Source organism: Myxine glutinosa, unplaced genomic scaffold (genome assembly GCF_964187855.1).
Source record: "Myxine glutinosa unplaced genomic scaffold, kmMyxGlut1.1 SCAFFOLD_1500, whole genome shotgun sequence".
Taxonomy (NCBI): Eukaryota; Metazoa; Chordata; class Myxini; order Myxiniformes; family Myxinidae; genus Myxine; species Myxine glutinosa.
This window is the reverse complement of record NW_027617595.1, coordinates 25841-97929: the sequence shown is the minus strand read 5'-3', so window position 1 is coordinate 97929 and position 72089 is coordinate 25841. Positions and strand designations below refer to the sequence as shown.

The following is a 72089-nucleotide window of genomic DNA, read 5'->3' as shown; positions in this document are numbered from 1 at the left end:
AAGATAACGAGAGATTGCAGTGGCAACTCAGGGATGTAGAGATGCAGCCCAGCAATACAAGTGCACAGGTGCACAGACCAGGCAACGACAGAAACCGGTGTTTCAAGTGTGGACGGATGGGACATTGGAAAAGAGGATGTCCGTATACCAAAAGGAAGACAAGTTCATAGGGTAAACCAAGATCAAGGGTACCAGTGCTGACCGATACCTCAGACAATGATTAGGCCTTCATTGCGACAAATCCCAAATGACGATTGGCCTCAACAAATTAGACTACTGGACAAACATGAATAACTGTCGATGATTCTTGGGTCTGAAAAGTTTTCGGAGCAAGAATTATTCATTTTTCTTTTGCTTGTAAGCAAATTGATAATTAATTGATCAAATGCCGAAATTGGATCTTTTATGTTGGGCACAAAATTTTAAATTTACAAAGTTTGGAACAATTGCTTTGCAATTTTTTTGGCAAACCAAGAGACAAGTCACATCATGATCAGGTGGGAATTTCGGACTATTGTTCCACACGATTGATAGGTCAGTGGTCGACTGACATACAAATGGGTGGGTAGTCAAATTTGGATAAATTATTGTGGGAACTGAAAGGGTAATGTCAATGTGACGTCATAGGGGTTTTCTAAGAATAAACTTTTTGGTCCATTTGTGTATTAGCGCTTATAAAATTGAAGGACAAATTTTGAGAAATTGAAATAAAGTTGACACCCATCCGGATCTGTAAATAAGGGTTCCAACGCAAACAAATACGCATAATGCATGTGTGTGTGGGTATTTTGTGTGTCAGTGTTTTTGTTTTTGTGTATCAATCTTACAAGATTGTTGACACCGACAGTGTGCCTTGTCTGAAAAATAGATAGTTCCATGGGGATGGGATCGCATATCGAGAGAATTCATAAAATAAAAAAAATAGAAATATAATTTGATTATGAAAATTATCACTTTTGTCAAGGGAGATGGAGAATAAAGATTTGATTTGCTGAGTTATGAGCAGCTATTCATTAATAGTAAAAAATTGGAAGTAATCTTGGGATTCCATTGTGATAGAATTTATATGAGAATCAAAGCTATTTATGGATATGAGCTTCATTAAAAAATGCGGGAGTACAAAATTAGCCAAATTTTGGAGAGGTCTTACACTGAATTCCCAGAGTACTCTGCTCACGGATTTTATATATACTAGGGCATGCCCGTACTATATCTATATCTAAAATTATATCCCCCCCCTCTATTTACATGAAATGGTTTGGTCCAAAGCGAACGGCTTGCGAGTGGTGACAATCCCCCCCCCCCTCTATTTACATGCAATGGTTTGGTCCAAAGCGAACGGCTTCCGGAGTTTGGTAAAGAAATCGCCATCGCGTGCACAAACGCGCAGGAAAGCGAATGAATCGCAAATTCGTTTTTATTAGTTGTAAAACATAGTTTAACGCCAACATAGTTTGCAAACGTGAAATAAATGAATACGCTCTCAAATGTGCCATCCGAGGCAGAGTGTGCCCGCCACGTTCAGCACACGCGATCGTTCGCTGCTCTCTGATTGGTTGAATCGTTTTTTGGACATAGCTCGGTAAGTAATTGTCCGATTAATATGAAACCTTGTAAAGGCACATCCTCGGGTCCCCAGCAATATACCTGGCAAGTTAAAAGTATATCGGACCCGTGGTTGTCGAGAAACAGCGGTCACAGACAAACAAACGTACAGACGTACAGACGTACAGACAGAGATTACTGGAATTATAGATAGATATAAACTTGAATTTTATCAGAATATAAATTGGGCTGTATGTATGGATGTGTATAAGGCATAGATGATATGGGAAAATAGTAAAGGAAATTTTGCTGGTTTGAACTATTGTGAGTTTTGAGTTCTGGAGTTCAAACAAAGTCACTGGTTAACAGATGAGAATGGATAGTAAATAAATTCTTCGATGCTGGGTAAATTAACTACGATATTACTAAGACTTATGAGAGCTATTGCTCTTCCTTACACCAGTGTGAAATTATTGGGAAAAAAAATATATATATATATATATTAGATTCAACATAATGAATCTATAAATGAATGTCAGATGGATAATATCCTCAATTTGTACTAATTATTTGATTGTGGGTAAAGGAATTAATTTATCATAGTGGATTGTTAACAGCAGCCTGAAAATGTCCTGAGAGTGCATCCATGAAATCGGAAATCCCAGATTTGTTTTTACAAACATTTTGGTAGAGGTCTTGTGTGGACGAGCACTTCCTTGGTAGATAAAAAACGGTACTGCATGCTGGCAGCCACTTTGCGGCCAGTTAGGCCAAACAAATTGAGAGGAAATTGTAGTTAAATACGTAAGTTACACATGGCTATTTGTAAAAAGGAAATTTGTTGAGATCGGAAACATTTTTCGAAGGTTTATTAAAGTGTTATAATATGACATGTGGCAAGGCAAACTATTGGATGGGAAAATTAGATCTGGCTATTAAATAAATTTATTGACCCCTTGAAGTTAATTCTTCGAATCATTGTTTCACTGGCATTTTTTGTTCAAATTGGAAATAGTTTGGTAGGGCTTTGGTTAAAACCTTTGGTTGCGGTATCTTGGAACGAAATGATAAACCATAGGAGATTGATAAGAATAGGAAAAAATATGGACCCAAAATAGAAAGTTGGATTCATGCCCCTCATTGCAAACAAGCACATGGGGCTAAGGTGGACGATCCCACAGAAAATGAGGCTGCACCTAGCAGCCCAGCAGAACATTCAGTGGCAGATAAATGATAGTCGTGATTTACAGTCATTTGAATTACATTTTAACACCCCTTGCATTGATAAACATTACATTTTCAACATGTGATATTCCTACTTGGGATAGTGACATTTATTTGCCTACATGACATACAATTACCTGCTGATATTAATACAACATGAGTGAAAAATGTATCACAACTACACTCATGATCAGGGGATTGAGTTCAACCCCGGGAGATAGGGGGATCAGGGTAAGACAAATAATCTGATTTATGTTACATATTAAGGGATTTTCTTTATTTACCTTTTAGGAAGCTTGTTAGTTTGGTATATAATGTTGAATGTCATCGACATATAATTATGTCATAGGTATGAATATATACAAGGAGTAGCAGACTTGTTTGTTGGTTTAGTAGTTATTTTGGCAATTGTTTTAGTGGTGGCTTGCTTGAAAGCCTTAGTGATGGTGTGTCTGAATAAGGCAACCAACAACACGATGATAACGCATGAAGTGACAAATGAGGAAAGAAATGTGGAACCAGAAAAGGAAGACTTTTATGGCGACATAAATACTGAGATTAAAAGATTAAATCAAGTGATGTTGCAAATGAATACAGTAGAATTAAGATAATGGCATAACGACAATGTTACGAGTTGTGTCAATTACAATATCAGTGAACTCATATCACCACGAGTGACACACTGTTAGAAAAAAAAAAAAAAAAAGGGAAAAGAAAAAGTGGAGAGGAATTATGGTAATAATACATTATGCTTAATTTGTTGGTTTGGGAAAATTGTTATTGGGAATTAGATATTCCCGTTTGTGATTGTAATCATATACAATTTATTTTCTTAGAGTAGTGCTAAAATACCTGCATGAGTTAATTTTTGAACTATATTAACCTGAAAGCAATTGTTGATGCTATTCTTAGTTTAGTAGTCAAATACATACCTGATTGAATATTATTTGTGTGACGCATATAAATGAATATAACTTTTTTGTGTTAAGGAAAAACAACAAATTGTTGAATGTGAAACTGTCGGAAGATACACATGATTATGCTGATTTCATGGTAAGATGTACCCTATCTGAGTCAGTGTGTGTGGAAAGCAGATTCAGATGTGACTGAGCATAAGGATAAGACGAGATCACATTTGAAGGGGGTGCTAACGGAATTGGGAAGAAGTTCGAGAAAGAAAATTTGTGGCTAAAAAAATGAAGTTAAACGTGGCATACACCCTCTTTCTCAAAGAATGATGAAGACATTCTCCCGTGTAACTTGGAGATGGATGCTTACCTTCACCAAGGAAATTTATGTGACCATTTGCCTGGATCACACTGCAACATATTGTTGTGGATATGAGAATGTTTTTTTTTTTATTGTTGTGGTAAAATGTTGTTGTAAAAGGTTGTTGTAAAATATCACCCCTCCTCCCTCCGTTTGTGGTTGTATAAAGGTCAAAAGGGCGTTCCCGTAGTTAGTCCATAAAACATACATGCAGGACACGATATATCTTTTTTGACAGTTATATCCTTATTATGTGTATTAGTGTAAGGCTGTGTCTTCCATTAATTGAAATACTCCATTGCACCAGTGAAAGAGATAGATTCCCTTCATTCCCACTCCCAACACTTCCATTCCCCCCTTTCCGTCAATTGCAATTCGAATTGCCAACTGCATGTTGGGCGGTTTTCCCTTCATCCGCCATTGACCACGAGGCAGGTTTGGGGGAAGGAAGGCGGGTCCCCACCTCGTCAGAGAGGGGAGGAGTGATCCAGCCCCACTCGACCAACCCTGAACAAGGGGTTTGGCTTGAGAGGGCGGGGAGAGAACGTTTGGGGGAGGTTCGCAAAGGTTGAGGGGCGGGGCCTATATAACCCACGGCGAGATGCGTTTTTACAGAGGGGAGATGCACTTTGAGTTGAGACAAGGAGGGACGAAACAGAGCTGGGTCATCAGAGCAAGAGCGCGTGAGGAGGAGAGAACCCGTCACGCCAGACCCCCCCACCAGCGCATCGGCTCCACCAAGCAGCTCCGACCCGTGATCCCGCGCACACGACAGGCCCGGGGGCATCAGCGGCCGTCGAGGTCCAGCCCGACGTCCCGTGCGGGATCAAGCTCCAGCCAGCTCCGTGCCGTCCCCCCCACTCCAGCCACACACCTCCTTGCAGCAATCCACTCTGCAATTCCCCGCGTGAGTCAGTGTCTTTGTTTGTTCTGTCCTGGGAATAAGTTAAGTCTGTATAGCTATAAGCTAGTATTTGCACTGTGTCACCTGCGTCTTATGTGTTGTAAATAAGCCTCGATTGCTCCATTTTGCTTGTGTAAATAATAAATCCCATTACTTGTCTGTACGTCTTCTCGTTTTATTCCTTTTTTCCTCTTTGCATTCGTCGCCTTTGTCTTTTCCCTATTGACTAGCTGTGGTGCGACCCGGCCAACGTTTGGGTGGAATCGGGTGAGTCGGGGATCCTGTTAGGTCGCGGTTAAATACCAAACCGCTCGGTAACTAACATCCTAAACCGCGATCTGTAACAATATGAAAGAAAGGCGATCACTTACTCTTGTTCGAAGGCTTGGAACATTCATCACATCAGAAGTTGCAGGACAACGACACCTTACCTGCAACCTCTGTGAAATGCGGGGACATATGTTATTACTTCACCAACTTCCGGGGAGCCAGCATGGAGCTGCAAACCAATGGCTGTGCCTTTTCACAACAGCTGTGCACGATTCTGCGGGCCACTCCTGGTATGGGCCATGGATGAACTGAACACCATGGTCCCAACATCATTGTGGATGCATCCGGCATCCCTGTTCCACATCTTGCTGGCCAATCAACGTCACACCAATACTTGCTGCCCACTCACAATGAGGGAGGAGGCAAGTCGACTACAACTGGGTGAAGGCCTTGTTCAGGAATTACTATGGTTTACAGCAAAAAGTGGCAAGAATGCTACATGGAGAGCAGGGTCAGTCTATGACCCCGCAATGTTACCACAACAGCGAAATCCTACACGAAGTAGTGCAGGTGCTATGAAGACATTAGGAGAAAATGTTTCATACCTGGATTCAAACATAAGTGATCAGCCCTTCCTTTCAAACAAAGTCAACATTTGTGTGGAGGCAAACGTTTTTGCCAGATGGTGCAGATGCTTTACAAAACTTGAAAATGAAGTGAAATTGTTGTATCTTGGTGATGGTGAAGTGTTGTTTTGAAAAGATATTTGTGATGCAAATGCAATAGATTGAACAATATGGAAGGAGTCAATGACCAACGAAATGTTTTGTGATTCTTGCAGGATGACGGTGTATGCCTAAGGGAATTTGATTACCAAAGTTATGGTTTGAATACGTGTATTGATATTTACTTGTAGATATTGATTATTTACTTATACTTATAATGATGTTTACTTGCAGTGATTGATTATTTACTTATACTTGTATTGATGTTTACTTGCAGTGATTGATTGTTTACTTATATTGATGTTTAGATTAATGGTTAATATAAACAAAAACAAAAAGATGAGGGAATTGTGGAAATGTAACGAAGCAGATAGACGATTTCGTAAATGAATGTCAGGAATGTGCACGAACATGGTAATCTCTTGTCCACCTGGTCACAGCCCCAGGCTGGAGCACCCCCCTATTGTTTGGTAAATGGAACTCGCAGCAGGAGGGGAGCGAGCTGGTGCCAGTGAGGCGACCGAGTAACATTGCTGCGGAGAAGGGATTACGATTTCAGCGCACAGAGGATTAACTGAAGTTTGCCCATATAAACAGAAGAGACATCGAGTCAAAGGGCACTCATCCTCAGAAGCCCTGCCCGACGGAATGAACGCGTACCAGGAGTACGGCGCTGCAGCCACGAAAGAGGGACTATGCGGATAGAGTTACCTGGTCCATTGAGTTAAACGGTATTATTTGGTATTGGAATGAAGTGAACTACCAGTTAATAAAATTGTGATCTTTCGTAAACCTGTGACATCATTGGAGTCTTGAGTCTCACACCACTTCCTCGACAATACCACAGATGCTTGGGAGGGGAGGGGGAAGCACAGACAGAGAAGAGGGCGCAAGACCATAAAGGAGGCGGTAGAAAATAGAAACCACCGAAATGTCTGCGATGGTAAAGTGATAAGCCCATTGACTCAGCTTCAGCATCAGAGATTCCAATGATCTTGAAGGCCATGGTTTCCGCAGCATCAAGCTGAGCAAGATGTGAGGCAGGGGGGGGGACCCAGAGGGGAGAGCAGTAATCCAAGCTCCAGATGAAAGCCTTGTAGGTGGACAAGAATTCAGGTGTGCCAAGGAAGGACTTTGTATGATGGAGGATGTCCAGTTCGAGGCTGGCTTTGGAGGCCCAATTTAAATTGTGGTTTGCCCAAAAAGGATCATAGCTGATAGTGAGACCCATGACTTTAAATGACTGACCCTCCTCAAGAAGGTTGTTAAGAAAGTAGATAGGAGCGAACCGCATACCGTGGTTGTGACCCTGTGGTTGTGAACCCTGTGGTTGTGAAGCTGAATATGTGTGAGAGATGGGGAGGACCTCAGGCTCGTGTATTGCTGAACAATGCAAGGCCTTTGAATGCAATTATCCCAACAAGTCTGCCATTGCCAAACATGGTCTCAAGGCAGGGCACACACCCCTGTGGGATAGGGTTAGCATTTTGGGTTCAACCCAGAGAACAGGACCAGAAGACGGATTCTGGAGGCTAAGCACGCAGAAGAAACAGTCACATTCATCATGCAGGAGGTGGTGGACTTGTCGTTAGCGTTTGGACCACTCTTGCACAAACTAACCAGGGACTCCCTGAATTTGATTGGGGATTCCACATAACACATAACCCAGCTTTTCTATCAGGACAATCTTTACCCCCAGGCTTCCCCTCCCTGTCACAGTGCAAACTTATTTATTACATTAATCTTATGCACACGGATAATCCCGAATTGTGTTTGATTTTAATGAAAGTGACCGATTATTCTCTGATCTTATCAGAACATTTGGGTTGCAATCCAATGGGGCTACATGATTGTTTTGTTTGATCCTTAAATGTGTGAATGTTTTTTTTTTTGGATTTGGCAAGGTCAGAATTCTTGGGCGACATGATACACGCGTTGATTGGCTGTCCGGTTTTGCCCACCCCCACTTTTGGGTATATAGGTGGATTTGAGATAATTTTTATCACTCTTGAGAAAGGTTAGTGGATGCATGTGGCTTGTCACATGTCGTTAACCGAAACGTTGAGCTCGTAATTGTTCAATTTCAGGTTAAAGAACTTCCCATGGATTTGGTTTGATTATACTCCCAACTGCAAGTCTACAGTCACATGAAAAAGTAAATACACCCCATGTAAAGTTTTGACTTTTTCAACATATTTCAACATACAGCTATTAGATCTTCATTTCAACAATATTGACAGATAAAGGTGATATAATATAACAAATATCATGAAGCATTTACATTTTGTAGTCTGTTGTATAATTTAAATAAACAAAAATGCTAATTTCTCATGTGGAAAAAGTAAGTACACCCCTACATTTATCACTACTTCAAATACATAAAATTAGAATCAGGTGCACCGGCTCAGGTGCAAATGATTAGAACATCGTTAGAGAGGATCTTGGAGGAACGTGTCTTATTTAAACCTCAGACATTTAGTTTGGTTTGCTCTTTGTTGTTGAAGTGTGCGGCGTCACCATGCCTAGATCAAAAGAGCTCTCTGAGGCCTTCAGAAAGAAGGTTATGGATGCCTACGAGTCTGGGAAGGGATTTAAAAAGATCTCCAAACAAATTTAAATCAATTATTCGACTGTCCGGAAGATCATCTACAAGTGGAGAAGATTCCAAACAACTGCCAACTTGTTCAGGCCAGGCCGCCCCAGCAAGTTCAGCCCGAGAGCAGACCGCAAGATGCTGAAAGAAGTCTCTAAGAACCCCAGAATGTCATCAGGGGACCTACAGGTAGCTCTTGCCACTGTTGATGTCAAAGTCCACGAGTCTACCATTATAAAGAGGCTGCACAAATTTGATCTGCATGGGAGGTGTGCCAGGAGGAAACCTTTGCTGTCCAGAAAGAACATCATAGTAGGAGACCAGCCTGTAGGTCCCGTGACCAAATTCTGGGAACAAAGGTTTGAAAGTGTTTTTGTGTTCCCTGATGAATACCGAACAATTTTGACTTGGGCTGCCCCCTTGAAAATGTCAGGCATTTCCGGGAAGGGTCAACAAAGGTCAAACAGGGGTCAAAATTCAAATATATTCCAATCGTGTCGATATGCATATCAAATTACTCGTCTAGTCATGAGGATTCCAGAAATGTATAGTTTGTTATACCTCCGACCTTAAATGAGGGCGCTATGGTCAAAAACGTCGAAAGGTCAACGCACTTTTGACTGGCGGTCAAATTCACCAACACAGTTAACATTGTCCGATTCTAATGATTTTAGTGTCTAATAATATGTTTTCTGACATGGCAAATTCAAATAAGCAACTTTTAAAAGTAAAGGTGGTTGCCATAACCTTGAAATTTCAAAATGGCTGGCAAAAGGTTAACATAAATTAGCCAAAAACATCAATTTTTTTCCCAAACCCATGGATAAGAAATTATTAAATGTTTGTCACCGAAACGTCACGAACAATTGAAACACTCTATTTTTAAAACAAAATAATGATTTTTAATTATGTGTATCATTTTTCTTTAGAGCACATGTATAATATTGTGTACCATATAAAGTGCATAGGTAAATGATGATGATGGGCTGTGAATATCTGGTAGTCATTTGTTCTGTTTCATGACGTCCACATACTAGTAATTTTTACAAACATTTCTTCTGTGTATTGATGTAAAGTAAATATGATTATGATCCCCATAGGATCAAGACTAACATCTGCTCTGTATTTTTATATTTTAGATCTTCTGGGAACAATGTCAGCACCAAAGTCAACACCAGTACTGAAGCCTCAACCAAACAGAAAAAGAAAACGAGAGGAAATATCTGGACTATGTAATTTGTGTAATGAACAATGCGATGAAGATAAAAGCAACATTTCTCCTGAAGCATGGGAACGCATGAAGGGCAAAGCACAAGATTGGAAAGGGTTGCATAAATTTGGAACTGTTTATGATTCAGTCAATTGGGATGCAGGACCGAATGGTGTCTATTTTCATAAGGCATGCAGGACTGCATTGGCAGCTCAACGTGGACTTCAACAAGCATTAAGAAAAAGAGATCAAGAACAGAAACAACAAACAGTGGACACACAAGAAACGCATGCAAAAGACGAGCAGCAAGCTGGACGATCTTCACGTAGCACAGGTCTCCTTCATGAAAAGAATCTGTGCATTTGGTGTATGAAACCAGAAGACTTGAAAAATTCCAAAACATTATGTATTATCCAACAGTTGAATGCGTGGAACACCTTCAAGTCACATACAATACACTTGGAAGATGACCAGATGAGAGAAAGAATTTTAACTGTCATAGATTCTACCCCTGATCCCTTTGCGTCAGAAATACGCTATCATCGTTCCTGCTGGTTGAAGTATGTGAAGCCTCACTACAAACATTCTGATTCATCTGGTGACCGAATGCACTTACAGAACGTGCGACTTACAGAGGTTAGACAGATGTTTTTTAGGCATGTCCGTACAGTTGTGCTGGAGATGAATGAGCCAAGAACATTACAGGGTCTTCTGGTTGATTATAACCAAATGAGTGCAAACTTTGGTTTTGAAACTGTGATGAAAACCAGCACTATAAAACAAATGCTTCAAAATGAATTCAAAGACAACATTGGATTCCATGATCGTTTCCACAAGAACCAGAGCACAATTGTCTATGATGCATCTGCTGGTGGAAGTTACATTGAAGCAGCCATTTATTCTTGGGGAATAAATGATGAACAGTTACTAAACAATGTTGCAAGGCGTCTGAGAAAGAAGTTTACAGAAGAAGTGGGTTTATCTTGGCCTCTCCGTGTTGATGAGCTTGAAAATATTGAAGAACCCCATGAACTTTTGCGCCAGAAGGATGGAATGCCAGAACTTTTGCGCCAGAAGGATGGTACACAGAAGGATGGAATGGCAGGACTGAAGGACTGGAAGGAGAGAGGAAGGTTCAGCTGGGGCAGATGGTTCGGGCTTGATCCCGCACGGGACGCCGGGCTGGACCTCGACGGCCACCGATGCCACCGATCCTGGTTCCTGTGGGGTAACGGGTCGAAGCTGCCTGGTGGAGCCAACGCTGCCTGGTGGAGTCAAAGCTGCCTGGTGGAGTCAAAGCTGCCTGGTGGAGTCAAAGCTGCCTGGTGGAGTCAAAGCTGCCTGGTGGAGTCAAAGCTGCCTGGTGGAGTCAAAGCTGCGTGGTACTGCTTCTGCTGCATCTCTCTCTCTCTCCCTGTCTGAGCTCACCCCCAAAGGCTTCCGCATGTGCTTTTATTGCCCCTGGGGCGATCAAGCCGCCGGCCTCCAGGTCACGCCCATCGGCGAGCTCGCCTCGGCCCTGATTGGCCGCGAGGGCCCACCGATCCCACCCCCAGAGGAGGCGTTGGCAAGGCCACGCCTTGTTCCCGGCGCTGGGCTGACTCCTCCCACCCCCCGCTCCGAGATGACCTCGTGGCTAATGGAGTCTTGCAGCGAAAAACCACCACCCCACAGCAGCGGCAGAATGCAGCAAACCGCCCAATTGATGAAAGGGGGATGTGCAGGGAATCTACCTTATTCCACTTCGGTGCAATGGAGTGTTAATTAATGAAAGACACAGCCTTAATCTAATACACATAATAAGGAGATAACTACCGAACAAGGAGGAAATCTATGATTGGCTATGTGTGGTGTATGGAATAACTATGGAACGACCTTTGACCTTTATACACAACAAATGGAGGAAGGAGGGTGATACTTTACAACAACAAAAAAAAAAAACACAATTCTCCTGTCCACAACACTGCACCCTCCTCCTCTTAGGCACATCCCGGGCCTATTAACTTTTACCTTTAGTGTGGCACGTAGGTGTAGTTCCCTCTACATTTAACCTGACCCTGAGTGTGACAGTTTTAAAACATAAAGAAATATGTCCCGCTGCTCCATTGCACCCTGCCTAACACACTCACGCCCACAGCTAACCGAATCGCGGAATGGTTTTCAAACTAAACACTTACGGTGGGGGTGCATTATTTACAATGACGCTACTTGTATTTACAAAACAAACCGCACCAAAACACCAAAACACCATCAAGCACCAATCGGTGCACAGTCATCACAGTTCATAATAAAAATAAACCAACGAACCCTGGTGCTGGTCTTCCTCTTCGGCTCCCTCTGCTGGCCATTGGTATTCTTCCAGTTGTTGTCTTTCTTCTTTGCTGGCGGCCTATTTGCAATAATAAAAAGGCACACAATGCGTCAATTTTTTTTTTTTTTATGGCCCACAGGGCCGACTATTGTGTTTCACCTGTGTGGCATCGGTGCCCTGTGACCAAGGTCTGCCAGCAAGATCTCGGGCCATCATGGCCGGTTCCAGCAGAGGGGCCATGCCCCAACCCATGGGGTCCATCAGTGGTGCTCAGCCACAGACATGTGGTCCATAAGTGGTGCATCGATGGAGACAGATGGTTGCGGGAGTTTCGGGCACACAATGGCGGAATCCCGCACGTTCCCCTCGATGCCCAGTGGCGCACAGTCCTCGGGTGGGAGACAAGGGGGGGGGGGGGGAAGAGACAGGTGAGCGAGGGGAAAGGTCACAAGGGTACACATCAACAAGGCAATGCAAGACGAGGTGCGTACGAAGAGCGAAGTGAGAAATCTTGTGCCTACCGTACGTCACCCCCCCCCCCTTACCTACTCTACCCTTGCCCTTACCCCATATGTACAACAATTTGCACATTACAAATCCGTCGCTACCGTCACGTCTTCCCCATATTTCCCCGAAACCAAATTCATCTTCACTCCCACTAATCCAAAATTTGCCATCACCAATTAATCATCAATCCTCAAAAGGAGGGAGAGATGGAACAACAGCACAATGTCACACCTACGTCATGATGCTTCTCACATTCCAACATTTGCACAATAAAAAATAATCAAAACATCCATGGCATGGTGTGGAGTTCTGCCACCTCAGGTGAGTGGATGCAGATGGTGCGAGGAGATTCTTAATCCTTACTACCCTCTAAATGACCTTAGCACACTTTACACTACCCGGGGTCTTTCCCTGCCAAACCATTGGCCAACTTACTCTGTGCGGTTTTAAGAACCAAATTCCCATTGTCCAAACTGTGCTGCTTCATCAATTTGGGGTCTCACTCCCCCGATTTCAACTCCCTGTGCCCTTGCACAATTTCAGGACTGGGTCGTGTGGCTCTCCCAGCAGGTCTACCCACCTGCACACCTCCACCACTGTAGTTGCCTCCGAGCTTACCTGCTCCCTGACCGAACCTATCTACCTGGGGAAGGCCCTCTGGCGCTCTCCCCACTCGGTGCCCGCTGTGGCACTGGGCTAACCGGGTCCGTCCTCCTGATCTTCGGGCCCCATCCACAACAACTCTACCGGCTCCCAGAGCCCACCTGCGGCCTCACCTGGCCGACATCCTCACAGTGGTGGAGTGCCCATTCAACTACACATACTAACAGGCCACACGCCCAACCATTTCCACGTCACTAATGCACCCATCCAAACTCCATTCTTCCACACGCACCACAGATGCCAATATCCAACCACAATTTACCTGTACCCTCTACCGAACTCTTAAACTACCCTTCCCAGGTATTCGTGATGGGGGTCCACTCTTCCCCCATTCACACCTTCGCACCATCCACTCCACTCCATAGTTTCCAACATACTCACTCCACCCCATCCATTCCCTACTCCATATATTCCACACTCCATGTATTCCCTACAACCATTCTCCATTCACCTGTAGTTGCACACCTGTGCAATCACTCCTACTGGTGCTTCCTGCACCCTCCTTCCTCCCTGGACCATTTGGTCAGCACAACACACAATTACCACTACTCAGTCATACACTGCTCCATACACCTCCATGCTCAACACAACTCACAATCACCTCCCGAGCATTGCCTAGCAATTCCTCATATCACCAAGCCCGAGAGGCACGCATCGGCTGCACCACGGACGCACCCATCGGCTGCACCATGGACGCACCCACGGGCTGCACCACGGACACAGGCACCGGCGGCACCACGGACACGCGCACCGGCGGCACCACGGACACGCGCACCGGCGGCACCACGGACACACCCACCGGTTGCACCACGGACACACGCACCGGTGGCACCATGGACACACCCATCGGCTGCACCATGGACACGCGCACCGGCGGCACCACGGACACACCCACCGGCTGCACCACGGACACGCGCACCGGCGGCACCATGGACACACCCATCGGCTGTACCACGGACACGTGCACCAGCGGCACCATGGACACACCCACCGGCTGAACCACGGACACACGCACCGGCGGCACCATGGACAAACCCATCGGCTGCACCATGGACACGCACACCGGCGGCTCCACGGACACACCCACCGTCTGCACCACGGACACATGCACCGGCGGCACCATGGACACACCCATCGGCTGCACCACACGGCCGTTCAGAGCGCGGCCCGGCGTGGATCCCGCACGGCGGTTCTTTCGAAACCGCCGCGGTTACGATCCCCGCTGGTTCCAGCGGCGCACGAAGCCCGGCACGAACCACGGGCCCGCTTCGGCTACAGGTCGATCGAACCGCTATCCCGGTTACCGTCGATGCTCCACTTGCATGCTGACACCCCGCAGCCCGTTCCTTGCTCACACATCCAGCTGTCTCCATGCTCTTTGTCATTGCACCTTCTCTGACACACCCTCCAGGTTCACTCATAGACTTCGTCACCTCGTCCAACCTCGTCAGTCCCTCACGTACCATCTGACATTCCCTCTTTGTTGCTATGAGTTCATTTTTTAGTTCTTTTTGTGTCGCTTTCAACCCTCCTAGTACCGCAGTGTTCTTTTCCACTTGCTCCACTAGTTCCTTTTGTCCCACCATCAGCTGCTCTACTCCCCGAGTCAGGTCACCTGATCTATGCCCCCCTGTAACCTAGCCGTATTATTCCACACCTTTCTCCATACACTCCTTTCCTCGCTTTACCTCCTTGCGTACCCCCGAGACATCCTCGCCCACACCTCGTCTTATCTCCTCCCCCATTTCTCCCATCTCTTTAGTAGATGCCGCCCTCATCTGTTCCAATTCATCCCTCTGAGCATCCAGTTTACCTTCCAACCCGATTTTCACCTCCTCTATCTGGTTCCCCATCCGTTTCATTTCCCGGGCGGATTGCTCCCCTCTTTCCCGCAATTTGTCTTCCATCCTGGCTTCTAGCCCCGTTAACCCATTATTCACCCCTTTTATCCCGTTGTCTAACCCCTCAAATTTATTGTCTAAACCCTCAATTTTTTTGTCTAAACCCTCAAAGTTTTTGTCTAACTTCCCAATTTGGACGCTGGTACCCCGCGCTTCGTCCCTCATTGCCCCCATACTGTTTTCCAAATGCTCACTATCAGCCCTCATTCCCACAAGTTGGTTTTCCAATCCTACATTCCCCATTTGGATGATTGCCTGTATTTGCGCCATGAGGCCCTGCATGTCAAAGCCCGCTGGTAGCGCGGGCTCGGCTACCGCACCCACGTGCGAGGCGCCGCCATTTTGTGCACCTGATACCTCCTCAACCACCTCACCATTTCTCTCCTCCTCCATTTCTTCCCCCTGGTCCTGGGTTACCCCTAACCCCTCTTCTATTTCCCCCACCGGCATCCCGTCGCCTTGACAATCCATGGCACGATTTTTTAATTTAGGATTTTATAAAACACAATTTTTGGGCCACTCGTAATTTGAGCATGCTAAGCGCTTCAGGTCCGAATCTCTCTCCTGACAGCAAATGTTGTGGAACCCAACGTCGGCCTCTGTTCCCCTTATCGAGGGGAGATTAGTCCCCTCGTTTATGACTAACCGACGTGGTCCCTGACGCTGCACAGCGACCTCCAGAAAGGCCGGTGGCACAGCCCCGTTAGTACCGTGGACAGATGTTAATTGCCGAGCAGTTTTAGCAACCGCGGCACGAACTATTAACAATGACGACCCGATTCCTGAACGTTGGCCAAATCGTGCCACAGGTATTCAATGGGGAAAAGACAAAGACGACGGATGTGAAGAAGAAGAAGACAAAAGGTAGGAAATACGAATATGATTTATTACTACTATTTACAACCAAAAGAAACCAAGGAAGAAGGAAGGATAATAAAATAAAGACAGAAAGAATGGAAGGAGACACAGTGCAATTATTAACTTATCTATAAACAGTCTTACTTAAACCCCAGGACAAGACACACAGAACAAACTCACGTACACAGAAGGATGGAATGGCAGGACTGAAGGACTGGAAGGAGAGAGGAAGGTTCAGCTGGGGCAGATGGTTCGGGCTTGATCCCGCACGGGACGCCGGACTGGACCTCGACAGCCACCAATGCCACCGATCCTGGTTCCCGCGGGGTAACGGGTCGAAGATGCCGGGTGGAGCCAACGCTGCCTGGTGGAGTCAAAGCTGCCTGGTGGAGTCAAAGCTGCCTGGTGGAGTCAAAGCTGCCTGGTGGAGTCAAAGCTGCCTGGTGGAGTCAAAGCTGCCTGGTGGAGTCAAAGCTGCGTGGTACTGCTTCTGCCGCGTCTCTCTCTCTCCCTGTCTGAGCTCACCCCCAAAGGCTTCCACGCGTGCTTTTATTGCCCCTGGGGCGATCAAGCCGCCGGCCTCCAGGACACGCCCATCGGCGAGCTCGCCTCGGCCCTGATTGGCCGCGAGGGCCCACCGATCCCGCCCCCAGAGGAGGCGTTGGCAAGGCCACGCCTTGTTCCCGGCGCTGGGCTGACTCCTCCCACCTGCCGCTCCGAGATGACCTCGTGGCTAATGGAGTCTTGCAGCGAAAAACCACCACCCCACAGCAGCGGCAGAATGCAGCAAACCGCCCAGTGCAGTTGGCAATTGACGAAAGGGGGGATGTGCAGGGAATCTACCTTATTCCACTTCGGTGCAATGGAGTGTTAATTAAAGGAAGACACAGCCTTAATCTAATACACATAATAAGGAGATAACTACCGAATAAGGAGATAACTACCGAACAAGGAGGAAATCTATGATTGGCTACGTGTGGTATATCGAATAACTACGGAACGACCTTTGACCTTTATACACAACAAATGGAGGAAGGAGGGTGATACTTTACAACAACAATAAAAAAAACACAATTCTCATATCCACTGTTCGTTCTGTCTATATTGTCCTGGGTATAAGTAAGCTGTATAAGTAAGAATTGCACTGTGTCTTCTTCTTCTTCTGTAAATTACTTTCGTTTCTTTCCTTCTCCTTGGTTTCTTTGGTTGTGGAAATAGTTGTAATAAATATCTGTTCCTCCATTCTTTGATTTCCTTCTTTCTTCATGCTCGTCCGATCGTCTTTGTGATTTTCCCCATTGAGTACCTGTGGTGTGATTTCGGCCAACGCATATGAATCGGGTTTAGTGTTTGCTAATGGTTCGAACCGCGGGTTGCTAAAACCGCTCGGCAAATAACATCTTGCCCGTGGTTTCGAGCGGAGTTACCCACCTGCCTTGTGGAGGGATTGCCAGAGGTGTACGGGAATCCCTTGACCAATCACTTCGGGCAATCCCGCCCCACAGGAGAGCGGGGTAGCCTCAGGATCGGAGACGGCCAGTGCAAATAGAATGGGGATTAACCTTCCCCCCCCCCCCCCCCCCCCCCCGCTAAGGGGAGCACCGTACTCCGTTTCCGTAACAATATTATATTTAATACATTTTCATTATCAACTCCTATCCAAATTCCATTATATGATAATATTAGATGTACTGGAAAGTGATGTTTTTCCTCCGCCACCAAAGGTAGGCAGAGGTTATGTTTTCACTCCTGTCTGTCTGTGAACAAGATATTACAACAAAAAGTTGTGGATGGATTCGGACGAAATTTGGTGGAAAGGTTAGTTATGCGACAAGGACGAAATGATGAGATTTTGGTGAAGATGCGGATTCAGATCCGGCTATTGGAATTATTTAAAGTGATTCTTCACCATTGAGAGATATGACGAAAAGCGATTATATAACATAGTTAAAAAAAGTTATGGACGAGTCATCACTAAACTTGGTGGGCGAGTTGGTTAGGTGACAAGAAAAAGCCAATTCGATTTTGGTTCAGGTCCAAATCCAGATCCGGCCTCTCAGTGGAATACAAAACATAAACTGTTCAGACTGGCGGAGGGTATGCGCTCTACCGAGTGACGTTCTACTTTATTTTACCTTCCCAACTCTGGAGATTTCCCCCACAGAGTAACCAGGTGCAACTGTGAAAGCCTTCACATCAATCCCACTGGTTAATTATTTTCGTTGTATTCAATAAAGTTACACTTTGGGCACATTATTCATCTTTTCTTCACTAAATATAATTGTTGGAACAGCAGACAAAGTTAAGTTGAATGATTTGGCAATATGGAGAAGGAGGAAGGACAACCCTGCTCAAAACAGTTTTAAGATATCCACTGAGTTATAAGAATCGTTAACGCTAAAATTTTCAGATTTCACTCCAAATTCTGATACTTAACGAATCCAATTCTCAAATCCAAATCCAGATTTTGATTATATGCTGTAATTAGTCCGTGAGAGTAGATGGTGTTTCCAAGGCAAGGCATGTTTCAATAGGCGGAAACGAAATGGCAGCTTAAGAACCCAGTGATGTCAGAGAGGGCTGACCAAGATGTCGGACTGCCATTTTGGTAAGACTTATTTTGGTATTTTGTTTTAAATGCCCACTAAAATCGTCATCAAAAGGGGTGTTTTAACACACCCAAACATCCAGTTTTCTTTCACACTCCCTTGGAGTTCGAGAGGTATGCATGCAAAGTTTGGGGCCACTAGGTTTCATGGTTTTGAAGTTATGGAGGACACACACACCCGTTTGTTATTATAGATATATGGATACGATTTCAGGCAATGCCTTTTCCAGTGGAGATCAGTGTAACACCTGTGTTAGTTAAGCAACGGCGCCCTCTGGTGGGGAATACTGCATTTCAAAGATGATTGAAGGCCATTTCCAGTAAGAAATTAGGGAATCGTAAGGAAGATGCAAGGCAATGTTGACTTTCATGGGAAATTATTATTAACTGCAACAACATTTTCAGGCACCAATCTCCAGTGGCAAATGTAGGAATTGCAGCAGATGTCAACCTATGGTGATAATATGGCAGAAAGGTTGTTTGTCAAGGAAAGAAAGTTGATTAATTTCAGGACAGAGAGAGTATTTCTATAACGATAGCTGCAGGCTAAATAAGTTTGCAGTTGGAATTTTGGCTCGATTTTTTTGGCTAGAGAAGGGTAAATTAGCTTGGGAAAGGCTAACTGAACATGATTAGCCATGACAGTCAGAAAAGAAAGAAAAGAAAAATCAACACAGGAAGTGAAAAGTTTAAAAATATTCAATACCAACACCAATAATTTAAATAATGTGGGGCTTGAAGCTAAAGTAAATAGCGAGGATATTATGGATTTGCAGTAAACGAGACAGTTTAATGAGCTAAATTGGAGGACAGGACGAGAAGGTGACCAAGATGTGTAGGTGTGACAGAAAAGAGAAAATAGGAGGTGTAGCAATCTTGGTAAAACAATATTGTGTCAAGAGAAAGGGTTGATATCAAGAAAACAAGCGTTACGTCTCGGTCCCCCGTCGGTGAAGTGATGTGAGTTGACAAAGAGGAAGACGTAAGGCGGCCATCTTGGATTTTAACGTGGCGACCCAATTTTCAATAGCGTTCTTCCTTGTGCCTAGATACACCCACACACCAGATTAGAAGTTGGTACTTCGCTTATTTTTCAAGATATTTCGCTAACAAGGTTCAGACATATATATGGTGACGGCCATCTTGGATTTTGACGTGGCGACCCAATTTTCAATAGCGTTCTTCCTTATGCCGAGATACACCCACACGCCCGATTAGAAGTTAGTAGTTCATTTATTTTTCAAGATATTCCGCTCACAAGGTTCACCGCATGCACGGACGCAAGGGAAAACCATAGTCCCCCTTTGGCTCCGCGGTGCGACGGGGGACAATAACGAACGTGGAGGATTCTGTGTGGATAGAAATCGGGGATTGTAAGATGGGTTAGATACTTGTACTATGCTTTGATTGGGCTCCTGGTGTGAGGAAAGAGCAGGAAACAAGGGTTCATGAAGAACATGTGGTGAGGGAAGAGTATTGCTCATGGAAGATTTCAATTTGCCAGGGATAGATTGGGTCCATGAACAGGGAAAGGGCAGAACAGAAGAGAGATCTAATCCAGGATTGCTTTTTAAACCAGCTCGTCGATAACTCACGAGGTGGAGTGGCAGTGTTGGGCCTCTTTTTAAGTAATGATCCCAAAATGGTGGGGGCGGTGGAGCATTTAAGGATAAGTGACCACAACAATGTGTACAAGGATTCTGTGAAGAGTTAGAGTTAAAGTAAAACAGAGTAAGGCTATTAGAATTCAGGAAGGGAAACTTTGAGGGTACGAGGAGAGATACAAGTGCTATCGATTGGGACAAACTAACAGGACAATTAGCATCAACATTCCAGGAGAATGTATCCATGAGGTGAAGAGTTCCAAGCAAAGAGGAAGTAAAGCAACAGCTCCGAAAGATACCAGAATATAAAGCTTCGGAGACGGATAATATGTGTCCGAGACTTTTGAGGGAGGTGTCAGAGCAGAAAAGTGAGATGTTAACCGATATCTTTTACAGCTCATTGAAATCAGGACAAATACCAGAGGATTGGAGAATAACAAATGTTACACCTTATTTAAGGGGTTGAGATGGGAATTGGACAACTATAGACCTGTTAAACTTCATTTGTGTGGAATATGTTAGAAGTTAATCGAGGATCACATGAGGAAGCTTATAGACAAGTTTAAACCAATAATGAAATGCAGTCACAGCAAGCTACAAATTTTGAGTTTTACAAAGCAGTTTCTAATTGGGTCGAGGAGGGAAGCACAGTGGATGTATGAAAGGTAGACTTTCAAAAGGCATTTTCTTGCAGAAGGCCGTTACCTAAGGTTAGGGCTTGCGTAGTAGCTGGTAGAGTAGCTAACTGGATTCGTGATCGGAAGCAAAGACTGGCTGTGAATGGACGTCGCGATGAGGTTGTGAGGAATGCAGTACCCAAGGATCTATACTCCGACCATTATCATTTACTAGGGCATGCCCGTACGTGGGTGCCCGTTCCTTGCCAAAAAAAAAAAAAAACGCTACCCGTACGCTCTACCCCGCCCGTACGCCCGTACGCCCGTAAACAAAAAAAACAACGCTCTTCGCTTCCGCCCTTCGCTCTGACTGAATTGGGAGAAATAATGCGCATAAGAAATCGAGAAATTATTATTTTCTCCGGAAGAAATCGAATTACGAACCGTAATGGCGCACGCGCTCGGCTCGGCTCGCACTCACATCGGCCACGCCTACGCAACAACGCGTTCTGTGATTGGCTGCCGGAAGTGAAGTCTTCACTGTCCGGAAGGTCGCAAATCGCAGTTACGATGAATCGCAAATTAGTTTTAATTAGTTTTAAAACATAGTTTAACGCCAACATAGTTTGCCAACGTGAAATAAATGAATACGCTCTCAAATGTGCCGTCCGAGGCAGAGTCTGTTCGCCACGTTCGGCACACGTGATAGCTCGCTGCTCTCTGATTGGTTGAGTAGTTTTTTGGACATAGCTCGGTAACTACTTCTCCGATTAATATGAAACCTTGAAAAGGCACATCCTCGGGTCCCCAGCAATATACCTGGCAAGTTTAAAGTATATCGGACCCGTGGTTGTCGAGAAACAGCGGTCACAGACATACAGACATACATACATACATACATACATACATACATACATACATACACACAGAGATTACTGGAATTATAGATAGATAATTTACATCAATCATTTCGGTTGTGGGGTTTAAGAGTTGGCTTTGTAAATTTGCACATGACAAAGTTTGGAGGCAATGCATAACAGAAGGGAGGTGCAGGTGATCAGACCCAGGAAAGTCGAGATACTTTCATAGATTGGACAAAATATTGGTAGATGCGGTTTAAAATAAAGAAATGCAAGGTGCTGGTGATTGCGAAGAATAATAACTATAGGGAGGGACTACATATTGCATCGGGAAATCATGGAGCATCACATAGGAGAAGAATCTTTGGGAGACATAGCTGAGAGTGAGACCCAAGAGTTTGAGTGACTGAACCTCTGAAATGGTTGTTGAGAAAGTATATGGGAAGGTTTACGGTATCATCCTTTCGGAGAGATTGTGTGTGTGGAGATTTCTCAGGATTGAAAGACATGTTCAAATGTTTGATGAGTTTGTGATTTTGTCAAGGTCTGAGGAGAGGCAAGAGGCTGCTGCCTGTCTGGTTGAAGGATGGGGGATGTCACAGCAGAGAGTGCAGTCATCAGCAAAGAGATAGAGGCTTTTCCAGAGAGTCGGTGAGATCATTTATGAATATTAGGAATAGGATAAGGCCGCGAACACTGCCTTGGGGTACTCCAGCCTTGACTAAGAGAAGAAAGGATCATGTTAAGAGCCACACACTGGTTACAATTTCAAACCATCCTGAATCATAAACCATAGGGCAACCAGTTCAAATGTGTGCACCTCACTTTGAAAAACTGGTATATTCGTGCCGATGCGGAGTAATTTTTGACTTTCAAAATGAATTAACAAACATATGGAACATTACAATTTATTACATTACAATATTGGGATACAAAACGTTCCTCTTCTCCAATGGCTTGATCTCCGATCATCAATTTGGATTCAGACCAGGTCATTCTACTCTTAATGCCAAACAGGAAATTAGAGCTGTCTCCCTCGACATATCACGTGCCTTCGATACGGTCTGGCACCCCGCTCTGCTGACCAAACTCTCCTCCTATGGTATCTGTCGTGAAAATCAAGCACAGACACGACTTGTCCCTTGGGTAGGTTTAATATCATTTAGATCTGTGGTAACATCCTGTAAAATACATTCATGCAATAGACATTAGAATCAGAGTATTACATGGGCAATGTCCGATATCAATAGGTAAAACAAAACAAGCAGCAGCATATAGGGGCGTACATACCATTCAAACTACAGGACTATGTCACAGTAAGTGCCGCTAGAGTGTCCTTGCGCCGCGGTTGTCCCGGGTCTTATAGACGCCCCTTTTAGTGGGATAAGCGAGCACTCCCTGGGTTCACCTTCGGTATAATTTCACTACAGTATCCATGGAAATCTCCACGCTTGGCTTGCGGACTTCCTCTCTGGTCATAGTGAACGTGTGGCCCTGAATGGATTTCTCTCATCTCCCCTTCCTGTTCTGGCTGGAGTTCCCCAAGGTAGTGTTCTGGGCCCTGTGCTATTTCTGGTGTTCATCAATGATCTCTCCAACTCTCTGGAAAATCCTCTCTATCTCTTTGCTGATGACTCCACTCTCTGCCGCTCCATTCCTCATCCCTCAGATCGGCAGCCTGCAGCCTCCTCACTCTCTGCAGACCTGGACAAAATCACAGACTGGTCAAACAAGTGCAACATGTCTTTCAATCCTGACAGATCTCACACCCTCACTATGTCTCTCCGAAAAGACCGACTGAAAAATCCTCCCATCTACTTTCTCAACAATCCTCTCGAAGAAGTTCTGTCGCTCAATCTTTTGGGTCTCACTGTCTGCCATGATCTTTCTTGGGAAAACAACATTGCCAAGCTGGCCTCCAAAGCCAGTCGCCGACTTGGCATCCTCCGTCGTGCGAAGTCCTTCCTTGGCGCACCTGAGCTCATCACCACATACAAGGCTTTCATCCGCAGCTCAATGGAATACTGTTCCCCCCTATGGGCCGGTGCTCCTGCCTCACACCGAGCTCGGCTTCACGCTGTTGAAGCCAAAGCTTTCAGAATCATTGGAATCTCCTGCGATGAAGCTAACTCCGAGAGCCTTTCACTCTCACTCACTCACCACAGGCAGGTTGGTGGTCTTTCTGTCTTCTACCGACTCCTCTCCGGCCTTGCTCCCCCAGCTCTCTCTGTGCTCTGTCCCCCAAATATTCCTACAGGTCGCACAAGATCTGCCAGCAACCCTCTTATGGTTAAACTGCCAAAATCTGGGCTCTCTGCTCACCTTCACTCTTTCATTCCTCTTTTCTCCGCTTCTGGAACAAACTCCCCCACTCCCTTCAATCCCACTCCTCCCTCCAGGTATTTAAAACAGCTGTTCACCACCATCTCATATCTTCCCCCATCCAAAACCTTGATCTTTTCTACCCCCACTAATTCACCCCAGATACACTTTTTCGAAATTCCAACTTCTTTCCTGGAAGTCCTTGCAGTGTCCATATGTTTTATATCTCTCCCACCTCCCCCCAAGCCCTCTCCCTCCCACAGTTCTCTCGATGTCCCTGCTCTCAAATGTTGTGTTTGTGTCCTTCCCCCTCTCTCCCCATCTTGTCTACCGCTCCCCTTATTTTGTGTTTTATGTGTCGGTTTGACTTTTTCTGTGATTAATGTTAGCTCTTTCACGAGCCTCGATCTTGTATACAAAAAAAAGAAAGAAAAAAGCCTTAGTTTATTGCCTCGCCACCTAAGGTGGACGGAAGTTATGTTTTCACACCTGTCTGTCTGTTAGCAAGATATCTCAAAAGTTGTGGATGTATTCGGATGAAATTTGGTGGACGGTTTGGGTGTGCGACAAAGGCAAATTGATTTGATTTTGGTGAAGATATAGATACTAGAATTTTTAAAGTGATTCTTCACCGTTTTGAGATGGGGACCAAAACGGTGTATAACATGATATTTCAAAATGTTGTGGACCAGTTATGACAAAACTTGGGGGATGAGTTGGTAAGGTGAAAAGAACAAGCCGATTAGATTTTGGTTCAGGTCCAGATCTCGTTCCGGCCTGTCATTGGGATACAAAACGTAAACTGTTCAGCCTGGTTTCTATTTGTGTTAATATTCTAATTATTTTTCAAACTTACATTGCAGTGTATACAGAGAAGTATTCCAAATATATTTCAGGTTATTCCTTCAGTTTTTGGTCTGCTGAGAGCAATGAATGGATATAAAAAGCTATTGTTAATTTGCCTTCGTATTTTGTATCACAGTTAAGATACCGAATAAATTTAGGCATTTAAGAAATTATTTATTAACTATTAGTCTATGAGTCGTTAAATACATTATTCGCCACGAGCAGAGTACCCACACTATGGGCGATCTTGTTCTAAGTATGCAATACATTCTTCTGACGCATACATTTATTTGGGTGCTGTATAGGTAACAGGCTCCCGCTCCCCAAAAAATAAAAACAACAACAACCTGGGTTATGTCCATGAAGCAAAAAATACCTAATGCTTGTAATTTAAAACACCTCACTGTCCTGCAAAACGTGGGGACAGGAATACTAGACTGTAAAGGGTAGGGACTTGTTATACCTGCTCCCATCTAGAGGTGGCGCTACATGATACACATTTACATAGAGGACTTGCGACCCCGTCCCTCCTCACCCCAAGACCACTGGCAAAGATACCGGCAAAGATAAAACACCCCTCATGTTGATAAACTGGGGCCATGCTGATGCTATGTCGCAGGTCTGGATGCAATTGGCCCGGAACTGTAGAAGGAGTAGCAAGACAAACAAACAAACAAACACACAAACACTGGTCCATGAATTATATATAGTAAGGATACAAGGATCACATTTACATTATACAAGTCACCATATTGTCATTATCGTCACCAGAGGAGAGGGTATTATTGCATAGTGTGCCACTCCTGCAAGCAAAATTGGTGAGCAACGTGACCGACAGAATTGTTGTTGTCCAATCGAGAGTTCATTTCATCCAAACATAAATGTTCACACAATGCCGACGGCCTGCTGGAACAGTAAGGGGGGTTTAATTATTTCTTGCAAAAACTACAACTTTGCAATCAATCACTTACGGAAGCGAATAAAATCTCAAACATGCACCACACCTCCATGGTAAATAAAGATTGGCAGGATTTCTAATTTCCGACAAACACAATGACATTATTTATAAAATAAAAGGGTTGTTCACCAAAAAGGAAAGACATGCCAATGAAAACTTTATTTTGTTCGCTTCATTTGGAACCACAAATACAGTGCAGGAAGATAATAATTTAAACTTCATCAAAAAGGATGCTTACACCACCAGTGATGAAACAATGTTCATTCCATTATAACAAATAAACAAAGTCAACCCGTTAGGGTAGAAGCAAAGAATCGCATTGGAGCAGAATCCGGTCACCCTCAGAGAGCCAATGTAAAACTGAATGCAAATGTGAAATTACTCAACATCTACATTACAAATCACGATGATACAAATTACTGAAGACTATCTCCAGCCGTTAAAATTTTAACAGCCATAGCACTCCACGGATCAATAAGAAACTCGAATTGAGCAATACATTTAGCTTCTGAACAGGTGTTTTGCTTACAGAGCTAACCCAGCAGCTCACCTGACAAAACAAAAACTACAAGAATAATTATTTCTCCAAACTCTGATGGATAATGTTCCCTAAATAAACAACAGAGGCTCTGATACTATCTGTACTCCATAGGTTTTTAGCCATTCCCCAGACAAATGTGCACACAAATACTGCTTTTTACACCGTGTGCAACGAGTCAAAATGACACTGTGGCACACTCAATTTCGTGTGCACTTTACGAATACGGTGACATCAGTGGAGCAGAACACGAGCCATTTCCCATGTGCTGCGACAAATACGTGGTGGTTTATATTCAACCTACACTTTGGTTTGCTAAAGGATAGAAAATAATGATTCTTGAAGGAACTCGTCTTTGGTGCATTGGTAACGAACAACCATAAACACGAGATGGCTTTTCCTGCAAATGCAAAAAAAAAAAAAAATCTAAATGGAGGAAAGCGAGATAACAAGGAGGTCGGAACAGTGAATGATGATATTTCTGGTCAACAAAAAGTGTCGAGCTCATTGAAATTTACAGCGAAGTCCAGTGACGATTGACTCAAGGTTATAAACACAAGTACAATTTTTAAAAAACGCTCAAGTTCAGACAAACAAAACAGTCATCTTCTTTGAAATTGATGTGCACACAAAAAAAAAAAATTGTACGATAAATGAATTGCCATTAAAAAAGTCCACTATATAGATATTTTGGGACAAACTTACCATGTATACTGCATATTTACGATAAATAACCATTTCCTTCAGTATTTTGCATATTCCAGCAATGTTTTGGGGACAAGTATCCTTTTACAATAGGTTTTTCTTCCACGAGCTTGTGGAGAATTTCATTGCAGACGCATTGCCATTCTGTCAGCTGCCTTTGTTAGATAACGGTAAAGATTGAGCAAGACGGGCAAGAGAAAAAGAGATGTATGTGCAGATTAACAAGTTGCTGCCGGAGAACGAGTGTTATTCGCTTCCAACACCTTTTGGGAACGATGAATAAAAATGGACTTCGTTACAAGCTGGGGATGTTGCTGAACAAGTAACGATATTCCTCAATCTGCTGAATATATTGCAGATTGTTTGGAGTAACAATGTAATCAGCATTACTTCATCGAAATAGAACACTTTCTTTCTGGCATCCCGGAGGAGCTGACAATAGTACCGCAGATTAGATGGCGATTATGAACAAAACCGTTGAAAGAACCGTTTAATCTTGATATCAAGCAATTTCATTATCCTTACGAGATGTATGGATAAATCACAGCCAAGTTCATATTCATAAAACATACCACTAGAGATGTTGAAACTTAAAGGACGAATATTAAATAACTTTATAAATAATCGATAGAGAAAGCTTAATTCTTTGTAAAAATGTAAAGTGCTGGATCTACTTCGCCAAAGCATAAAAAGAAAAGAAAAAAAAAGAAAAGTATACACTAATTAAAGCAGGCCTTGAAATATCTCCTTCTTTCACTTAAAGTCCACTGCAATCTCCCAGATAACTTATTTTATCAAACCCTTCACATTCTCGTTCCAAGAACAAGCAAAACTTTCACTCTGTAACCAAAACGCTACAAGTAAGTGACCTGGTCCTTCTTCAACCAACGAGCAATATTAATGGACCAAAACATTACACGACAACACAAGCTAATCAGTATAAACAGCAACACGGTAAAAAAGGGGAAAGTCAACAAAAAGACAACAAATGAAGACACACAAAACAGTCTGCTAATAGTAAACTTCCTATTATCAGATATAAAAGTTTTAACTCGATACCCAACGATTTGTTTTCGCTTTTATTTGTTTTTGTTTTTTTACTTACCATTCTGCTCTTTTGAGTCTGTTTTACAGCGAGTTTAATTTGTATTTCAAAAAAGCCCTAATGTCAAGATTTCTTTGTGGAACCAATACTCTAATGGAATGGAATAATCTTCCATAAAAAAATTAAGAGGCATCACTGCCACAAATGTTTTCCTGCCACACCAGGACCGATGATAAACTTTAAACACTTAAACAGAGCAGCTGTAGGCCGACGTATCGGTTCTCCGCAGCCATACATCTGGAACACCACTGTCACTGTTTCGAAGCACAATGGGATCAAGGGAGAGGTTCACAACACCCTCTCGGCATGCCATTGCTGCCGCTACGCTGCCAGCATGCAATGGCAGCCTCAGTGAGCTGCGCATGCTATTGAGGCTCCCAGGACCTGCAGAAACTGCTAAAAAGTGACTTAGTAAAGCATTTTCTTCTTTGTCGTTCGAGGAAGAAGGTATTGGTTCCTTGCATTTTTGCGCATGGCAAACATCGTCATCTTGATGGAGAGCATTAGAATGATCACAATTGTCAGCATTTCCTTGTTCTCCAAGATGAGAATCTCCATTGGGCATCGGTTGTGTACCAAGCAGCTCATGGCAACCAATGCACCGTGGTGCTAAATCTCCCCTATCGCTCTCATCACCACCAGCTTCAGCTGGCAAGGTTTACAGCTTATGTTCCTCTAATGATGGGAGCAGATGCGGTTTCTGCCCAGAACAAGCATTAACCAATGATGTGCACCAAGGGCGAGAATGGCAGGGCAAAATATGGGAAGAGGAGGGAATTGGAACACATGAACATTGAGAAGAATGCATGCAAGAAGCAGAAGAGGTAGATGGAATAAGGATGCCATCGGAAGCTTGAACTTCCCCAAGTGGGCCCATACAGCAGCAGAGGCTCTGGAAAAAGAAGGTGGCGTAAGCCCAGCTGACAGCCATCACAAGCATCAGGAAGGTGCCAAGCTGGGTGTAGGCCAACACTGTTGATGGCATCATTGTAGCACCAGCCAGGAATGTTGTTAGGGCAGCCATACTAACAGCTGATCCCATACGGTCCAGCGAGAAGGTGACACGTTCCCGGCGGCCACCAGCTGGAGCCAGCCGGTAAGCAATACCATAGTGCAATGCAAAGTCCACACTGAGCCCAACAGCAACTGATACAGTCACCGACTCAAGTACATTGAGTTCCCACCCAAGAGTGGCAAGTATACCTGTCGTCACAGCAATGGCACTACCAATGGAAAGCAGAGCATGCAGGCTTATAAGAGGGCTGTGAGTTGTGGCAAGCATGACAGCAAATGCCAGGCCAGCAGCAAGACCGAGAGAAATCAGGCAACCAGCCCACAGACTCGCTTGCAGGTCATAGTACTCTAGACTGGTAACAAACCAGGCTTGGCACAGGCCCTGTGGAGCAGAGGTTAGCTCAGATGTGAGCCAATTATTGAGATGTCGGTAGAACTGAGCCATGGGCCCATAGGCAAGTGTAAAAGGCTGTGTTGTTAGGAACTCCACAAGCACAGCTTGTAACGTATCATTAATATCAAAACGAGGGCCAGGTGAACGGCTGTCAAGAGGCACACGGTAACGATGCTCCAATTGCAGGACAGCACGTTTGAGACAATGTTCAAACACAACTCGTTGATAAGGGAATACCTGCCCACTGCAGCAAGGCTCCAAAGTCATACTTCCATCACCTTCTTGGCAGTTATTATTTTCTGTAGCCTCTGCTTCAGTTTCCATCCAGCGTTTGAAAGCCTCCATGAAGCATCCAGAGAAACCTTTGTCACCATCACGTGGAAGGTAAAAATTTTGCTTGCGTAAACGCTCACAGAATCCAAGCAACCATTGTTGCGCCTCAGGGCTACTAGCATCAAATTCCAAATCCAACGTGAGCGCTCCCCGGTCTCGCGGGTTAAGAGGATCCCCCAAATCAATAGGCAGGATGCCCCAAACAAGTGTTACTGGCAATGCTAGGTCTCCACTTGGTCCACTGCGACTGCCATGCCCGACTCGACCTGACCTCTCAAAGGCAAACAGTTGTCGAAGTTCAGTGTCATAACGTTCAAAAGGATGCGAAGGATGGAAAACACGAAATTCAGTGAGCTCGAGCGATGGTAGACGTATACCTGGATCAATGAACACAGCATATGCACCAGCAATTGCAAGTGCGAAGAAAAGGCAAAGCCATATGTGGCGAAGGGCAAAAACAGCTTGTGGGAGGAGGCGACGGAAGAGACAACAAGCAAGACGAGATATTGTCACACGAACTGCAGCCATTTGGCGCCAGGCTGCTGCCACAACAGACTTGCCCTCACAGGTGATTGTTAGTGGTGATGGTGGTGTTATCTCTGTGAGATAGCGATGCTGCAACACAACAACAGCTGGAAGCCAGGAAACCATGAGAGCAAAGTTGGCAAGGATGGCCGTACCCGCATAGACACCAAAGCAACGTACAGCTGTGATGCTACTGATATAATTGGCATAAAAAGCCGCTGCCGTTGTGAAGCTGGTGATGAACATGGACAGCGCAGCATGGCGTAATGTGACACGAACTCGTCTGAGCAAGGACACCTCTTCTCCAGGTGCACTGGATGCATCAATCCCAGCTTGGTGCCATACATCACACAAAACAAAAGCATCATCAGCCCCGATACCAACAAGCACAACCAGCGACGTGAGGTTCATAAATGGGAAGAATTCAAAGCCAAGAAGTAGTCGGTAGACAAAGTATGCGAGGATGAGCGAACTCACCATGGCAAACATTGTCATGAGTGTGATGAAAGCTGAGCCTGTGTAGAGACACATCACAACGAGGACCACAACCATGGCTATTGCAGGGTACATAGTGTCTGTCAAAAGATAGTCTTGGAAGAGTATGTGCTTGATGCCAAACTCAATACCAGCAACTCGTGTTAGGCCATCTGTCAAATTCCAGTTTTCCAGTTGGTCTCGATACAATTCCATCATACCCTCGCCTTTTGCAGTTGGCGCAAATACCATGGCATAGCGCAGATATGGCACAGCTGAAAGCAAAGGTTTCTCCTCACCCACTATTTCATTGCTCTTGCGTCTACCTTTTTTTTTCCTTTTTTTGCGTCTACCTTTTTTTTCTTTTTTTTTTTGGCGTCTACCTTGTCCTCCTTGATCGTTTCGCTTTTCACCAGCATCTTTTACTGCCAGGAAATCATTGTCAAACAGAAAATGAAGCATGTGATAGACTGCATTTCGTCGCACACAGCGACGTGGCACCAAACGGCAGCGACCACGCTTACGCCGCCCTGTCGCAAAGTTCCAGCATCCAGGCTCAAGAGTGCCATTGTGATAAAGTGGTGCACATGCCCGTAACAAGCGCAGTGCAGCAGACAGATCTCGTTCTGTGATGTCTTTACAACCAGAACGATTGAACAGTGCCGCTACGTAAGATCCAGGGGACCATGCTGGGCAACAACGGCGTGCACTCGCATGATGGCAGAGCTCCGAATATTATGCATGTGACTGCACCTGCAACGGCAACGAAAAGGTGATTACGATGACAGCAAGATAAACCTTCCTAGCCACAAAACAAATACATTTAATAATAATAATAATAATGCATTTATTTTATATAGCGCTTTTCAGGAAGCCCAAAGACGCTTTGACAGAGTGCAAAACATAATGCATAGCAAAACATAAAAACAATTGCAAAAAAAGAAGAATCAATAGGGAAATATTCAAAGCACAAAGGAGGGAGAAGGAGAGGAGATAGTCAGGGGTTAGATGCTGTGGGTTAAATGTTGAATGCAGTGTTGAACAGGTGGGTCTGGAGTGATGTTTTGAATGTGGTGAGTGAGGAGGAGTCTCTGATGGTGTGAGGTAGCGAGTTCCAGAGGGTGGGAGCAGCGATGGAGAAGGCCCTGTCCCCCCAGGATCTAAATTTGGTCCGGATGGGGGGGGGGTCAGGAGGTTGGTACCAGCAGAGCGGATGTTGCGGGTGGGAGTGTGTCTGGAGAGGAGGTCAGCCAGGTAGGATGAGGCCAGGTTATGGAGGGCTTTGTAGGTCAAGAGGAGGATTTTGTACTGGATTCTCTGGGAGATGGGGAGCCAGTGAAGCTTGTAAAGGACGGGGGTGATGTGGTCACGGGTCCGGGAATGGGTGAGTAGACGGGCAGCGGAGTTCTGAATGTATTGGAGTTTATTGGTGATTGTTGAGGGTGAACCATAAAGGAGGCTATTGCAGTAGTCCAGACGGGAAGTGATGAAGGCGTGGATGAGGGTTTCTGCAGCCACGGAGGAGAGGGATGGACGGAGACGGGCGATGTTTTTCAGGTGAAAGAAGGCTGTCTTTGTGATCTGTTTAGTGTATTTGTCGAAGGAGAGGGTTTGGTCAAAGATGATGCCAAGATTCCGGATGTGAGGGGAGGTGGATACTGGGAAACCGTCGATGTTGAGGGCAAAGTTATGGGTGGACTTGGTGAGCGTTTTTGGGCCAATGATGATTATTTCAGATTTATCACAGTTAAGTTTGAGGAAGTTGATTTGAAGCCAGGATTTTATTTCAGTGATGCAGTTTGTCAGGATAGAGTGGGTGGCGGTGGAGATGGACTTGGTGGTGATGAAAAGCTGGATGTCATCGGCGAAGCAGTGGAATTGGAGACCATGACGGCGGATTAAGTGACCGAGGGGGGCACAGGTAAAGGATGAAGAGGAGGGGGCCAAGAACTGAACCTTGGGGGACACCTTGGGGGAGGGGAGCAGTGGGGGATTTGCAGTTATTGATGGAGATGAACTGACGTCTGTCAGAGAGGTATGATTTAATCCAAGAGAGGGCAGTGCCGGTAATGTTAAAGGTGGTTTCAAGTCGGGTGAGGAGGAAGGTGTGATCGATGGTGTCAAAGGCGGCGCTGAGGTCGAGGAGGATGAGAATGTTGAGGTTGCCAGCGTCAGAGGAGAGGAGAAGGTCGTTGGTGATTTTGAGGAGAGCAGTTTCAGTACTGTGGTTGGAGCGGAATCCGGATTGGAATGTTTAATACAGGTTATTGGCAGAGAGGTGATGTTTGAGTTGAGTGGCTACAGCGCGTTCCAAAACCTTTGACAGAAAGGGTAGGTTGGAGATGGGTCTGAAGTTATTTAGGGTGTCAGGGTTTAGTCCAGGTTTTTTCAGAATGGGGGTAACAGCAGCAATTTTGAGGGATGGTGGGACGATGCCTGTAGACAGGGAGGAGTTTATTGTTGCAATGATAAGTGGAGAGAGAGCAGGAAGGGAGGCCTTGACAAAGCTGGAGGGGATGGGGTCAAGAGTGCAGGTGGCAGTTTTCATTTCGATGAGGAGTTCAGAGAGGTCAGTAGGGGAGACTGGGGAGAATTGAGACAGGGGATGGCAGGATAAGGGGGGGGGCAGGTGGTTTGAGGGGGAGCGGGTGCGGCGGTGGTCAAGCTGTTGTAGATGTTTTCAATTTTGCGTTGGAAGAATGAAAGGAAGGAGATGCAGTTGTCTATTGTGAATGACTGGGTGGTGGTGTTCAGGGGGCTGAGGAGTTTGTTTATTGTCGAGAAGAGTGCTTTTGGGTTTCCAGAGCCAGAGTGGATAATTTGAGAGTAGTAGGCGGAGCGGGCGCGGGAGAGGGCATCTTTATAGTGTTGTATGTGGTCCTTGTAGGCCTGGGAGTGAACTGTGAGACCTGTTTTATTGCGGAGTCTTTCAAGTTGGCGAGCACGAGTTTTCATCAGGCGGAGTTCAGGGGTAAACCAGGGAGCAGAATGGGTGAAAGAAACTGTTTTGGTTTTTATAGGCGCAAGTTGGTCAAGGCAGGTGGAGAGAGTGTGGTTGTAGTAGTCAGTGAGATCAGAAGGGGTGTAGAGGTCAACGAAGGGAGAAGTGGACATTCTTTCAGAGAGGGTCGATGAGAATGAGGTAGGTGAAAGAGCGTTTAGCTTACGGAAGTTGATAGTGCGATAATGCCTTGGTGCTGGGGTGGGGATGTTGATGGTCAGAGTGATGGCTAGGTGGTCAGAGAGAGTGAGGTCGGAGCCAGAGAGATGGTGCAAAATTAGTCCAGTAGAGCAGACAAGGTCCAAAATGTGACCACGGTTATGGGTAGGAAGTTGACATGTTGAGTGAGGTTAAAGCAGGTGAGTAAATCAGTGAAGTCAGTGGTTAGCGTGGAGTCAGTGGAGTCCATGTGGATATTGAAATCACCAAGGAGGAGGATTGAGGGGGAGAGGGAACATAGCTGGGTCAGAAAGTAGGAGAAGTCAGACAGGAATGATGGGTGTGGTTTGGGAGGGCGGTAGACAACAGCCATGACTGACTGTGTGTGACCAGAGAGTTTAAAAGCCAGGTGTTCAAATGATGGAGCAGATGAGATGGAGATGAGGTTGGTCTTGATGTCTTGTCGGTGAATAACGGCAATTCCACCACCTCGGCCCTCCGAGCGTGGTTTATTGATGTAAGAATATCCATTGGGTGTGGTGAGGTTGAGCGTGTAGTAGTCCAGTGGTTGTTGCCAGGTCTCAGTGAGACAGAGAAAGTCCAGTTTATTTTCCAGGATGTAGTCGTTCAGGATGAGGCATTTGTTGTTGAGGGACCGGGTATTGAACAGGGTGAGCTTGATGTTGTTTTGTACGGCGGGTATGAATCCAGGTGATTTGGCCAGGGTTCGCAGACAGGAGGTGCGATTTTGTGCGTTGTTGTGACCAGGTGTGTTGGGACGATGAGTGGGAGTGCGCTGAGCCGACCAGAGGATGGGGATGGAGTGACCTGATTGTAAATAAACAAACTTACGACCGGAGCCACGGTGAATGTACCTGGGTCGACGCAGGAGTCCATTCGATTTGATTGCAGAGATGCATGATGGGGTGGAGCGGGTTTTAAGCAGGAGAAGCCTTGCGGCGGAGTACCGCAGAGCCATGCCAGCAGGAGCGAAGGGACGAGCACGAGGCCAAGGGTGAGGAGGCGAAACAATCGTCACAACCCACGGGAGTGGGCCTGAGGAAACAGCGAAGGAGCCGAGCAGGTGAAGCCAGGAGCAGAGCCGGGACCATGCAGAGGGCAGACAGGAGCGAAGAGACGAGTACGAGGCCAAGGTTGAGGAGGCAAAGCGGCAAATGCAGCGGCAAACGACCGCCGCCGCTAATCAAGATCACGGCGGCAAACCGCCACCACCGCCGCTGCAAACAATGGGCACAACCCACGAGAGTGAGCCCGAGGAAACAGCGAAGGAGCCGAGCAGGTGAAGCCAGGAGCAGCAGAGCAGAGCCGGGACCGTGCAGAGGGCAGACTCAATGGCCAAAAATCCGCCACGACCACCAGGAAAGCAAGATACGGACAATGGTCCAATCAGAGAAGCGGCGAGCAAGTGACGCCAGCGTCCTCTCACGACCGGACCGGAAACGGAAAAATGATTCCGTTGTGGGAGGGAGGGCTGACGGGAGTTGTGGGAGATATGTCGAAGGCAGCGGGAAATTGGCGTGTGAAGAGAATGACACATTTGAGTGAGATTAATTTATGGATTGATTCAATGTACTGGTTGCATCATTTGGTAAGTGCAGCAATGCTGCTGATACAAGTATAAAAGTGAATAACACCTGCAGCGTAAAGTTACATTTCCCATCATCCATGGATATTGTCTAATACAAAATAATCTTTTTTGGTCACATACTTCCATTTTGTAATCCCGTGTGATCACTCCACCCTGCTGATATGGTCGGCAAACCTGTTTACTCTGATCACAAATAGGAACACGGCATCATCATATCCATAATTAGCTCTGCTCTCCACCCTCCAACCCCACCCCTTCTCTCTTTCCTTCACAAAACAATATGTATTTATATAATATATACAGTGAGTATAGAAAGTCTACACTACACCCCCTTTCAAAATTTTCAACTTTTGTTGCCTTATATCCTGGAATTAAAATTGATTAAGTAAGACTTTTCCACCTTTATCTACACATCGTAACCCACAACTTCTAAGTGAATAAACAAATTCTACAAATTTCAGAAAATTAATTAAAAATACAAAACTTATAATATCCTGATTGGATAAGTGTTCTCCCACCTCCCCCATATAATAGCATTTGTAAATTAGCTCAGGTGTAACCAATCACCTTCAAAATCACACACCAAGTTAATTTGCCTCCACCTGTGTTGTTTGTAGCGATTCTGATTATTTCAGAATAAAATAAGCTGTTCCTGTAGGTTTCCTCTGCTGGGTAGTGAATTTCACAGCAAAGACTCAACCATGAACACCAAGGAGCTTTCAAAATATCTCCAGTATAAAGTTGTGGAAACGCATAGCTCAGTGGATGGGTATATAAATATTTCAAAGGCCTTGAATATCCATTGGAGCACAATCAAGACAATCATTACCACCAAGCCCTTGCCTAGATCAGACCGTCCCTCCAAACTGGATGACCAAGCAAGGAGGAAAATTTCAGAGAGCCCCCACCAAGAGGCCAATGGCAACTTTGAAAGAGCCGCAGGCCATTATGGCAAAGACTGGTCACTGTGTGCACGTGACAACAATATCCCAAACAACAACAACAACAACATGCATTTTAAAGGCCATTTTCCCTGCTAGAGCGGGGGGTTAGCCTTGCGGTCCTCATGACAATCTTCTCCATTTTGCCCTATTTTCTGCATCTCTCCTTGTTAACCCCCTTGCCCGCATTTCTTCTTCCACCATCTTTAGCCAAGTCTTTCTCGGTCTTCCCCGTCTTCTACTTCCTTCTACATTCATTTCCATCACTCTTCTCAACCAGTCACTTTGATCCTTCCTCAACACATGACCAAACCATCTCAACCTGTTCCTCTTCACAGCATCCATCACAGGCTCTATTCCCATCATCTTTCGCAATTCATCATTTATCTTCCTCTCTCTCAACGATACTCCGCACATCCGTCGAACCATTCGCATTTCCACCCTTTCCAACCTTCGTTGCTGCTCGACGTTCATTACCCATGTCTCGCTCCCATAAATCATAACACTTCTCACACATGCAGCATACACCTTTCCCTTCAGCTTCAACGACACTCCCCTCATCATCAGCACGCCACTCAATTCCCGAAACTTCTTCCATGCACATTTCACTCGAGCAACCGTTGCCGAGTCTGATCCACCTTCTCCATTCAGCATGTCTCCGAGGTAGCAAAATGTTTTCACACCTTCCAGCTTCACGCCGTCTCCAAGATCCAACTCAACATTTCCTCCATCTGCAGCTCCCTCTGTGCAAACCTTACATTTGAATGTAGCTGCCACACTGGTTAATGACCCTCTCAGACCACTACATTTTTGATGAACCCACTCAGCGCACATTGTACACTGAATGGAGTTCACTCCGACACCCTTCCTACACACAGCACAGGACCACTTCCCAGTTCTTTCCACCTCACCACATGCTTTACCACTTGCCATCACCTTCGTCTTTCTGATATTCACCTTCAGAACTTTTGTCTCCATACATTCCTTCCACGTGTTCATCTTTTCCTTCAGTCCATCCATACTTTCCGCAATCAACACCAGATCATCTGCATACAACAACTCCCACGGTAAACCCTCCTTTACGTTCTGAGCCAGCACCTCCATCACAGCTACAAATAGTAGTGGACTTAGTACCGACCCCTGATGCACTCCCACCTTCACCTCAAACTCACCACTGTTCCTGTCCTTCGTCCTTACAGCTGTGCGCGCTCTTTTGTACATTGCCATCACTACTCTGATCAACCATTCCTCCACTCCTAACTTCCTCAATGCCCATGTCAATACTTTGCGTGGAACCCGATCGAATGCTTTCTCCAGATCAACAAACCCAAGAAACAACTTCTTCCTCTTCTCCATGTAAGCATCTCCATGTAAGACAACAATATCCCAAGCACTCCACAAATCTGGCTGGTACGGTAGGGTGGCAAGAAGGAAGCTATTACTCCAAAAAGCCCACCTTGAGTCCCGTTTGAGGTATGCAAAAACCACTACTAATATTCTGAAGCCATGTGGTAAAATGTTTTGTGGTTTGACGAAACCTAGATGGAAAGTTTTGGCCTTAATGCAAAACATTATGTTTGGTACAAACCCAACACAGCACATCACCCAAAGAACACCATCCCTTCTGTGAATCATGGTGGTGGCAATATCATGTTATCAAAACCACCATTTTATGCAGCCTTGACCTTTGGGCTTTCAATTTAAAAAAAAAATTCTTTCCTTTTTGAGGCAATGTTTTTATGGCCAGATGCCCTTCCTGACGCGAACCCTTGAGTCACCTCTTACGACACGGAGGAATACGGTGTACCTATTCTAAACCGGGGCACACACCGGCACCCTTTGAGCTTTAGATGTAAAAAAAATATTCAGCTTCTATCTATTGATTGGTGAACCAATTCTGTGACTCAATACACAAATTCTTAAAATTTCAGGTCAACTGGATGAAAATTGACAATTTGATGCAACCTTGACCTTTGATCTAAAAAAAAAAAAAAAAAAAAAATCGACTCCTACCTTTTCATTAGTGACCCGATTCAGTCACCTGATAAGCAAATTCTTAAAATGTCAGGTCAATCGGATGGAAATTGACGATATTATGTGATGCTGACCTTTGACTTTTTGACCAAATTATTAATTTGCCTTCTACGTATTATCATAATAAAGCTTTGGTGAAAATTTGATGACAATAGCTCAAATGGTAAATTGGAATTTCAGGTCAATTGGATGGATTTCAGGTCATGCACGCACACACACCTGCTGCTGCTGCTGCTGCAGCAGCAGGGGACAGGCTAAAAATAACATGGTGGAACAACCGATCAACCACCCACCATTATAACCTTCACCACTCAACAACAAAACACACACAAAATAAAGCTAAAACGGCACTCGGTAGAGTGCATGGCATACCTCCACAAGGCTTAGGCTGAACAGATTAGTTTTGTATCCCACTGACAGGTTGGATCTGAGCCGAAATTGAATCGGCTTGATCTCGTCACCGAACCAATTTGTCCACCTCATTTTGTCAAAACTTGTCCACAACTTTTCAGATTTTTTTTTGAGATATCCACAACTTTTTGAGATATCATGATATACCACATAGTGTTTGGCGCCATCTTTCAGTGGTGAAGAATCACAGGAAAAAATTAAAAAATGCTCGTATTAGACTCTGGATTTGGATTTTCACCAAAATATAATTGATTAGTCATTGACACACACCCAACTTGTCCACCAGGTTTTGTTCAAATCCGTCCATAACTTTTTGAGATATCGTGCTGTTTATTGGTTTTGGCCCTATCACTCAATGGTGAAGAATCACTTTAAAAATTCACGAAACCGCATCCAGATTCGGATCTTCACCAAAATCAAATCATTTCTTCCTTGTCACACACCAAACCTGCCCACCAAGTTTCATCAGAATTTGTCCACAACGTTTTGAGATATCCTGTTCACAGACAAACAGACAGGGGTGAAAACAACCTCCGCCCACCTTCGTGGCAGAAGTATCAAGGAGTGCAGGGAATATCAATGAAATGCTCATGCAGTGTATCGCTGATACATATCTGCTACATGAAAGGGGCAGTATACCAGCAAATTGTGTCTTTATGGTAACAATGTTGCCTAATAGATAGCTGCTTGCACGACAATGGATTTGTCATTTCAAAATGTACTTTTGTAACCAAAATACCTTTGAGGCATACTCACCTTTCTCTCATAGATCTGACACATAGATTTCAAGGCTGTCACACTCCACAAACTTCCACCATCTGCTGCTGCAAACACTAAACGAGGGTACTTCTCATCTGCAAGGTAAGAAACAAAGAAAATACATTCCAGAAGGAATGGAAGAAAAAAAAAAGTGCGATACTGGGATATTGCATAGTTTGTGCAAATATGTAACAATCAAAAAGTGAATCAAAATAAGATAAGGTTTTAAAGTCGACCATTCAAATGAAACCACCACGAAGCAACCCTTGTTGCTATTGTTATGGCACTAGGGTAAGAGAAGCAGGAGAAGGAGAAGGGAGGACCCTAACCCTAACCGTAACAACTCAGAGGAAAGGAGGAGATGGAAGGAGTGCAAGACGAGGTGAAGAAGACAGCAGACCCATTATTAGGGCATCTCATCTCGATGTCAAAGAGATTACCTTATTAGAAACTCGAACGCCACTCTTCAACATCGTGACGTCGACCGATATGTCTCCACCCACATCATTACATCATTATACAGACTTGTACCAAATTTTATTGAAATCCCTTCAGCTGTTCTCTATGATCACATTTCTACTTGACATGACATCCGACCTTTGAAACCAAAATCGAATCAGTTCGTCTTTGCATCATAATATGGACTTGTACCAAGTTTGGTCAAAATCCCATCCCTGATTCACAAGTCATCACGGTAACAGCATTTTCACCGAACATGAACTCTGATCTTTGACCTCTTGATCTAATCAGTGAAATATAATCTAATCAGTGAATCTTTACATCATAGTACATACTTGATCTATGTTTAGGTAAAGATGGATGGACAACCGGACGAACAACCCAAAAACATAATGCCTCTGATGACGCATAAAAAGAAGAAAGAAAAAGAAAATGCACAGTGTATCTCAAAAGATGCATCAATAAATGTAAAGACAACAAGAGCGAGAATTGCTTTGCAATAAATGTGCTTTACCGACGTGGCATTTTCTCCAAGTCCAAAAAGGGCAAAATTATGTGAAAAATTGACGAAACACCCTGAAATTCAAACTTGTTCTTGAGCTTATAATAAAAGCCATGCTTCAGTTGAATATGGCTAACCCCTGCTCTAGCAGGGAAAATGGCCTTAAAATGCATGCTGTTGTTGTTGTTTCAGTTGAATATGTTGAAGGGGATGGGGAAAAAAAAAATTCTGACAAATCGCAGGTGGGATGAGCGGTTCGATGGATAGAAAACCTACAGTCCCCTCCGGTGAAACCGAAAGGAGACCAATAACCTCAAGATGCATCATAAAAATGTAAACTTCAACTTCCGTCATCAACTGGCTACATTTGCCAAATTTATTTTCCAACAACAAAATTAAGTGTCGCATCCATTCCTTCCGAAAACAACTCCATGAAAAAGTCTTTTACATTTTGCATCAGACCTTCCAGAATCCAGAGCAATGCTGTTCAACTTTCCAACCTCCTTTAACGCCAACAAATGTTCACACATTATTGGAGGTTGGCCAGGGGAAGCTCGGCCCAAGTCTTTCACGAATCAGATGGCCAGCCCCGGTGTTCAACGAAGGTTAGGGCAGCAAGTTGTAATTTGTTTGGAATGGTGGCGCTAGTTTGCCTACTCCTCGCAAAGGACACCGTCGGATCTCCAACGCCCACCAACTAATGCTGGTAAACAAAACACCCAGTTTAACATCCATTCGAGGGACGGCAAATAGATTCACCAATCACCCTGCCGTTCTCTTTAAAGATTCTAGAGCCTGTACATTCACACAGATTGACAAATCACCTGCCTGTGATACACCGGGATGACAGTTTATACCTAGGTGGGATTCGAACCAGGCTAAACAGCATAGAGGCGAGTGTGCATACCTCCGAGCTGCCAGCCTCGTAAATTTTCTCCAAGACACATAGTGCCCAATTTATATTTATACTGATTGGTTAATTTTTGTCGACAACACACACAATGTCCATGCCGTCCTCTCACACTTTACTTACAAAATGTGTACAAGGCCTCCTATCTCCATGTATTGTATTCCATCCCTCCCTCATCCTTCTCCCTTCCCTTCATGTTACTTTTTTGTGGCCAGAGATTATTGGAGTGGATTCCTGTTGTGGAATTGTATATTTTAGTTTTTTTGTGGATATGACAAGCAGTAAAGAGCCTGGTGGTCTTTTCTCACTTCAAAAATAATTTCCGTACAAAACATGAGCAGCAAAAGAACATAAAATTACAAAAAAAAGAACAAAACAAGCTAGAAAATGGCGATTGGGAATGTACTTTTGAGTGAAATCACCTGGAGCATCGCAGAAGAAGCCATCAGATCGAAAATCCCATTCAACATTGGCGTGCCAGGGCACAAATCCAGCCCCGTTTACCTCGTTCTCTTCTCGGGCAGCCTCCATGTTGACTTGCAGGTACTTCTCTCCGCTCATGGTCCTCCGGCCAGTGATGATGCAACTGTGCTCGCCTGGAATGGAAAGATAATACAGGAGGAACAAAGAGCAATTTCCCAGCACTGCCAAATATAAACACATGCTGCATTCAGAAAGTATTCGCACCCCTTGACTTTTTTCAAATTTTGTTGTGTTACAGCCTGAATTTAAAATGGATTAAATTGAGATTTATTTTTTTCATCACTGATCTATACATAACTAGCAGAAGTACCAGGCATTGCAGGGCGGCGGAGGAGAGGGGAGGGGGGAGGGGAGGGGAGGGGAACGGGGGAGAAGAGGGGGGGAGGGGAGAAGAGGGGGGAGGGGAGAAGAGGGGGAGGGGGTGGGGGAGGGGGAGAAGAGGGGGAGGGGGAGAGGGGGGGAGGGGGAGAGGGGAGAAGAGGGGGAGGGGGAGGGGGAGAGGGGAGAAGAGGGGGGGATGGGGAGGGGGGAGGGATGGGAGGGGGAGGGGGGTGGGAGGAGGGAGGGGGGAGGGGAGGGAGGGGGATGGGGGAGGGGAGGGGGGAGGGGGGAGGGGAGGGGGAAGGGGGGAGGGGAGGGGGGAGGGGAGGGGAGGGGGGAGTCAAGTCGGAAGTCATTGTCGTCAATTGAATGTCGCATTTATTTTTTATTCCCTGTCAAATGGCATTGGTCCCGCATTCCGAACCCAGAAGTCGGAAGTCATTGTCGTCAAATAAATGTTTCACTCTCTGTCACATGCCGTTGGTCCCATGTCAATCGGATGAAGTTGAAAAATTAACGTTACGAAGTTTCTCTGGGACGTACTGATTCCGAATATGAAGTTGAAAAATTAACGTTCCGAAATACGCTGAAGACGTCATAATTTTAAAACGCGAAGTTTTTAAAAATTTTAAGGTGTGCTGTAGTTGCTCTGAGACGTACTGATTCCGAATATGCCTTTGGTTTTGCTCTGCGATGAGTAGTTCTTGAGTTACAGTATAAGAGGACAAACAAACAAACAAACAAACAAACATACTTTACTGCTTTATATATATAGATACCTCAAAATGTCAAAGCGGGTTGAATCTTTTTTCTTTTTCTTTTTTACAAAAAAAATAAAAAATAAAAGCTGAAATGTCTCGAGGCAATAAGTATTCAACCAACCCCTTTGCTATGACGCTTCAAATTAAGCTCAGGTGCATCCAATTTCCTCTGATCATCCTTGAGATGTCTCGACAACTTCATTGAAGTCTACTTGTGGCCAATACAATTGATTCGTGTTACGATTAGATTTACTATAAACGTTACGTTATCATTATTTCGAAAATGATATTACCATTAAAAAACCGAGGCTAATTCCTTACTCCTGCGATTATTAATATTAGTGCCGAACTATTAATATTAGTGCCGAACACCGCTCATCATTGATCATGAACCATACACTGCTTCAATGCATTAACTTTCCATTCACGACATTGGGATTAAAATGTTATGGTTATATTTACTGCATTATTATTATGAAAACGATACGACTGAAACGATAGACTACTGCATTAAGAAACCTGGGCTTAATTTGTCCGAAGCGGTCCGAAGATGAGGCATAACGCCTAAGGCCGAAACGTACCATACCATATTGTTTGAAGAGACGCAACGCCGATGCTTTCGATATTTGATGGTCATTTTAACAATCGGTTTGTTTGTGTTTCACACTGAATGAAAAATGTAAAGGGAGAGCACGGCGATTGTGATATATGACAGGTTCGACGATATGTTCGGCATGAACGGCATATAAATCAAAATGGCGTTGTGTGGAGAGTCAGCTGCTGCACGGCCGTCATGACATCAGACGTAATCACATCACCCTGTCATGTGACCAGATCCTCAGCTCTGATTGGTACAACGTTTGAGGGGACATACATACGGCTGGACAAACACTGTTCTCAATGGCTTTGCTCTATGGGCTACGCCATAAAAACTGCAACACCAAGCTGTATCTCAGAATTAATAATAAACTTGCACAAAGTAGTTTGCAAAAAGCCTCATTACAAAAGATGCTTTAAAGAGCCCATACATTCACAAGTTTAAACTCCCAACAACTCATTATGCAAAAGCTATTCGTAATTAATCCCATCACAACATACCAACATACCATGCTATGCTATGCTAACCTCCTTGCAAGTTGCTCGGCATAGCGAAATGGTAGATTGGACAAAGTAGCCATGTATCCTGTATTTTTCACCATATTGTTCCAGGTCACGAGGCGCTGACTTATTTCCGTTCCACGAGGCTCAAAACCCTGTGCATACACATCCATGAGCTCACCATGTTAGAAGCACATATTTACAATCTTTATAGTACAGCACTATGTATGTATAACTACGAATGTTACAGCAAAATTCTAATATTCTAATATTTACAGTAAAAAAACTAATACTGTATATTTTTTTTAAATGGTATAAATGGTAAAAGCTTTGTCGCCAATAAAAGCATCTCCTGGGCCTGACCTCTACCTGCACTAGCTGTGGCCTCACACACACCCACCACACTCAATATCTCCCATAGCTGCCTGCATGCACTCTGGCCTCACCATTGCCTGCCCAAGCTAGACACCAGCACCTCTGCTCAGAGTTGCTACACCATTACCACTGCCTATTTCTTCTGCAGACTCAGACAACAAACAAATAACTTTCATCTGCAAATTTCCCACACAAAGTATTTATGTTCCTTTACAACCTTGAGGTGTGCCATTTCTAGACATTTTCTCCAGGACAAATGACCCTCTGTCACCACCATCCCCACTACTGCCCACATAAAACATTTATCACATTTTAAAAATGTTCTTCTATTCTCCTTTTGACTTGAAATCGAACTTGCTTCCCTATCATCTTCCCACTACCTTACTTTCTCAATAGAAACGAGCCGATGCCAGAGGTCTCCCACCTTTTGAGTGTTATGATGAATATATCTGTGTAATATGAAAGCCAAATGTTCAACGGTTTTGAAATATCGTGTACGCAAGCCTAGTCATGCAAGCCTACGCAAGCCTGGTTGCCATGGCAACATAATTCGGCAAAACACAGCCGTGATCTCATCAGGTTGAGATAATGTCATGAGGAATAGATATCTGCTATCTGAAAGCTAATTGTTCAACGGTTTTTGAAATATCGCGTTCACAAAAGTACATGGACAGATTATCGGTTTGTCGGACGCAGTTCATTCTAACGTCTATGGTCTCCGACCTTGTCGGAGGGGCGGGAGACAATAACGATAACAAAAACAACAAATAAAAATAAATAGATATGCACTTATCACATTCTGCCATAAAAAGCACCAAGTAAACTAAAGCAAGTAAACTAATAAACTGGGAGTCCAGTTCAGATGTCGAACATTCTTCTTGTCTGAACAGTTGCTCCAATTACATAAATGATTTATTTGTCCTTGTGTAGACTGCTCTCTCACATTTGGGGAGGCTCTGGCTTTACATATTTACTTGACAGTCGAATCAAAAGCAATCAGACTTATCAATTCTGCAAATCTGACTGTCGACCACGAACCATATCATTACATCACAATGTCGCGTCTTTCCCTTTTCCATAAATATTACTTCAGTTTCTGGCTGCTTGTATACCTCCATTATCTACTCCACAAAATACTCGGCAAGGCGCTACGTCACATAATTATTGTGTGGCCATTGGAAATTCATGGGTGAACCATTATGATGTTTGCTTCTTTCCCTTCACTGGTGTTGGCTTCGCGGTTCGGGTGCCGGCTTGAGATTCGAGGATCCTGGGTTCGAATCCCGGTCGATCACTGAATTAACGCCAGGGGGGGTTAACTCAGCCTGTCATCCTTCCGAGGTCGGTAAATTGAGTACCAGCTCACTGGTAATTCCCTGTGTGTCGCAAGAGGCGACGAACAGGGGTGGCGGCAGGAAGGGCATCCGGCCATAAAACATTGCTTCAAAAAGGGGACCAAGGTGCCCGAAAAAGGCCAACCCCTGCTCTGCAAGGAAAATGGCCTCCAAAGGTGATTCCTTCACTGCTAAGCCCTTGAATTATTTCCCTCGTCTTGGCTTTCCTAACATTTATAACCTGTCCATTTTCAAAAGGCAGGTTTTCTAGTACCTCAAAAGTTTTCCAGTCATAAAAATAATAATGATATGGCAACCTCAGTATTGTCAAGGTCGAGGTTGGAGGGCATATCTTTGTAGACACATCACATCGATCGAGATGATGACTTTGCTTTTAATTGTGACAAAATAAATTTGACCCTTGCATCTGCAGCTTCAAATTGCGAAAATTGCGAAAGATCATGAGAATTGTGAAAGATGATGGGAATAGAGCCTGTGATTGATGCTGTGAAGAGAAACAGGTTGAGATGGTTTGGTCATGTGTTGAGGAAGGATGAATGTGACTGGGTGAGAAGAGTGATGGAAATGAATGTAGAAGGAATTAGAGGACGGGGAAGACCGAGAAAGACTTGGCTAAAGATGGTGGAAGAAGAAATGCGGGCAAGGGGGTTAACAAAGGGGAGATGCAGAAAATAGGGCAAAATGGAGAAGATTGTCATGGGGACCGCAAGGCTAACCCCCACTCTTGCAGGGAAAATGGCCTTAAAATGCCTGTTGTTGTTGTTTTGTATCTGCAGCTTCAAAACAACGCACTGATGATCTGTTTCTTTTTCCCTCAATGCAAAAGCAATTGATTAACATGGGCCCATAACAATAGTGTGTGGAGATCAAAATGATGTTCACTTTAAAAAGCTATAATCAAAATAACACACCAGAAGTGGATCAGAGAAGTCCGGGAGTTCAGGCACGAGCACAGCTAGCAGGGTACAGATGGTGATGATCGACGTGCAAGCAACCAGCACTGCCAGTGGCCACTCTGCAATCAACTCTGCATAACTAGAGAAGGCGAGAGAGGGGGGCGGGGGATAAATGTGAGCAAACAGAAACACGATGTAGACATGGACTACTTTAGAGTTGGAAAGTTGTACCAACAGCAAATCACAGTTTAAAAATCAATATATTTTTTAATTTCCTTGTATAATTTCTCCAATTTCATGACAAACTTCGCTTTCAAAAAAATAATAACAATAAAAACACCCGGCCACAGAGAAAAAAAAACTCCAGCCACAGTATACAAACAAAAAAACGATTGGAAATTGCCGAAAGTAAAGCTATGGGGAGTATAGACAGAGGGGGTGGGTTGGGGCTAAAGAAGCCATGCGGTGGGGGATAGGCAGGTGCCTGGAGGTGGTCGCTTGGCATGGAAATAACTTCTGTGATCTTCAGTTAGGCGATAGGATCAAACAAAAAGTGCCTAAATCCATTTCCCAGCCGAGCTTCCATAATTTCACCCTCGCTCCCAAGCATCACTTCGGAGGTACGAGAATGGATTGGAAATCTCAGCTGGTGGAATGGAACGAGGTTGCCAAGGTTACCAGCTACACCCACTGTGATATCTGCTCAATGAATATTTACACTGAATTCCCGTTTCTACCAATACACGCTCCAAATAAATTGCTCATTTGAGATGAGCAATCTACGAACCCGTCACAGATCGGTACCCGGCTAGTATTTTATAAAGTAGGATGTCATGTTATCCTTGTAATAAAAAAAAACAACGGATGTCCACTTGAAGAAACTTGATCACATTATTTAGAGATCCGAAAAAGAAGATGGTTTTCTTTTACCCACTCTCAAAAATAAAATGTAACAAGTACAAATACATTCAAAGTACACCGCCCCATGCCAAATAATTAAATATGCTGCAGCGCGGCATTGCCGGGGCGCCTCCGGCGCCCGGCAATACCGCAGTGCAGCTCATTGAGGCTGCATTGGGAGGGAGAGGTGTACACTAATTGATTGATTAATTGTATAATTAAAATCAATAAAAGATTATCACAAAATATTTTCATAATCAATTGGCTCATCGCATAACTAAACCACTAGTGCTTCATCAGAAGATGTATCTTTTAGAAATTTAATTAAATAAGTCATTTATAAAAAATTAAATAATTAATTGATTACTCAATAAATAATTAATCGATTAATCAATAAATAATTAATAGATGAAATGATTAATCAAGGAATCAAAAATAACCTTGATAGCCACATCACTTGGTCACTCATGTCCAAATATTAGCTTCCCAGCTCAAAAGGTGCCTGAGATATTGGCCAAATGAGAAAGAAAAGAAATAAATGATTAATAATGAAAATAAATAAATAATAATAATAAAAAAATTAAATTATTAATCAATTTGGTCAGAGAACACATAAACTACCACTATTTCATCAGAATCTGTAACTTTAAAAAAAAAAAATTTTTTGTCATTGATCGAATAATTAAATAATTAATCGATTAATTGATTAATTTATAAATCAAAAATATAATTTGCAGCCAAATCACCTGGTCATTGGCATGTCCAAATATCAGCTTCCTAACTCAAAAGGTGCCTGAGTTAATGGTCATGTGGAAGTGTAACTCAGTGTAACTTATTAATTGGCACTGGTAACTTATTAATTAACACTGGTAACGAAGCAGATACATTTTACCTGCAAACACTGTGAAAGACGAGTTCATAAATGACTGTCAGGAATGTGCCCGAACATGATAATCTCTTGTCCACCTGGTCACAGCCCCAGGCTGGAGCACCCCTCGCAGCAGGAGGGGAGCGAGCTGATGCCAGGACTTGGTGCATGCATGACCTCGGGGCATTAGCGGAGAAAGGATTAAGATTCAGCGGACAGGGGATTAACTCCAGTTTTGTCCATATAAACCAGAGCAAACATTGAGTCGGGAGGACTTGTGACCAGGAGCTCTGACCAACGGGAGTGGCGGAGGAACATCGGCCGAACGAGAAGGACCATGCAGTAAAAGAGTTAACCTGGTCCATTGAATTATGCAGTATTATTTGGTAAATGGAATAAAGTGAATAACCAGTTAATAAACCAAGACCTTTTGTAAAACCTGTGTCCGGTCATTGGAGTCTTGAGTCCCCCGCTACAAATTCTCTTACAGTCAGAAGAGAAAGGAAATTTGATTAATTAAATAAGTACTTAATTAATCACTAATAATTAAATAACTCCACAATTTATTGATTAATCAAAAAAAAAATACTGTTTTTGACAAAGGACTTGTTCACTATTGTGCCGAAATTTCAGCTTCCTAGCTCAAAGGATGGCTGAGATATCGCCCAGACAAACAAACAAGAAAACAAGAAAGAAAGCAAGAAACCAGAGTGAAAACTGAGTACTCCCTTTCAGCGTGCGTCACTGCCGAGCCCCCTTTGGTGCACGGCAATGACGATTTGCAATGCCTGGAGATGGCATAGGAAAGGAGCGGTGGACAACAAGTACAAATACATTCAAAGTACACCGCCCCATGCCAAATAATTAAATATGCTGCAGCGCGGCATTGCCGGGGCGCCTCCGGCGCCCCGGCAATACCGCAGTGCAGCTCATTGAGGCTGCATTGGGAGTGAAAGGTGTACACTAATTGATTGATTAATTGTATAATTAAAATCAATAAAAGATTATCACAAAATATTTTCATAATCAATTGGCTAATCGCATAACTAAACCACTAGTGCTTCATCCGAAGATGTATCTTTTAGAAATTTAATTAAATAAGTCATTTATAAAAAATTAAATAATTAATTGATTACTCAATAAATAATTAATCGATTAATCAATAAATAATTAATAGATGAAATGATTAATCAATAAATCAAAAATATCCTTGATCACTCATGTCCAAATATTAGCTTCCCAGTTCAAAAGGTGCCTGAGATATTGGCCAAATGAGAAAGAAAATAAATAAATGATTAATAATGAAAATAAATAAATAATAATCATAAAAAAATTAAATTATTAATCAATTTGGTCAGAGAACACATAAAATACCACTATTTCATCAGAATCTGTAACTTAAAAAAAAAAAAAAAATTCTCATTAATCGAATAATTAAATAATTAATCGATTAATTGATTAATTAATAAATCAAAAATATCCTTCGCAGCCAAATCACCTGGTCATTGGCATGTCCAAATATCAGCTTCCTAACTCAAAAGGTGCCTGAGTTAATGGTCAGAAGAGAAAGGAAATTTGATTAATTAAATAAATACTTAATTAATCGCTAATAATTAAATAACTCCTCAATTTATTGATTAATCAAAAAAAATATATATCGTTTTTGACAAAGGACTTGCTCACTATTGTGCTGAAATTTCAGCTTCCTAGCTCAAAGGATGGCTGAGATATCGTCCGGACAACCAAGAAACAAGAAAACAAGAAAGAAAACAAACAAGTACACATACATTCAAAGTACACTGCCCCCATGCCAAATAATTAAATATCCTACAGCGCGGCATTACCGGGGCGCCTCTGGCGACCGGCAATACCGCAGTGCAGCTCATTGAGGCTGCATTGGGAGGGAGAGGTGTACACTCATTGATTGATTAATTGTATAATTAAAATCAATAAAAGATTATCACAAAATATTTTCATAATCAATTGGCTAATCGCATAACTAAACCACTAGTGCTTCATCCGAAGATGTATCTTTTAGAAATTTAATTAAATAAGTCATTTATAAAAAATTAAATAATTAATTGATTACTCAATAAATAATTAATCGATTAATCAATAAATAATTAATAGATGAAATGATTAATCAATAAATCAAAAATATCCTTGATAGCCACATCACTTGGTCACTCATGTCCAAATATTAGCTTCCCAGCTCAAAAGGTGCCTGAGATATTGGCCAAATGAGAAAGAAAATAAATAAATGATTAATAATGAAAATAAATAAATAATAATCATAAAAAAATTAAATTATTAATCAATTTGGTCAGAGAACACATAAACTACCACTATTTCATCAGAATCTGTAAGTAAAAAAAAATTTTTTTTAATGTCATTAATCAAATAATTAAATAATTAATCGATTAATTGATTAATTAATAAATCAAAAATATTCTTTGCAGCCAAATCACCTGGTAATTGGCATGTCCAAATATCAGCTTCCTAACTCAAAAGGTGCCTCAGTTAATGGTCAGAAGAGAAAGGAAATTTGATTAATTAAATAAGTACTTAATTAATCGCTAATAATTAAATAACTCCTCAATTTATTGATTAATCAAAAAAAAAAATACCGTTTTTGACAAAGGACTTGCTCACTATTGTGCCGAAATTTCAGCTTCCTAGCTCAAAGGATGGCTGAGATATCGTCCGGACAACCAAGAAACAATAAAACAAGAAAGAAAACAAACAAGTACACATACATTCAAAGTACACCGCCCCCATGCCAAATAATTAAATATGCTACAGCGCGGCATTGCCGGGGCGCCTCCGGCGCCCGGCAATACCGCAGTGCAGCTCATAGAGACTGTATTGGGAGGGAGAGGTGCACAATGCACTTTGGCGTCCGTTGATGCTGCACTGCGTGCATTGTGTACAAATGCACTTATGAGGTAAATGTGCACAAATAATACTTCTGAGAGTGACATCGGCGGGCAACTAAAGTGCCCGCCGATGTCACCATGTGGCACCTTGAAACAGAATTGGGAGGGGCTGTTGTACAAAAAAGACCACAACGATTTGGTATTATATTTATTGAAATGACGTAAGTTGGCAAATTGTCCACATTTTCAATGCATAGCAAAATGACTCATATGTTCACCCATAGAGCATAATAAACAGGAGTGAAACAAGTATAGATAACAGGTAACAATGTAGCAAACACAGATAACAGGTAACAGCATACGCAATACCTCTTAGTAGGTATTGGAGGAACATACTGCTATTGGAGGAATCTACCAAACCTCTCTCTAGCATGCAAAAATGGTCATAAATTCAAACAATTCCAGAACCATGGTGGTATCATCAAGAATCACAGACTGTGTTTCGAAACATTTTTGTTTTAGAGCAACTTCTCTCTGTCCATCATGTACAATATTGGTATAAACACATTCAGTTTCTTAATCCTCTTCAAACATTTACTTTCTACATAACTCACAACCCTTTACTTTCCACATAACAACAACTATATAACTGGTAGAAAATCATACTGATGTAGCTTTGTGGTCACCATGAAAAATAGTAAAGCAACGAAAAACAAATGTAAAGGGAAATGAAGGACCCAATAGGATATGGTCTTGTTGTCCTCCATTTATATATTATGTAACTGCTTTGAAAGCTTGTTGGTACAACCACATTCACTTTCTTACTCCTCTTCAAACATTGACTTTGTCTTTCCTTGCTGTAACTCCTTCACTGGTAGAAAATCGCACTGATGTAGCTTTGTGGTCACTATAAAAATTAGTGAAGCAACTAGAAACAAATGTAAAGGGAAATTTCGAATCCAATAGGATATGGTCTAGTTGTCCTCCATTTATATGTGTCATGGCTTTCAAAGCTTGAACACACCCAGTACTTTCACAAATGTACTTCAAATGATCTTCCTTATGTGTAAGACCTGAGAGAGTATCCATATTGAAGTCACCCATTATAATCTTTGCATTTGAATTGCATTCAGTTGCTCCAATGAAGTTTGTAAGATCTGCGAGATCACTTCTTTCATATTTTGGGTGAAGGTAGAGGAACATAATTAAGGCTACATTTAACTTACATATGATTATTTGACCTTTTCCTGAAGCTAGTTTAAAGCCTGAGCATGAAAGCCAAACTAAATCTGTATTCTTTTTCTTGTAAATGACTAATCCCATTGATTTCGACGGAACATCGATTCTTTCAACTATTTCGAAATCTTCAAGTGCAATCATTGAATTGTCTACATCAGGTCCTAGTTTGGTCTCAGCTTTGCACAATAAATCAGAAAACCCTAAATTATTATCTTTTCTTAAACATTCAAGATGATCAGCATTTTGCAAACCGTTAATATTGATATATGAAACCTTGTAATCAGTTAACACCATATCATCCTTTGAGCACTCGAATGCCTTCTCATCCAAAAATTTGGGTGAACATTCATGAACAGCAGATGCTTCCAGTCGAGCTAATTCTTGTTTTACAGATGGATGACAATAAATATAACCTCTTTGAAAATTCTTAAGAAACACACCTTCTAAAGTTCTTGACCGACTGACAGCAACAAAGAAACAACCATGTTGTCTTGTAAAACTTTGACATTTTGTTGTGTAGTCGACCATAACTCTGTCTCTCGTGATTCCTTGTGCTGCATTGCAGGTAATGGCATATGCAAGTACTAATGGATATTGAGTCCGCCGAAAACTTACTCTCTCTGTTGATTTTTTCCATGTTGCAATCTCCTTCAATGGCTTTATCGGTACTGCATACCTGTCTAGGCTACACTTAGCGTTGCAGATACTTATTGTCATGACACCGGTATCATCATCAAACCTACACCAAACAATGCTATTTTTGGTATCCACATCAACAACATAACCAAATGTGCCATTAGTTAGCTTGTCAACTTTATTGATGTTGCTTGTAATTTTAATAGGTGCACCACTCTTTAGGTGAAGAAGATTTGGAAGACCCTTGAGTTGTGTTTCGTTAGCTTTGCTGAGATCAGGCATAACATAACTTTTCTTACTTGGAATATCTTTTGCTGGTAAAATATACGAATCTCCATGTGGCCTCTGAATCTGTTCATCATTAAAAGCATCCTTGACCTGATGTGTTTTTGCAATCAAAACTTGCTTCCTATCTTTGTACCAAGCATTTTCATTTCTTGTTGGACATTCCTTAACCCGAGATTTGAGGACCTCTATGTCTTCATATTGTTACGGACACGACTTTGATGTTATGCTGGGCCGAGCGGAATGGCCGCCGTGTTCGCACAAGTTACCCGATTATACTCGAACGTTGACTAAGTCGCGCTATGCTAAATCAATTGAGGAAAGGACACAGCGGCTGGGTTAAAATGACACGACACCAGGGGTACGGTTCTCAAGACCTCCGGAGGAGGTTATAATATTGCGGAAGGTTAGATTACAAAGACAAGAGAGACAGCATAGAAAGGTGGGCACTTAAACACGGTCTTATCTTAGCCCCGACAGACGACAGATAAACGGGACAAGACTGACTCACACGGGGATTGATGGCAAGGAAGGCGGGTAGTCGATGGCTCAAGGTGCACTCTTGGCTCAGGGACAGAATCGACCCGGTCCGGTCCAGAGATGCGGGAGGTCTCACAGCGCTCGGAGGTGGCGTCTGGTTCTCCTTCGTGGCTGAGGCGCATCTGACGTCACGTCCGGTCAGTCGCTGCGTATATCCGGCGGGGAGTGACACGCCCTCGGCTCGTTAGCGCCGCCCCAGATGGAATCGGCCCGTTGCTTCTTATTGGGTGCGGGGGTTACCGGGCTCCGCCCTTGACGAGGGGCCGACAGGCAGCCCCTGCGTGGTAACCCCGTCGGCGCACATGGGTAATGGCGGCTAACCGAGCCGGAGTGAGGACGCACACTGCACTCCCCGCGCGCTGTTGTGGTAGTTGTTGTTGTAGTTGTGGTTGTTGTGGTTTCATGAGGAAGATGGGAGGAGGTATGGGGAGGTCCTAAACTCACTACTGGTGCCATACAATCACATTCTGGTGCAACGAAGAGTCAGAATTAATGGAAACGAGTCCTTAACTGACATAGACTAAGAATAACTAGCAAGATGTCCGAAAGTTGTCTACGTGAGATGCGGTGGACCTGGGCACGACATTTAATGGGGGAAAAGGGGGAAGGTCGGTTCTACAGAGTGTTATTTACAGGCAATGGGACTAGGGAATGGGGGATTGGGGATAGTTGGGGAGTATTGGGGAAATAGGGGAATATTTACAAGCGGATATGGAGGCCAAGTCCCATATCCGCAACAATATGTTACTTCGACCCTACCTATACGTGTCTGAAGTTCAGAGAAAGCAATGTCATCTTTAGATCTCATTTTCTGAGTTAGCATATACATTCTGATGTATCGTTTCCATGTATTCACAGCTGTAAAATTTGCACGTGCTCTGATTGTCGGTGTTTCAAATATTCGCTTGTCTAGAACAGGTGGTAGTTGTAATAAATCACCAGCTATTATTATGCTCAAACCTGCAAATGGTCCATCTTGTTTTCCAAGAATCTGTTCCAACCTTTGATTTATCTTGAAAAACAAATTACTTCCCACCATACTTATTTCATCAATAATTATTATCTTTACTTGCAAGAAGTCGTTTGCAAGCTTGGCCTCACTTGAAAAGTTCAGAAGTCGTTCAAAGTTTTCACCACCCATCATTTTCAACTTCCCATGGATTGTATCCCCTGATTTCAGGTGCTTGGCTGCAGCAGCTGTTGGTGACATGACCAATAGGAGCTCCTTGTTTAGATCTACACCTGATTTCATGTGTTTCACCCACAGTGCTTGAATGAGTGTATTGATCAGGTACGTTTTTCCAGTCCCAGGATCACCACTGATGTACAAGCTGAACTGTTGATCATCTGGCATCTCAATCAAGTCATCAAATATTTTACGTTGTTGCTGATTTAAAGAGGTGATGTTTTTGTTTAGCTTTCGTCTTTCTTCAATATTGACTGATTTTCGATCATAAATCCTTGATGCCTTTTTCATAAAATCAAGAATTTCCTCATTTGTTGTTGTTTCTTCTTCAACATATTCACTTGGTTCCTCTACTTCATCATCGTCAGTCATATCAAAATTCTCAAGCTCAACCAAGAGGTCCTTATTTGATTCAAATTCCTTCCGCTTATTATCAACCTCTTCGTGAACATCTCGGTATTTACTAACTATGCTGTTATAATCATGTATTTCAGCAACTTCATTTCGGAAGGGACAGAAAAGCATCATTAGTGCCTTCATGTAAGAACTCTCATCATCACTGCTAAGGAAGTATCTTATGATAGCCCTTCTCTTTCGCTTTCTGAGTGTCCCCATGTTGTTCATTAACACAAGAATGCCAGCATGTGATTCACATTTTTCATCCTCAACATCAGAATTATCATCTTCCGGAATATTGTCCAAGTTATTGTCTTTCTTGTTACCCTGATTATAAATGTCATAGTCACTTGTGAACTCTGCCAAGGTCAATTTGTCAAGTGATGCTGGCCTGTTTTCATAATATTGCACGATATTTGGGTAGAATATGTCGTCATTGTCACCAAGATCTTCAATGTTTCCTTTTAGCAGGCCGTCTCTTTTAGCAGGTGGAGCAGTGTTTATAAACTTCTGTTTCCTTGAGAAGGCACACATTTTGTATCCAAAAAGACGGTATATGAGTTCCTGGAGTGACACTTCTCTTGTATCATCAAGTACCTTCCCCAGCTTCTTAAGTTTCACATCTTTTGAGTCTCCACTTCGAGATGATTGCTCAATTGCTTGAAGCAACTTGCTTTGTCCAGTCTCGGCTTTCAGTATATACCCACAGCAATACTCTGCAACACTGTAAGGATCACTAACAGCTTGAAAGTCCATATTTGCATTGTCTGCTTCTAATAGGCTTGGATTGAAGTTATTAATGAAAACATCTTGGCATGAGCGTTTGTAAAAAACTTGTAACTTTCTTTTGGTAACAGTCGACCTTAGAGCCTCTAGGTAGACCTCATATGGCATGCCTAACCTATCCAGGGTTTCAGGAAAACTCATGGCTAAGAACTTTGAGCGACATTCAGAACCATATGTTTGTCTCAAGATGTATTTCTTTATCTTGGTGGCATTGACTTTAGCTGTCTTTATATTTTCAACAGGTGTATCTTTGGAAAATGCCTCGAGCACTGTTGTCCTCATTATGGGATATTTGGGGAAACCAAAGCGACATACTGGTAAAAGGAGCTCCTCACCTTTCTCTTTTCCATCTAGTGCACCATGACCTTCTGTCTCTTTTATTGTTATTAATTTCCGACCTTTCTTCTCGCAGGTAAAAGTATGGTTATGTGTTTGGTATTTTGCTATTAGATTATTAATACCAGCGTTGTCTGATTTAGTTTCCTTATTTGTCTTAATTATGCTGTCAATGAAGGTTAGGAAACTCTCTTTTGAGGACTCACTGTTCACATCAACAGCTGGTGGAGGATTACCTGTCTCATCAGCCAACCAGAGCACACAATGGGCATGCGCACTTCCTCTTTGCTGAAATTCAATTCTGTAAAAATAGTCAACTACCTTGTACTTTCCTAAGCTACTAGGTTTCTGTAATGCCTGCAAAAGTGTTCTAAACCTTGCATCGAAATGGTGGACAACATCTACTGGGTATTTCTTGAGAAGCATATACTTCTGTTTTTTGCTCAAGCCTTCAACTTCCTGGGTTGCCACGTGTTTATTCTTTTCCTTTTCTAATAATGCCTTCATTAGTTCTATCCAGTTGAGCCCATTTGCACTCTTTGTGTAAAAGATATGAGGAGACCCCAATTGACGAAGCATGGCAAAAAGCTTTTTCTTATTCTCTTGGAAATAGGGTGCTGTACCTCTCACATTTTTAAAAGCCTTAAAGCCCAAGTCTGTTCTTTCCATGTATGCCCTGTCCATGTCCTTGATAGATTGCTTTGTATATTTAGTTCTATCCATTTTGGTCTTTCTGAAGAATGTTACACGCGATCTCTTTATTTCAAGTGCTTCTTTGACATGATATAAGAAGCAAATATACAAATAATCATTAATGTATCGACGGTCTATTCCATTAAGCCTTTGTTTGATGTAATTGCTAAACATAACCCCTTTGTCTACATATGTTGATAAGTAGCCTCCAATACCATGAGGAAACAAATGAGGGAAAGCTTTTTCCTCAATGTTAACAACATCTTTCCAGTTTACAAATTTACCTTCTGCAGTCGGTGCCAATACAACTTTCTTCCAAGGTGTTGAATAATTATTTTCAGGTGTAGTTGTCTGCTCATGAGTCAGAATTAACTCTGCCACCAAGTCAGTAGCTCCATTTGCTCTATCAGTTTTAGTGTTGAATGTCTCTAACATTGTGTCCTCGTTAATTTCTGTAATAATATCAGGAATATTGGCATCACTGCTTCTTTGTTACTGCTGGCTTCCTTGAGATGGGCTTCTTTCTGCAGCATCTGTGTTCTCTTCACCATTTTGAATAATACCTTCATCCTCATCAGTTTTACCTCCTGAGGCATCTTGGGCTTCTCTATTAGCAAGTGCTTGTGTGATAAAGTCATTCAACCTTCCTCCATCAAATACTTCTTCTTTAAAAAGAGGATTATGCAGTTAGAAGTAATTGAAATATTCTAGAACTTTGCTCTTCGATATCACCTCCTCTACGACACTGCCTTTGTAGTTTGGCTTTCGTTTCAGGGAGATTGGTATAAATTCCTGATTCCGGGGCAATATTTTCTCCATTGACTGCTTCACATCAGCTTCAACTGTTATCATTGGCCCCCGCACTTTGAAGTCTGGTGATCTTGGCAAGTGAGCAATTCTGATGAAGGGAATGATCAGTTTCAATAAGAAGGCCTCGCATTTGTAAAGTTTCATAGACTCATTTTCAAATTTGTTTGGCAGATTGGATATAATGAACTCAAAGGCTTTCTCATTGCAATTTGGAACTCCACCTTTTTTTATTGTATCCTTACATGCCTTGCATACATAATAATTGCCATCCATGGATACAGTCTGATCATTGATTGTCAGCTTACTTAGCTGTTCTCCATGGAAAGTTGTCTTTGCTCCCTCAAATATTATTTTAGTCATGCTGGACTTTGGGCGATATCGGCACTCTGACACACATATGTAATTCATTGAAGTGTTTTCAATAAGCTTTTCTTTGCAAAATTCAAAGCCTAATAACCTCTGATGTTGATTCCGATCTCTCTGTCTTTCAAGTCTTTTTCTCTTTTCTACCTCAGTTTCTGCAGCTATCCGTTTTTGATCACGAGATTTTTGTTCTTCTAATCTTTGACTTTTCTCTACCTCAGTTTCTGCAGCTATCCGTTTTTGATCACGACATTTTTGTTTTTTTAATCTTGTTTCCATTTCCTCCACTGTTTCCTCACTTCTTGACTTCCTTTTCCGAGTAGCTTCCTTAGATTGTTTGTAATATTCCTTGTTCATTCCATACTTTTCTCGAAGGCTCAAATATTTTGAGGTATTTGGGGAAGATTGGCTATTCAAGTATTCTTGACTTAATTTACAATCACCTTTATCTTCAGAAGAGGTTAATCGGGATATTTTTGGTCTACCCCTTGTACCGCCTTTAAAACCAGAAATATGTATGTGATCAGCCATCTCTTTAGTTAAATCGGGAATGAAAGTTGTATGGAAAGTCTCTCCGTAAGTGAAGGAGCTCAAACAATGAAGCTCGTGCAACACCGGATGTCCGCACTTCATGTGGCAGCAGTTCAAACTTGCATTGAGAGAACGAATCAGCGCCAAACTCAGACCTGATCTTCACTTTCTTTTCAGAATCTAAAATATAAACGGTGAATAAAAACATTCCATTAACACCAAACTTTTAGGAACCATAAGTTCTCTGTACAAAACAAACATCACGGACCGGGTCTGCGTACAAAACAAACACCATGTACCGGGTCAGGTACCCTGATCCTGGAGTCAAATGACGATGTAATTCATTGTTCTGACTCTTAAGGAGAACTTCCTGGACTGAGCACGTTTCCTCAATCGCTCGTGGTGTGAATATCAGGTGGTTTGCTTTGTCATCTTCACCGAAGAGCTATCTCGTTCTGCTGCACCACACGGTACTGTGAGAATGCCAGTGACTAAGCTGAGTGTGGGGGGGGGGGGGGGGGGTTGGAGGAGTTGAGGAGAGAGTGAGGGGAGATTTGTAATCGCATCATTTGAACTTCTGAGGTGAATGTGTCGGCCTATCAAAAAAGGATTTCTGACGTGAATGTGTATAAAATCATTTCTGAGGTGAATGTGTCGGCCTATAAAAAAGCATTTCTGACGTGAATGTGTATAAAATCATTTCTGAGGTGAATGTGTAGGCCTATAACAAAAGCATTTCTGACGTGAATGTGTATAAAAGCATTTCTGATGTGTCATCTTTACAGATCATTTCTTTACAGGTGTGCTTCGTCAACTGTTAAGGTGAAATAAATTTACCTAATTGAAGACAATTATTGCAGGAAACCCCTTTTCCGTAGTCGATGAGAAGCCTGCGTCTTGGCTGCAGTCTCACAATTTCCCACGATTTCCTCGCGTGTTTCAGTCACGAGCTTCACCATGGCTACGACTGGGTGGTGTCATTAATGTCCTTTCCGGCGTCATGTGCATCAGCGTTTTGCATCCCTCCGGGGCGGGTTGTAATCGATTTGCGTTTCCATGTTTAATGCCTGAGCCGAAGGCTGCGTTATCCAAAATATGGTGAATGAGAACGGCACTTGGTAGAACGACCCCCGCCAGGCTAAACAGTTTGTTTGTACGCACTGATAGACGAGATCTGGATTCGGACCTAAACCAAAATCGAATCGGCTTGTTCTGGTCACCGAACCAACTCATCCACCTCGTTTAGACATAACTCATCCATAATTTTTTTAATATCATGTTATATATCGCTTTTGGTCCGATCTCTCAATGGTGAAGAATTACTTCGGAAATTAAATAATACTTGTATCCGAATCAATATTCACATCTTCACCAAAATCGCATCGATTCTGTCTTGTCACACACCCAACCTGTCCATCAATTTTCTTCCAAATCCGTCCATAACTTTTTTGAGATATCGTGTTTATCGATATCTATCGATTTTAGCCCTACAACTCAATGGTGAAAAATCACTTTAAAATTATCTGATCCGTATCCGGATTTGAAACGTCATCAAAATTGAATCACTTCTTCCATGTCAGACATCCAACCTCTCCACCAAGTTTGTCTGAATCCGTCCACAACTTTTTTAAATGTCCTGCTATGTATCGTTTTTGGCCCTATCTCCCAATGGTGGAGAATCATTAAAAAAATTCGACCAGCCGGATCCGAATCCGGATCTTCACCAAATTCTAATCATTTCGTCCTTGTCACATATGCTACCTCTCCTCCAAATTTCGTCCGAATCCGTCCACACCTTTTTGAGATATCGTGTTCACAGACAAACAGACAGACATACATGGGCAAAAACACAACCTCCATCCACCTTCGGTGGCAGGGGTATATATGGCAGCCACATGGAGACGGAATTGGGAGGGAGAGGAGTACAATAATTGATTGATTAATTGTGAAATTAAAATATATAAATGATCATAAAATATTTTCTTAATCAATTGGCTAATAGCAAACCTAAAGCACTAGTGCTTCATCCGAAGATGTATCTTTTAGAAATTTAATTAAATAAGTCATTTATAAAAAATTAAATAATTAATTGATTACTCAATAAATAATTAATCGATTAATCAATAAATAATTAATAGATGAAATGATTAATCAATAAATCAAAAATATCCTTGATCACTCATGTCCAAATATTAGCTTCCCAGCTCAAAAGGTGCCTGAGATATTGGCCAAATGAGAAAGAAAATAAATAAATGATTAATAATGAAAATAAATAAATAATAATCATAAAAAATTAAATTATTAATCAATTTGGTCAGAGAACACATAAACTACCACTATTTCATCAAAATCTGTAACTTAAAAAAAAAAAATTTTTGGGGTCATTAATCGAATAATTAAATAATTAATCGATTAATTGATTAATTAATAAATCAAAAATATCCTTTGCAGCCAAATCACCTGGTCATTGGCATGTCCAAATATCAGCTTCCTAACTCAAAAGGTGCCTGAGTTAATGGTCAGAAGAGAAAGGAAATTTGATTAATTAAATAAGTACTTAATTAATCGATAATAAATAAATAACTCCTCAATTTATTGATTAATCAAAAAAAAAAATAACGTTTTTGACAAAGGACTTGCTCACTATTGTGCCGAAATTTCAGCTTCCTAGCTTAAAGGATGGCTGAGATATCGTCCGGACAAACAAACAAGAAAGCAAGAAAGCAAGAAAGCAAGAAAGAAAACAAGAAAACAAGAAACCAGAGTGAAAACTGAGTACTCTCTTTCAGCGTGCGTCACTGCCGAGCCCCCTTTGGTGCCCGGCAATGACGATTTGCAATGCCTGGAGATGGCATAGGAAAGGAGCGGTGTACAACAAGTAAAGATACATTCAAAGTACACCGCCCCCATGCCAAATAATTAAATATCCTACAGCGCGGCATTGCCGGGGCGCCTCAGGCGCCCGGCAATACCGCAGTGCACCTCATAGAGGCTGCATTGGGAGGGAGAGGTGTACGCTAATTGATTGATTAATTGTATAATTAAAATCAATAAAAGACTATCACAAATTATTTTCTTAATCAATTGGCTAATAGCATCACTAAACCACTCGTGCTTCATCCGAAGATGCATCTTTTAGAAATTTAATTAAATAAGTCATTAATAAAAAATTAAATAAGTAATTGATTCACCAATAAATAATTAATCGATTTAATGATTAATCAATAAATCAAAAATATCCTTGATAGCCACATCACTTGGTCACTGTCCTGTCCAAATATTAGCTTCCCAGCTCAAAAGGTGCCTGAGATATTGGCCAAATGAGAAAGAAAATAAATAAATGATTAATAATGAAAATAACGAAATAATAATCATTCAAAAATTAAATTATCAATCAATTCGGTCACAGAGCACATAAACCACCACCATTTCATCAGAATCTGCACCTGATTTTTTTTTTTTTTTTAGTACTTCATCGAATAATTAAATAATTAATCGATTAATTGATTAATTGATTAATCAATAAATCAAAAATATCCTTGATAGCGACATCACTTGGTCACTCATGTCCAAATATTAGCTTCTGAGCTCAAAAGGTGCCTGAGATATTGGCCAAATGAGAGAGAAGACAAATAAATGATTAATAATGAAAATAAAAAATAATCATAAAAAATTAAGTTATTAATCAATTCGGTCAGAGAACACAAAAACCACCACCATTTCATCAGAATCTGTAACTTAAAAAAAAAAAATTTTCTTGTCATTAATCAAATAATTAAATAAATAATCGATTAATTGATTAATTGATTAATTAATAATCAAAAATAGCCTTTGCAGCCAAATCACCTGGTCATTGACCTGTCCAAATATCAGCTTCCTAACTCAAAAGGTGCCTGAGTTAATGGTCAGAAGACAAATGAAATTTAATTAATTAAATAAGTACTTAATTAATCGCTAATAATTAAATAACTCATCAATTAATTGATTAATCAAAAAACAAAAAATACCGTTTTTGACAAAGGACTTGCTCACTATTGTGCCGAAATTTCAGCTTCCTCGCTCAAAGGATGGCTGAGATATCGCCCGGACAAACAAACAAGAAAGAAAGAAAGCAAGAAAACAAACAACCAGAGTGAAAACTGAGTACTCTCTTTCAGCGTGCGTCACTGCCGAGCCCCCTTTGGTGCCCAGCAATGACGATTTGCAATGCCTGGAGACGGCATAGGAAAGGAGCGGTGTACAACAACCAGAGTGAAAACTGAGTACTCTCTTTCAGCGTGCGTCACTGCCGAGCCCCCTTCGGTGCCCGGCAATGACGATTTGCAATGCCTGGAGATGGCATAGGAAAGGAGCGGTGTACAATTATAATTAGAAGAAAAAAGAATGCCATCATTCGATGCAGATACTTGGTGCTATAAATGAACTGAAGACCAGTTAAAAGAACGGTTCACTCAGAGCAAGTTAGGGTTATCGCTCATGGATGATTGCTCTACTGCCCAATACAAGCAATATTACAAATCAGTTGGTTGCCCAAAAACATTGATTGCTCCATGCATCGCAATTTATTCAAAATGTACAAATTGGCTCTGTGTCTGACAAGTCAGTTGTTGGCGACTTGGCACAGTGATTCAATCAGAATGGTGCAAAATGTCCACAAGGCAACCTCTGTATATGGCTTATCCCTTTTTCTGCAAATGACGAACAAACTAGTTATGTATGTTCAGAATGGCATGGTATGACGAAACCAATGCCACCAAGAGCTGCTTGTATGGCTGTGTGGGTGGAACCTGAAACAAGGCCTCGTTACCTGAGTTTCTCTCAAAATGCTGTTGATCTATTATCGCTTTCTTTGTAACAAGTTTTCTCCTAAACAGTGTTAGCTCCTATACGAGCCTCGACTTAGTATACAAAATAAAAATTAAGTTTTTATTTTACAAATGCACTTAACATCAAGGAATAAGAGGAAAAATAAATAAATAAAATGTGTGCTTGTGTCCAACATCATGGCTCATCAAGGTCTTTACACAGCCAAACAAGTATGACCTCGTCATGGCATTTGCATCTTGGTTAGATGCAAAATAGTTGTAATTTTACAAGAAAACAGTTCCTTTTTTAACAGCTTGTTGGAAGAATAAACCAGAAGCAATTATCCTTAAAGAGAAATGAAAATATAAATTTTCAAAGAAAAATTGCAACAAGTAATTTGCACCTTGCCAAAAAGCAACACCTGGTGGCCCAGGCTCTCAAACAACAACTTATTGGCCAATGAGTCTCAAAACGATCGACAACTAGACGGCACTCGTAAAGGGCTTAGTCTCTCCTCACACGGTCATTCATAACAAAAATAGCTTTGTTAACTGAACATTATACTATTATGAACCACTGCTATTATGACCTATATACATGCACCTTATGTCACAGAGTTTCTTGGCATGGGTTATGAAAGTCATAAATTTAATTCTTCATTCACATCTGGTCACAGATCAGATATATCAAGTTTAAGATTTTTTTGGAGAAGGATTTCAATTTTTTTTTTTTTTTTTTTTTTTTGTATACAAGATCGAGGCTCGTGAAAGAGCAAACATTAATCACACAAAAAGACAAACCGACACACAAAACACAAAAAACAAGGGGAGCGGCAGACAAGATGGGGAGAGAGGGGGGAGGACACAAAAGAGAGGGGTAAGAAGGAGAAGGACACAAACACAACATTTGAGAGCAGGGACATCGGGAGGACTTGGGGGGAGGTGGGAGAGGATTAAAACATATGAACACTGCAAGGACTCTGGGGTGAATTACCGGGGGTAGAAAAGATCAAGGTTTTCGATGGGGGAAGATAAGAGATGGTGGTGAACAGCTGTTTTAAAGACCTGGAGGGAGGAGTGGGATTGAAGGGAGTGGGGGAGTTTGTTCCAGAGGTGGGAGAAAAGGGGAATGAAAGAGTGAAGGTGAGCAGAGAGCCTAGACTTTGGCAGTTTAACCATAAGAGGGTTGCAGGCAGATCTTGTGCGACCTGAAGGAATATTGGGGGGACAGAGCACAGAGAGAGCTGGGGGAGCAAGGCCAGAGAGGAGTCGGTAGAAGACAGAAAGACCACCAACCTGCCTGCGGTGAGTGAGTGAAAGGCCCTCGGCGTTGACTACATCGCAGGAGATTCCAATGATTCTGAAAGCTTTGGCCTCAACAGCGTGAAGCCGAGCAAGGTGTGAGGCAGGAGCACCAGCCCAGAGGGGGGAACAGTATTCCATTGAGCTGCGGATGAAAGCCTTGTATGTGGTGAGGAGCTCAGGTGTGCCAAGGAAGGACTTCGCACGACGGAGGATGCCCAGTCGGCGACTGGCTTTGGAGGCCAGCTTGGAAATGTGGTTTTCCCAAAAAAAGATCATGGCAGATAGTGAGACCCAAAAGCTTGAGCGACAGAACTTCTTGGAGAGGATTGTTGAGAAAGTAGATGGGAGGGTTGTCCAGTCGGTCCTTTCGGAGAGACATTGTAAGAGTGTGAGATTTGTCAGGATTGAAAGACATGTTCCACTTGTTTGACCAGTCTGTGATTTTGTCCAGGTCTGCAGAGAGTGAGGAGGCTGCAGACTGCCGATCTGAGGGATGAGGAATGGAGCGACAGAGAGTAGAGTCGTCAGCAAAGAGATAGAGAGGATTTTCAAGAGAGTCAGAGAGATCATTGATGAAGACCAGAAAAAGCACAGGGCCCAGAACACTACCTTGGGGAACTCCAGCCTGAACAGGAAGAGGAGATGAGAGAAACCCATTCAGGGCCACACGTTGACTACGACCAGAGAGGAAGTCCGCCAGCCATGCGTGGAGATTTCCATGGATACCAAAGGAGGAGAGTTTGGAGAGCAGAGCAGGGTGCCAGACCGTATCGAAGGCACATGAAATGTCAAGGGAGACAGCTCTAATTTCCTGTTTGGCGTTGAGGACCTCCATCCATTGTTGAGAAAGCAGAAGCAGCATGTCCAGAGTAGAGTGACCAGGTCTGAAACCAAATTGATGATCAGAGATCAAGCCATTGGAGAAGAGGAAAGATTTAATATCTGAAGCAATGATGGATTCCATGACTTTGCTGATAATTGGGAGAAGGCTGATTGGTCTGTAGTTGCTGGGATCTGTTTTTGCACCTTTTTTGTGCAAAGCGGTGATGTTGGCTGATTTCCAAGCAGATGGCAGATGACCTTAAGCAAAAGAGAGGGTGAAGAGAACAGAAAGAGGGAGTGAAAGAGCAGAAGAACATGATTTTAGGACCCGTGGGCTGATGCCGTCAGGACCAGTTGCAGAATCAGAGTCGAGGGTTGACAGAAACTTTTCCACCTTGTCAGGAGGAAAGGACACAGAGTCCAGGAGCAGCTGGGTACGACTGGGTACGGTGGGTACAGAGAGGGATGGGTTTGGGACACAAGATTTAGAGGCAAACACAGAGTTGAGGCATTCAGCTTTTTCACGTGCAGAGTCAGCCGTTAAGCCGTTTGAGGTGAGGGAGGGGATGGAGGGGGAAACTACACCAGAAACAGATTTGACCAGACGCCACCAGGATTTGGAAGAGGGAGACAGATAAGAGAGTTCGGTCTTGAGAATGGTGAGATATTGTTTCCTGGCTCTCCTGAGGGTGGACACACACTTGTTTCGGGCTTTGTGAAAGGAAATGAGATTTCCTTCCGTTGGATTTGCTTTCCAGGAGACGAAAGCAAGTTGTTTCAGGGCAACAGCCTCACCACAAGATTCCGTGTACCATGGACGGGAGGAAGGGTATGACAACTGAAGACGAGATGGTATAAATCTGTGCATGAGAGAGAGCAATTTACTTTGAAAGAATTCCCAGGATGAGTTGATGTCAGAGGCGGTAGAGATGGGAGACCAGTCCAGATGATTGATGGCTGCTTGAAGACCGTGCCAGTTGGCCTGAGTGAAATGCCAGACTCGTCGACGCTGAGGAGGCTCTCTGAGAATGGTCAGAGAGATGTCCACTTTGACAAGCACATGATCAGATGAGCCGATTCGAGCAGAAGAAGAGCAGCAGCCATTTTCAGGGAAGTTTGTCATAACCAAATCCAGAAGAGAAGATGCTCCGTTGACTGAGATCCGGGTCGGGAAATTGACAGATTGTGTCAGTCCCAGTGAGTCGCAGAAGTCCTTTGCTGAAGAGCCATGGCTGGTGAGAGAGGTACCCACACCCAGCCCAACTGGCATGGTGACAATTGAAATCACCACATATGAGGAAGAGAGAGTTGGGATGGGTAGATAGAAGTTGGTCCATATTATCAGACAGTGAGATGTAGATGGAGTCATCGCTGATTGGTGGACGGTACAACACACATATGAACAAAAGGTGGGAGCGAAGGGGAAGCCGTAGCCAAAGGTATTCCTGGGGGTGAGGTGGAGAGAGGGCAGTGGAGGGCGAGTGAGGAAGAGAGTTTTTTATAAAGATAGCAACCCCACCTCCAGGACGAGGCTCAGGTCTATCATACCGGAGGAGGGAGTAACCTGGGAGAGATACCAAGGCATCAGAGACATCATGAAGGAGGAAAGTTTCTGTTAAGCAGATCACATCTGGTTTGTCAGAAGCAACCTGTATGGAGAGGTCAGTCAAGTTTGAGCGAAGGCCCCGGATGTTTGAGGTCCATACCGTTAATGAAGAGGAAGGGGGAGCATCGGGTCCAGAACAGGGGGGGGGAGGGGTAGGGTAAGATGTGGAAGAGGAGGAAGAGGTAGGGAGAGCTGTTGAAGGTGTGTCAGAGATTTCAGAATAGCTTGGAGAAAGGGAAGAATGGGGCAGACAAAAGGTTTGATGGAGATTGGGTGAGGCACAGTGAGGTGTTATTTGAGGAGGGGGAAGAGCAAGGCAGGAGGTTTGGGGAGATGAAGGTGAAAGTTGGAAGGAGGAAGAAGCAGGGAGGATGCTTTGAGGAGGAGGGGTGAGAGGGGAGTCTAGGAGGGGAGGAGCGAGGGAGAGTCTCGGAGGGGAGGGGTGTGGGGGGAGTTTAGGAGGGAGGGGAGGGAAGGGGCAAGGGGGGAGATTTGAAAGGGATGGGTGATGGGGAGGATTTGGAGGGGAGGGGTGAGATTGGATTTTGAAAAGTGTACGATTCATGGGAAACGAACATTTTTTGCAAAATGAGTTTGAGACCTTCGAGTCAAAAATACGTTTGAGGGCACTGGAGGAGGGATGGAGTTCTGGATAGTTTATGGAATGTAGAAAGGAGGAACTGTAAGAGATGGTATTATATATATTTTTTGGAATGAATAGATTTGGTGAGCAAGACGAAAGCATCCTTTTGTAGGAAAAGAAGAAAAGGGTGTTATAATATATGAGAGAAAATAGTTGTTCAAGGGAGAGATTATACATTTCTAACCGCGTGATTGCGAACGAAGAACGAACGAACAAAAAGAACAACAAATAAACGAATAATACCTGGGAAGGAAATATTTTTTTGGGGTTTTTTTTGTTTGTTTTTGTGAGTACAGATATTAAACAAGGAGGTACAGTGTGAACGACTGGTACGAAACAGAGAACGAAAATAATTTCAGCGCATTCGACGAATCGCTGAGAGAAAAACAAACCACAAGGTCTGAGACGGTAGGGTAGTCTAAGCCTACGAGTACTAGGCCACATCTTTCAATTCAACCAATTATGGCTGGAATACCACTTCTCTGATGACCTCGTCGTTATCACCCTATATATCACCCTATATACCAATGTACAAAAGAGCACGCACAGCTGTAAGGATGAAGGACGGGAACAGTGGTGAGTTTGAGGTGAAGGTGGGAGTGCATCAGGGGTCGGTACTAAGTCCACTACTATTTGTAGCTGTGATGGAGGTGCTGGCTCAGACCGTAAAGGAGGGTTTACCGTGGGAGTTGTTGTATGCAGATGATCTGGTGTTGATTGCGGAAAGTATGGATGGACTGAAGGAAAAGATGAACAAGTGGAAGGAATGTATGGAGACAAAAGGTCTGAAGGTGAATATCGGAAAGACAAAGGTGATGGCAAGTGGTAAAGCATGTGGTGAGGTGGAAAGAACTGGGAAGTGGCCGTGTGCTGCGTGTAGGAAGGGTGTCGGAGTGAACTCCATTCAATGTACAATGTGTGCTGAGTGGGTTCATCAAAAATGTAGTGGTCTGAGAGGGTCATTAACCAGTGTGGCAGCTACTTTCAAATGTAAGGTGTGCACAGAGGGAGCTGCAGATGGAGGAAATGTTGAGTTGGATCTTGGAGACGGCGTGAAGCTGGAAGGTGTGAAAACATTTTGCTACCTCGGAGACATGCTGAATGGAGAAGGTGGATCAGACTCGGCAACGGTTGCTCGAGTGAGATGTGCATGGAAGAAGTTTCGGGAACTGAGTGGCGTGCTGATGAGGAGGAGAGTGTCGCTGAAGCTGAAGGGAAATGTGTATGCTGCATGTGTGAGAAGTGTTGTGATTTATGGGAGCGAGACATGGGTAATGAACGTAGAGCAGCAACGAAGGCTGGAAAGGGTGGAAATGCGAATGGTTCGATGGATGTGCGGAGTATCGTTGAGAGAGAGGAAGACAAATGATGAATTGCGAAAGATGATGGGAATATTGCCTGTGATTGATGCTGTGAAGAGGAACAGGTTGAGATGGTTTGGTCATGTATTGAGGAAGGATGAAAGTGACTGGTTGAGAAGAGTGATGGAAGTTAATGTAGAAGGAAGTAGAGGACGGGGAAGACCGAGAAAGACTTGGCTAAAGATGGTGGAAGAAGAAATGCGGGCAAGGGGGTTAACAAGGAGAGATGCAGAAAATAGGGCTCACTCCCTCTTTCTGTTCTCTTCACCCTCTCTTTTGCTCAAGGTCATCTGCCATCTGCTTGGAAATCAGCCAACATCACCGGTTTGCACAAAAAAGGTGCAAAAACAGATCCCAGCAACTACAGACCAATCAGCCTTCTCCCAATTATCAGCAAAGTCATGGAATCCATCATTGCTTCAGATATTAAATCTTTCCTCTTCTCCAATGGCTTGATCTCTGATCATCAATTTGGTTTCAGGCCTGGTCACTCTACTCTGGACATGCTGCTTCTGCTTTCTCAACAATGGATGGAGGTCCTCAACACCAAACAGGAAATTAGCGCTGTCTCCCTTGACATTTCACGTGCCTTCGATACGGTCTGGCACCCTGCTCTGCTCACCAAACTCTCCTCCTTTGGTATCCATGGAAATCTCCATGCATGGCTGGCGGACTTCCTCTCTGGTCGTAGTCAACGTGTGGCCCTGAATGGGTTTCTCTCATCTCCTCTTCCTGTTCAGGCTGGAGTTCCCCAAGGTAGTGTTCTGGGTCCTGTGCTTTTTCTGGTCTTCATCAATGATCTCTCTGACTCTCTTGAAAATCCTCTCTATCTCTTTGCTGACGACTCTACTCTCTGTCGCTCCATTCCTCATCCCTCAGATCAGCAGTCTGCAGCCTCCTCACTCTCTGCAGACCTGGACAAAATCACAGACTGGTCAAACAAGTGGACCATGTCTTTCAATCCTGACAAATCTCACACTCTTACAATGTCTCTCCGAAAGGACCGACTGGACAACCCTCCCATCTCCTTTCTCAACAATCCTCTCCAAGAATTTCTGTCGCTCAAGCTTTTGGGTCTCACTATCTGCCATGATCTTTCTTGGGAAAACCACATTTCCAAGCTGGCCTCCAAAGCCAGTCGCCGACTGGGCATCCTCCGTCGTGCGAAGTCCTTCCTTGGCACACCTGAGCTCCTCACCACATACAAGGCTTTCATCCGCAGCTCAGTAGAATACTGTTCCCCCCTCTGGGCTGGTGCTCCTGCCTCACACCTTGCTCGGCTTCACGCTGTTGAGGCCAAAGCTTTCAGAATCATTGGAATCTCCTGCGATGTAGTCAACACCGAGGGCCTTTCACTCACTCACCGCAGGCAGGTTGGTGGTCTTTCTGTCTTCTACCGACTCCTCTCCGGCTTTGCTCCCCCAGCTCTCTCTGTGCTCTGTCCCCCCAATATTCCTTCAGGTCGCACAAGATCTGCCTGCAGCCCTCTTATGGTTAAACTGCCAAAATCTAGGCTCTCTGCTCACCTTCACTCTTTCATTCCCCTTTTCTCCCACCTCTGGAACAAACTCCCCCACTCCCTTCAATCCCACTCCTCCCTCCAGGTCTTTAAAACAGCTGTTCACCACCATCTCTTATCTTCCCCCATCGAAAACCTTCATCTTTTCTACCCCCGGTTATTCACCCCAGAGTCCTTGCAGTGTTCATATGTTTTATTCCTCTCCCACCTCCCCCCAAGTCCTCCCGATGTCCCTGCTCTCAAATGTTGTGTTTGTGTCCTTCCCGCTCTTCCCCCTCTCTTTTGTGTCCTTCCCCCTCTCTCCCCATCTTGTCTGCCGCTCCTTGTTTTTTGTGTTTTGTGTGTTGGTTTGTCTTTTTGTGTGATTAATGTTAGCTCTTTCATGAGCCTCGATCTTGTATACAAAAAAAATTAAAAAAAATAAAATATAAATTGTGGTAAGAATTGTTTGGACCATGTGATCATGAAGGTTAGATTTCTCCCTGTAATAACTATTTCTCCATGGGTAAGTTGTATTGCAAATCGTGCACCGAGGAGGCAGTGAGTGTTAATCTTAAGACAGTATAGAGTAAGGTTGCACCTGTTTTTAGGTGAGGCCAGGTGAGGACTTGGGTACAAATATCAAA

The 72089-nt window shown here is 43.2% G+C and overlaps 1 protein-coding gene across 1 annotated transcript; it reads right to left on the bottom strand.

Moving 5' to 3' along the window:
• Positions 1-25935: 25935 nt before the first annotated feature.
• LOC137413273 (protein dispatched homolog 1-like) lies at positions 25936-47024 on the bottom strand. Its single transcript, XM_078769155.1, is given in 6 exon segments — positions 25936-31158; positions 31267-31636; positions 39795-39892; positions 42091-42264; positions 44430-44486; positions 46973-47024. Coding segments are annotated over 4 exon segments (2964 nt in total). The 5' UTR covers positions 42230-42264; positions 44430-44486; positions 46973-47024; the 3' UTR covers positions 25936-28801.
• Between the last annotated feature and the right edge of the window lie 25065 nt (positions 47025-72089).